This window comes from Neomonachus schauinslandi, chromosome 16 (assembly GCF_002201575.2).
Source record: "Neomonachus schauinslandi chromosome 16, ASM220157v2, whole genome shotgun sequence".
Classification (NCBI taxonomy): domain Eukaryota; kingdom Metazoa; phylum Chordata; class Mammalia; order Carnivora; family Phocidae; genus Neomonachus; species Neomonachus schauinslandi.
Genome location: NC_058418.1, coordinates 2,212,655 through 2,284,743, shown reverse-complemented (window position 1 = coordinate 2,284,743; position 72,089 = coordinate 2,212,655). Strand labels below are relative to the sequence as shown.

General features: G+C 41.2%; 2 protein-coding genes across 6 annotated transcripts in view; one reads left to right on the top strand and one right to left on the bottom strand.

Moving 5' to 3' along the window:
- LOC110573734 (zinc finger protein 787) overlaps window positions 1-11,104 on the bottom strand; it is a 182,790-nt gene extending 171,686 nt beyond the window's left edge. For 3 of the 5 annotated variants that reach the window (XM_044911291.1, XM_044911293.1, XM_044911294.1), the window contains exon 1: window positions 4,179-5,215. In XM_044911291.1, the coding sequence (XP_044767226.1) occupies window positions 4,179-5,215 (1,037 nt within the window). Of the gene's footprint in view, window positions 1-3,819; window positions 5,581-10,579; window positions 10,676-10,965 lie in introns of those variants that run through there. The other 2 variants (XM_021682342.1, XM_044911292.1) reach the window with 2 other exon arrangements.
- An 8,870-nt stretch (window positions 11,105-19,974) lies between these two features.
- Window positions 19,975-52,671, top strand: ZNF582 (zinc finger protein 582). Its single transcript, XM_044911333.1, has 7 exons — window positions 19,975-20,333; window positions 29,752-29,840; window positions 31,396-31,484; window positions 32,896-33,022; window positions 33,275-33,336; window positions 42,418-43,125; window positions 52,609-52,671. Exons 1-7 carry the CDS (start codon window positions 19,975-19,977, stop codon window positions 52,669-52,671), a joined length of 1,497 nt encoding a protein of 498 aa, XP_044767268.1.
- The last annotated feature ends 19,418 nt before the right edge of the window (window positions 52,672-72,089 follow it).

Sequence of the window (72,089 nt, the reverse complement as noted above, 5' to 3'; positions counted from 1 at the left end):
ACCTGAGCCGAAGGCAGATGTTTATCCAGCTGAACCATCCAGGTGCCCCTCTGTTTCTTTTTTGATAGCTTTCCATATTAACCTGTTCAAATCTGACATAAATTTTTAGTTTTTTTCTGTCATTATGTAACTTTCTCCACTTTAGGTTTAGTGCTGTCTCTTGGTCCTTATTATAATAGCTGATAGTTTTCTTCATATGTTACGATCCTTAATTGTTCCAACATTTAAGAATGATATGGCTTGGGGCGTCTGGCTGGATCAGTCAATAGAGCTTAGTCAGTAAAGTATGTGACTCTTGATCCTGGTGTTGTTTGAGCCCCACATTGGGTGTAGAAATTACTTTAAAAAAATGGGGGTGCCTGGGTGGCTCAGTCGTTAAGCGTCTGCCTTCGGCTTGGGCCATGATCCCAGGGTCCTGGTCCTTCCATGCTTAGCAGGAAGCCTCCTTCTCCCTCTCCCACTCCCCCTGCTTGTGTACCCTCTCTCGCTGTGTCTCTGTCAAATAAATAAAATCTTTAAAAAAAAGAAAAAATGATATGGCTTGATTACCCCAGGTAGCTGTAGATCAGTTTCCCTGAATTAGGAAGGGTTACTGAGATCTTTGTATGCATGGGAAAGACTAGCAAGTCAAAGAGAGATTCTCCAAATTGCTGAAAAGGTTTTGACTTAGCCACCAACTCTCATGCTAGCTACCCAAGTTTCCATAAGTTCATTTTTTCATAGTTTAAATTTCTTATATTATTACATATTGCCTAGAACTTCAAATACTACAGATAACACTAGGTCTCCTCTTAACCAGAATATCCAATCCCAGTCTCCTCCCTAGAAGGAACACTTATCAGTTGGCATGTGTCTCTCCAGAACTTTTTCAAAACATTTGCATACTTATTTAAATGTATTAGAAACATGTTAAAAACATAATTCTGTGCAAGTCTACAAAATTTGCTGTTTCAATGTCCTTTAGTCAAATACATCGATGTCCGTATCACTGGTGCATTCTTTCAAACTGCTGCTAATATTTCTAGTCATGCCCCATGGAACTTTAGGTTGTTTCCAATGTTTCATGTAACCATACTGCCCTCCAAAGGGACTATAGTGAACATTTTAAAAACTTCACTGCCTCCAAAGTGGCAGTGAGGCCGCGTTCTTATTGCTCCATGCCCCTGCCACTTTTTGGGAGTACATTATTTAAATTTGCATCTCAATACTAGTGAGGTTGAGCCGCGACTCATTTTCTGTATTTCTGCGATTTGCCTATTCTCATATTTTGTCCATTTTTATACCTCCTTAGTTGTCTTTTGCTTATTTATAGGTGTTCTTACATCTTTCCCTTTGTATTATATTACAAATATTTTCTTCCTTTCTGTTTTTCTAAATTTTAAGAACATTTTCTTTTTTAGAAATGTATGTCCAACACCAATTAATAAATATATCCTACTATGTGTGCTTATAATATTTTACTTGTTTTACATTTAGGATCTTAATCAACTGGAACTCCCTTTTTGTGGATGGTGTGAAGTAAGGATCCTATTCAGTTTACTTATAGAGTATGGAGTGAGGAAGCTGTTGGCTTCCACAAAGAAAAGCATTTAACAGTCTTGTCACTGTTTCTTATTACCATCCCTCCCACCCCCAGCCTCTACACACAAACCAGCTTGAAGCCTAAACTCCTCTAGGGATGCTCTGTACACAGCATTTGGGCAAGTGGCTCCTATTACTGAAATCCCTATCATTTAAACATTTCAGGTCACAGCAGCCTCTGCTACATTTCATGAATGAACACTTTCCTCCATTTTGTCTTTTATTTGCTCAATTCTTTTCATCCACTGATGACCCTGCTTTCTGATCTTTGTTTGGTATCTTTTTCATTGTTTTATGCATTTAATGGGATATGGAAGGAAGGTATATTTATATACTGTTTGTTAACTGTGAAAGAAAATCTTGGTTTTTCCAATGAAAATTCTGATATCAATAAGCTGCCTTTCCAAAAATTTGTACAAGTTCATACTCTCACACATACTCCTTTCCTGCTTTTGCAATGCGTATTTTTTATAAATCTGATATTGACGGATGGATAGTTCATTGGCTTAACTTGTATTTCTTGATTCTAGTGAGATTCAGTATTTATCATACATTCATCAGTCACCTGTTGCCTCTTTATATCCTTTGCCTTTGGGAATAGTAGTGTCATTTTCTAAGTGATCTGTAGGACCACTTTTATATTAAGGATATGGATTTCATGTATGTTGTAATAATTATCTCTAATAGTGATATTTAAAAACTTTGTGTTTATACTATCTTTGACTATATAAAAGCTTAATAAAGTTCTTATGCCATCAAACCTAGAATCTGTGTTATGTGTGGCTTCTGGATCTCATGCCCTGTTTGGGAAGATTGTTTTCACTCTTTGATTATAAATTGTTACTATGTCCTCTAATAACTCTTTCACATTTGGATAAAAGAATGAAGGAATTGGTTTTGTACAGAGCAGAATCAATTTTACCAATACTGTTAAGCCACTGACAAATTCCTTTATTTATATATTTTATGTGTTTATCTGTATGAATGTACATGTGTCTGTGTTCACATGCACACAGTGTTTCAAGCCTTAAAAAATTCTTAGGATTTTGTTAGGTACAAAGAATCTGTAGATTAATTTTGGGCCTCCTAACATCTTGAGAATAGTCTTCCCCTGCAGGATAAAATGTCTATTCAAATCTTCCTTTTCGCCCTCCATTTCATCATTTTCTTTGTTCCTATATTCATATGTGAATTGGTTACTGAAGTGATTGCATATTCAAAGCCTCCAAGAGTTAGGAAGTAATATAAAGTGTAAAATAAGTCAGATGTAAGGGAAGGAGGAATGGTTTGAACTGTGGAGAACTGGAAAACACATGCCCAAATAAAAGTATTTGGTTTTGTTTTTTTTTTTTTGTATTCATTTTAAACTTGATGAGTACAAATCAAACACGGTTGTGGGCCACCAGTTCAGGAGTATTGATCTATGGTTTTCTCTTTCCCTCTAGTTTTGGAATTACACCTTAGAACTAGCTTGACCTTTTTGGTTTTAAACGACATAGATTTAATACAGTTCAACCACCTGGAATTAGGAGAGGGCATCAAACTTTTATTTTCTATTCTTTGGTTGATTTTTTTAGTTGTCTTTTAAAAAATATCTATTTTGCCTTTGTCTTAATGTAAATGATGACTACATCTCAGTAAATCCTACTTATTATTAGTGATTTTTAAAATCTGGCTTCTTAGAACTGTTGAATATTTAATGAAGTTAGTTTTTCTTACCAACAAAGTCATATCTTACTCTATATCATTATGGACTTTAATATCAATGCTACTGTTTTTAGATACCCTTATCACCCACCTTTAGAACAATGACTACTGTTCCTAATCAAAAATCTATTATCTCTTAAGTCTTAAACTGCTGCTGCTTTTGTTATTTCTCAGATGATCCTTGCTAAGATGATCAGGTCCTCTTTGTATACCACAGTATCTTTTCATTTTATGGTAACATTTATTAAGTGATTATGCTAGGCACTCTGAGCAATTTACATGCATTCTCTCATTTAATCCTCCCATCAACTTTTGAGGTAGTACTATTATTATTTCCATAATATAAATAAGAAGACTGAACCTTACAAAGAACAAAATGTTTCTCTCAAACTAGAGGGCTAGAAAATGGAAGTGCAAGGATTAGAAACCCAGATCTGTTTGATGCTGGAATATGAGTTCTTAATTCTGGATAAATAGCCAAAGAATGAGATGGATTTTGACATGAAATAGTACTTTGGAAGGTATACTGGAACAAGGTATTTGGGGCAGGAGGGTCTTTTAGGTTATTCTGAGGAATGTGTGCTTTAACCTAAGAACTATGGGGTACCAGTGAAGGGTATCAATGAGGAAGGGATATGATCAAACTTCTAAAATACAAGTTTGACTGCAATGTAGGCAACTGACAAAGGAAATGGTAAATACAGGGAGACCAATCAGAAAGCTATTTCCATAGTCCATATGAAATAGATTACTGTGTACTTGCACAAAGATGATGGAACGGAAATGGATTAAAGGAGTCAGATTCAAGGCATATTTAGGAGATAAAACCAACAGGTCTTGGCAACTGACTGGACATGGGGGATGAGCGAGAGGAAGGAGTCAAGAATGACTCCATAGTATGAATTCTCTCATGCTGGGCAAGATGGGCACGCTGCCTGAAAGATTTCCTGCAATCCTTACATTCATAGGGTCTCTCTCCTGTATGAATTCTTTGATGTAGAGTAAGAGATCCACTATAGCTAAAGGCCTTCCCACAAATATTACATTCATAAGGTTTCTCTCCAGTATGAATTCGCTTATGTTGAGCAAGGCCTGCATTCTGGCTAAATGTTTTCCTACATTCCTTGCACATATAAGGTTTTTCTCCAGTATGACTTCTCTGATGTTGTGCAAGTGATGAACTATTGCTAAAGGCCTTCCCACATTCAATACACTCATAGGGTTTTTCTCCAGTATGAACCCTCTGATGTTGATCAAGGTATGCAATCTGGCTGAAGGCTTTCCTGCATACTTTACATTCATAAGGTTTTTCTCCAGTATGAACTCTCTGATGTTGAGAAAGGTGTGCATATTGGCTGAAAGCTTTCCTACATTCCTTACATTCATATGGTCTCTCTCCAGTATGAATTCTCTGATGTACAATTAGGTATCCACGATGGCTAAAGGCTTTCCCACACACATTACATACATAAGGTTTTTCTCCTGTATGAATTCTCTGATGCTGAGCGAGAAATGAACCATTACTGAAGGCTTTTCCACATTCAATACATTCAAAAGGTCTCTCTCCAGTATGAACTCTCTGATGTTGAGCCAGGTGTGCAATCTGGCTGAAGGCTTTTTTACATTCTTTACATTGATAAGGTCTCTCTCCAGTATGAACTCTCTGATGTTGAGCAAGGTGTGCATTCTGGCTGAAGGCTTTCCTACATTCTTTACATTCATAGGGTTTCTCTCCAGTATGTATTCTCTTATGTTGAGCTAGGTTTGCACTCTGGCTGAAGGTTTTCCCACATTCAACACATGCATAGGGTTTCTCTCCAGTATGAATTCTCTGATGAAGAGTAAGGGATGAGCTCTGGTTGAAAACTTTCTCACATTCATTACATTTCAAGAGTTTCTTTTGTATATAGACTTTCTTATGTTTCATTTCGACAGGCTTTTTTCGGTAACTTCTCTTTTGTGGCTCATGCTTATGTACTCTTTCTTTGGTGGGAAAAGTCTTTTTTATATCAAATATTGCATCCTGATGGAAAGTTTGCCAAGATTTAGTATATTCATTACTTTGATCCTCAGTGAGCATTTCTTTATGAGTGATGATCAGTTGTCTGGAATGTACCTCCTGACTTCCTAACTGGTTCTTGAGCCAGTCCTCACTTTTACAGTCTTCTCTCAAGCTGGGGCAGTCAAGGCTATAACTAAGATGGCTTCTTCCCATTTTCACTAGTTCGGATGTTTCTTCGTAAATAACTTGCTTTGATGAAAATCCATTGTTTTTAAATGTATACTCCCAATCTAAAAGATATCAAGAAAACAAAGGTCTTTTGTATTTGTTCATCAGAAGAGAACTTCTGAAACAAAAATTGGTGAATAAAATACATAAGTTTGGGGATTTAACAGCTGTTAAGATGCAGTCTAGAAAGTATGAGATTATAAAGAATGAAAAATCAAGAATTAGGAAAAAAATTAGAAACTGAAGAAGTTATATAAAATCACAATAATTTTATATATGATTTAATATTCCAGTCTCCAAACACCCTTCCCTTCTTCTCTTGCCTCAGGTCATTCTGCATTCAAGCTAAGTTCATTATCTTTAAAAAGTCAATTTCATAAGGTCAGTGTGGCTAAAAAAACTTCCGTAAGATCCTCATACCCAAAGATACACCAGGTACTATTAGTTGCCTTAGGTTGTCCAGGCCAACTGTGGCTAAACTTTTGTAGCCTAAAAAAATGTCTTTTTGGGGCACATGGCTGGCTCAGTCAGTAGAGCATGTGACTTTATCTCAGGAGTTCAAGCCCCACATTGGGTGTGTGGCCTACTTTAAAAAAAAAGTTGTCAGGCATTTTCTACGTGATATATTCTGACCAAATGTAAATTTTTAAAAAAGATTTTAGGGGCGCCTGGGTGGCTTAGTTGGTTAAGCGACTGCCTTCGGCTCAGGTCATGATCCTGGAGTCCCGGGATCGAGTCCCACATCAGGCTCCCTGCTCAGCGGGGGGTCTGCTTCTCCCTCTGACCCTCTTCCCTCTCGTGCTCTCTGTCTCTCATTCTCTCTCTCAAATAAATAAAATCTTTAAAAAAATAAAAAAATAAAAAAGATTTTATATGAAAGAGAGCGAGTGAGCATGAGTGGGGGGAGGGGCAGAGGGAGAGGGAGAAGCAGACTCCCCGCTGAGTGGGGACCTCAATGCGGGACTCAATCCCAGGACCCTGCTATCGTGACCTGAGCCAAAGGCCTATGCTTAGCTGACTGAGCCACCCAGGCGCCTCAGGAACCTTCAAAGAGCTACTAGAACTATTAAATAAATCTATCAAGATTATAAGATATAAAGTTAATATAAAAATCAGTTTACATTTTTGCATACTAACAACAAATGGAAAATGGAATTCTTAAGAATTATATTTATAATAGCACCAAAAAATACCATAAGATTAAAAATATACATATATATATATATGTATATATTCACTGCCCTTGATACTATAGAATACTGCTAAGAGAATTTAAAAAGACTAATAAATGGCTACATAAGCCACATTCATGAACTAAACTCAAGTGATATTAATTTGGATATCAGTTCTTCCCAAATTGATGTACAGATTCCATATAATCCAAATCAAAATCCTAGCAGGCTTTGGGTAGAAATTCTCAACTTCATTCTAACATTTATTTGGGAATGCAAATAATCTAAATAGTTAAAGTGATTTTATAAGTTGAACTATCAGATATCAAAAGTTACTATAGGGCACCTGGGTGGCTCAGTCGGTTAAGCGTCTGCCTTTGGCTGGGGTCGTGATCCCAGGGTCCTGGGATCGAGTCCCGCATCGGGCTCCCTGTTCAGCGGGAAGTCTGCTTCTTCCTCTCACACTCTCCCTGCTTGTGTTCCCTCTCTCCCTGTCTCTCTCTGTCAAATAAATGAATAAAATCTTAAAAAAAAAAGTATAAATTACAGTAATCAAGACTGTGGTACTGATGAAAGGATAGGCATACAGATTGATGGGACAGAATAGACTTCAGAACTAGACCCATGTAGATATGGTCAACTGCTTTTGGTACAGAGGTACCAACAAGGCAGTATAATGGGTAAAGGAATGTCTTTTTAAGAAAAGATACTGGAGCAACTGTATATATATCCAAATGAGGAAAAAAAACCCAAAACCTCAATGTTTACTTCACACAAGACACAAAATTTAGCTCAGTGGGTCATATACCAAAATGTAAAAGCTAAAACTACAAAATTCTTAGGAGAAAACACAGAAGAAAATTTTGGTGACTTAAGGGGTAGCAAGAATTTCTTAGATATGACACAGAAAGCACCAAACAAATTAATAAATTGGACTTTATGAAAATTAAACTTTGGATGTTCAAAAGACAGCAGAAAAACAAAACCACAAGCACAGTTGGCACACATGTATCTTAATACATATAAATGGCAAAAGACTTGTATTAAGACATATAAAGAACTCTTAAAATTCGATAATAAAAACAAAGTAATAAAACATGGGCAAAAGATTTGAACACTTAACAAAAGATATGAATGGCCAAATAGCATACTAAAAGACATTCAACATTATGTCATCAGAGATTTGCATATTAAAACCACAATGAGATACCACAACACAACCATTAGAATGAATAAAAGAAAAAACTGAAAATACAAAGATGTGAAGATAGGGAGGAAATGGAAGTCATATATTGCTGTTGGGAATGAAAATGGTACAGTCACTTTGGAAGACTGGCAATTTCTTAAAAAGTTAAACCTATTCCTACTGTATGACTCTCTGCACTTTTAGACATTTACCCAAGAGAAATGAAAACATACATGCACACAAAGTCCTGTAAATGACAGCTTCACAGCAGCTTTATTTATAATAGCCAAAACCTGGAAACAACCCAAATATCCATGAACAGATGAAAGGAAAAACAAAATGTTGGATGTCTACACAATAGACTACTACTCAGCAATAAAATGCATAAAGTATTCATACATGCAAAAATATGATTTTTGAAATTATGAGTTAAATAAGCCAGACACAACAATATATATGAATCCATTTAGTTTAGATGGAAACTAGTCTAAAATGACAAAGATCAGGGCGCCTGGGTGGCTTAGTTGGTTGAGTGACTGCCTTCGGCTCAGGTCATGATCCCAGAGTCCTGGGATTGAGCCCCACATTGAGCCCCACATCGGGCTCCCGGCTCATCGGGGAGCCTGCTTCTCCCTCTGACCCTCTCCCTTCTTATGCTATTTCTCACTCTCAAATAAATAAATAAATATCTTAAAAAATAATAAAATGACAAAGATCAGATTGGTGTTTGGAACCAGGAGGACAAAAATGGACTGCAAAAAGGCACAGGCAATCTTTTGGGGTGATGGAAATGCTGTATGTCTTCATTGTGGTGATGGTTTCATGGGTGTGTACAACAGTCAGAATTCATCACATTGTATGATGTATATGGATGCGATTTACTGTATGTAATAATTCCTTAATAAAGTTATTAAGAAAAAAACGGAAACAAGAAAGGTAAGTAAAGACAGACTTTAATAATATAATAAAAAAGTAAAACTCATGTAACAAGCTCTTAACACTGAAAATAGAGACTTAACCTTGGAACCTATGGAACATTTTACAAACACCAACTATATATTATGCCATACAAAATCCTAAAGTTTCAAAGAATACTAAGTCCTATATGATCAAATATGATAAAATAATTTGATCAAAATATATTAAAACCAGAAAAATTTCTTTTTTTAAAGATTTGTTTATTCATTCCAGAGAAAGAGAAAAAGAGAGAGCGTGTGAGTATGAGTGGGGGGAAGGAGAGAGGAAGAGAGAGAGAGACACTCAGACTTCCTGCTGAGCGGGGAGCCCGACCCAGGGCTCAATCCCACGACTCTGAGATCATGACCTGAGCCAAAATCAAAAGTTGGATGCTTAACTGACTGAGCCATCCAGGTACCCCCAGAAAACGTTCTTTTAAACAACTCTCCCGTAAAAGAGAAATTTTTTTTAAAGTAGGTTATCTAGGAAACAGCAATAACAAAAACAGTAAATATTAGACTCTCTGGAGGAAAGCTGAAGCTATATTCAGAGGAAAATTCATAGCCCCTAAGAATTTAGTGAATAAGAGAATGAAACGAATAGATTTAAGCATTTATTTCAGCAAAATGGAGAACAAAAAATATACCTAAGAAAATTAGAATGATGGAATTAGGGAAAGCAGAAAATAAAGAATTGTAAAAGAGAATAATGGTAACACTAATAAGTCCATAAGCTGGATTTTAAAAATAAAATTAATGACTAGCTTACCTAGTAATTTTTAAAAAAGAACAGCTATACAAAATAAAATTGGAAACTATTAAAAAAGAATTACAAGATTATTTTCTTCAGATTCATAGAAATAAATTTGATAACCTAAATTAAAAGATAATCGTTTGGGAAAGTAAAAATTGGTAAAATTTCACCCAAGACAGAAACTATAAAGAGACCACTTACCAGAGAGAACATTGAGAAAGTTGTTAAAGATCCACTTTCCCACAAAGGCCCCAATACCAGGGTTTATCTCAAACTGTAAAACTAAGTGATCGCATCCATTCGTACTAGCATCTCTAAATCACTTTTTTCTGAGCTTCTTCCCGATCTAGTGGCATGTTGTGTTTCTTCACTCAGAAGTCTTTCCATCTTGTAAAAATAAATCTCTTATGTCCCAAGTCAAATTATCATCTTTTTCCTCTATCAGGATATTCTTTTGACTTGTTTCTATTAAACCGTCTCATTTTCCAGTTACCCAGACTTGAAAATATAACTGGAAATTCTTTCTGTGATGGTTAATTAGCCTCTGAAGAACCTTAAGAATTTAGCAGAATGATTTTCTTAAAGTAAAAACTCAGTGAATCTTGGTAAAAGAATAAGTGAATGAATAAATGAATCAAACCTTCATTCTAAAAGGAATGAGTGACTAAAAATGAAAAAAATAGACATTGCTATGTCTAGATTTTTTAAAAGTATGATGGAGCAACTTTTGCAAAACTAAAAAGCAAGAACAAACAGACACTTACATTTTGGACCCAGATGAAAAGGTTATCAGAGAAGACAGTAATTTGTGAGAGAATATGTACAAGAAGAATAAGGGAGCGCATGCCAATGGCACCTCAATTCTTCTTCCCAGGCCTTGAGCCTTTAAGAAAAATTACCCATGAAACATCAATTATAAGGTGGAACCTCTCAGAATAGCTGAGCTTTTCCTTGCAATGGCCTCTTCTACCTTCCTAGTTCTTTCTCACTCACCAGGGCACGTGCCTCTTGTCCCCTCCTTCTTCACCATCCAGGGTTCTTTTCCTTGTTCGAGTAATGAGATCACATCTGGCTTAGAAACTGAAACTCCTGCTTACAAGAAATAAAGGGGGAATTAGCCGGGCCCATAAATCAGATCAAGGTGCTTGGTCATCAGGAAGTCAAGGGCATTATAGAAGGGAGTAGAGGAAGAGGTGAAGTATTCTGAAGAATGGGGAAAATGAAGTTGTAGGAATAGTCCAATGAAGCTACCAGTTCTACAAACTCAGCCTATTTTGGGGAGCACAAGAAAGGGAAATTTAGTGAAGTACATCGGAGGCTTCCCAAACATTGGAAAGCAGCCCTATGTGCAGATTCTGAATTCTAGGGAACCTCCTTACCTAGTGATACCAGGCTCCTATAGTTCTCCAACATCACCTTTCTGTACAAATTCCTCTGAGCAGGGTTCAGCCATTCCCACTCCTCCTGAGAGAAATCTACAGCCACATCCCCAAATGTCACCAAATCCTGAAAAGACATAAACATATTCCTTTATTCTCAACTAGTATTCTTCACCTCAGATTGGCATAGTCTGAAGAGTTAATTTGTACTTTCGGAGAGAAATATTGCATATAGCGAAACTTCCTGGCAGTATCTGGTTCTCTGCACCATATGTCAAGCAATTTCTAAAATGATTTTTCTGTGCTTGGTTTTAATATTTTGTCATGGAAAGTATACAATTTCTGACATAGTCTCTACTGATGGGGAAAAGAGCAGACGAGCAAAATAATTGTTATTCATACTAAATGCTAATTCATTTCTCAATATGGAAAATCAGGATAGACAAGAGCAGTGAAGAAAGGCTTTAAGGAGGAGGCAGGAATATGTTATACAGACCAAGTTGAAGGTGGCCTAAATCTACATTTTCCAAACTCTTTCGTGGAATGGCTAATGTTCCAGCTGTATCAATAGGGTACCTATATAAATATATTTGATGCTTATAATATTGATTTCCTAAAACTAAACATATAGGTAATAAAAATATTAAACAAGTTCTATAGTGATTTTGCAAAAATATAACCTAAACGAAGGTATGCCATAGCAGAACGACTGGGGCAATAAAAGATTATCTAACAGCTCTTGATAACCCCACTGAGTTTCAAAGACAGTTGGTAACTTCTCATGTAAAGAGACACAATAATAGTAATTTTAAGCACTATTAGATAGTGAACATTTCAGATGTGATAATCAAGTGCAACAAAAAATCCTTACAGCTCTCACTAGAGGAACATACCCAATTGTGCATGTCTAATGAGTGAGCGTTTTTATTTTTTTTAAAGATTTTATTTAGGGGCGCCTGGGTGGTTCAGTTGGTTAAGCGACTGCCTTCAGCTCAGGTCATGATCCCAGGGTCCTGGGATCCCTCTCCCACTCCCCCTACTTCTGCTCTCTCTCTCTCTCAAATAAATAAAATCTTTAAAAAAAAAAAAAGATTTTATTTAGTTTTTGACAGAGAAAGAGACAGTGAGGGAGGGAACACAAGCAGGGGGAGTGGGAGAGGGAGAAGCAGGCTTCCCATGGAGCAAGCAGGGAGCCTGATGCAGGGCTTGATCCCAGGACCCTGGGATCATGACCTGAGCAGAAGGCAGACGCTTAACAACTGAGCCACCCGGGCGCCCTGAGTGAGAGTTTTTAAAATGTTAAAGTACAGTTCTCAAGTAATACTCCATTGAATTAAGGATCTTTATAACATGGAATAAGACCTAGTCTGCTTCCTAAAAATTCAAAACGGGTGTTCTTCCTAATGAGGTAAATCTGCTCCAGACTTACAAGGGCTTACCTATGGTTTGCTATATGCTTCTTTGGTTTGGCATGTCACGGAGCAAAGCCTACTCATATACAAATGCACTTGGTGATACACATCTGAAGAGCTGAACTGACTTGTTAAATACTGAAATAATGCCACACTGGTTGGTAAACAGCTACTGCACTGAGCCCTGCTAGTGACTATCCCAGATCTCCCCACAACCCAGCAACTTAAGGGCAATGCCCAGCATAGCAGCACCCTCCAGTATCCCAGCTGCGGTAAGTTCTGGTGTATGCCCTTGCCCTAGTGGTTATCAAATATGAATATCACGCCTATTAAATGTGACTCTGCAGAGTAATGGTCCTATTGAGGATGTATTTAAGCACATCAATGATTTTATGCAGAAACAGTTTTAATGGAAATAATGAGTTAATATGTGAACTGCTGGTGCCCAAGTTTATGTTTAAGGAGCCTATAAGGGAAGCAGAAGTATGCCTCCAAGAAACATCAGTTATGTGCATCAGCTTGATCTTACATGCCTCCATCTCTAAAACACTTAACACAGGGAAATATGGGAAGTGAGTAAATGCTTCAAGGAAGGAAGGGAACATGAACTGAGTCTTAAAAGATGAAACTTGTCCTAGACAAGGCTGGGTACTGTCAATCATCAATTCTATTAAAACTCAAACACTTCAGGGGCGCCTGGGTGGCTCAGTCGTTGGGCGTCTGCCTTCGGCTCAGGTCATGATCCCAGGGTCCTGGGATCAAGCCCCGTGTCGGGCTCCTTGCTCGGCAGGGAGCCTGCTCCCTTTCCCACTCCCCCGGCTTGTGTTCCCTCTCTCACTCTCTGTCAGATAAATAAAATCCTTAAAAAAAAAAAACAAAAACCTCAAACAATTCAATACAAACTATAATATTTTGTGCAAACAAAAGTGTTCTACACACATTTCCTCTGTAAACAGAGGTGAGGCAGCTTTTGCTAGGTAAAGTTCTTAGATCTTTTTTAGCTTCACACACAAACTAATGTATTCCAGGTTTCAACTGACTGACCTTTTCCTCTCAGCCATTCAATGGGACTTGAATATCTTTAAAATATTTTAATATTTATTTTCATTTGATAAAACAGGAATTTAATACAATTTGTAATCATGAAGGAAATTTAGCAAATAATGTCCAGTATTTGTACCCTCAGTGATTTTTTTTTCCTTTTTATAAAAGTTAAAAGAACTGCAAGTCCTCCATCCCCACATCTACCTACTATGTCACCCTACTTCCTAGAAACAATCAAAATTTACAGCTAGTATATATCTGTTCAAATGTTTCCTTATACGGACATGTTGATGATTATCCACATTCATTATAACATCACTTTTGTTAGATGGATAACATGTGGTATAAATATGCTGTATCTTTACTAACCCTTTGTTTACTTTCATTTACATGAATCTGAATTTTTCATTATGATGTGAGAATAGTGATGCGCACTATTTTTAAATGTTACAGTACAGTTCTCATACAATACTACTGTATGTTGAATTAAGGATTCAACAGACATCTCCAATTATTTCCTTAAAATAAATCCTAGAAGATATTCTCTCTACTGAAACTAGGATTTCCCAAACTTACTTGACCTCAGAAAAAATTTTAAATTACACTATTTTGATCTAGCAAGAATATGAGCTGGGGCACCTGGGTGGCTCAGTTGGTTAAGGGACTGCCTTTGGCTCAGGTCATGATCCTGGAGTCCCTGGATCGAGTCCCACATCAGGCTCCCTGCTCAGCAGGGAGTCTGCTTCTCCCTCTGACCCTCCTCCCTCTCATGCTGTCTCTCATTCTCTCTCTCTCAAATAAATAAATAAAATCTTAAAAAAAAAAAAAAAGAATATGAGCTAATGAAGAGATAATTCAGGCTGGGAATAAAGTGTTGACCTGTACTCAAAGAAATACTAATTGTTCTTCAGGTAGAAGGAAAATGGAAGGAAATGGAAATGAAAATCAAGAAGAAATCAAGAGCCTCAAAGGAATAACTGTAATATCTACTACTACTACTAAGTTGGAGTTAACCACTATAGATATCTTATCTTGTTCAGAAAGTGATAAGAATACTAATTATAGAAGGAAAATTACAGAAGGAAGGAAGGAAGAAGATAATTACATAATGAGAAATGGGTAAATATCCTATAGTGGCCACTAAAATAATAATAATGTATAATTGGGGCACCTGGGTGGCTCAGTTGTTGGGCATCTGCCTTTGGCTCAGGTCATGATCCCAGGGTCCTGGGATTGAGCCCCACATCGGGCTCCTGGCTCAGCGGGGAGCCTGCTTCTCCCTCTCCCTCTGCCTCTCTCCCTGCTCATGCTCTCTCTCTCCCTCTCTGTATCTCTGTGTCTCAAATGAATAAATAAAACCTTTAAAAAATAAAAAATATATAATAATAATAATGTATAATTAACAAAATAATAAGGAAAAAGTACGTGATTTATCCAAAAGAAGGCAAACAAGGAGAAATAAAGGAACAAAGAATAGATGGAATAAGTAGAAAACAAACTGCAATACGATAGGCTTAAATATATCAGGAATTACATTAAATGAAAATGTCCTAAACACTAACTAAAAGACAAAGATTCTCAGACTGGATTTCTTAAAAAATCCATGTTTTGAGAGAGACATGGGATTTTGGGAGGCACAAGGAATCATGGAAGGCACACAGGGCCACTCAAGTGCATTGCTGTGAGTACAGAGAATCAACGGCAGGCATAGGGATTGTGAGAGGCACACAGGTGACAACCAACAAAGTGGTGTTTATAAGAGGCACCCTTTTTTTTTTTTAATTTTATTATGTTATGTTAGTCACCATACAATACATCATTAGTTTTTGATGTGGTGATCCACAATCCATTGTTTTCGTATAACACCCAGTGCTCCCTGCAGTACGTGCCCTCCTTAATACCCATCACCGGGCTAACCCATCCCCCCCCCCACCGAGGCACCCTTTAAATATAATCTTTAGAAACAAGAGGCTTTCAAAAAATGTGTATCGAACGCATCCTTGGACTTAATAAAAATGCAGTTTCCTGGGCCCCACCACCAGAGTCTGACTCATAAGGTCTAGGGTGGGGTCCCAGAAATAGCATTTGGGCTGATGGGCTCTGTCTGTTCTACACATCATACCCTCTGCTTTCCGCTTTTTCCATTACCAGTTTAGCAGCAGGAGAAAAGAGGTAGCTGGCTCTTACCTCTCTGGTCTTACTCATAGATGAACAACTCACAATCTTGTTCATTTATATATTAGTTTGACAAATATTTACTGAATGCCTACTACCTACAATGTTCCAAGCATAGGGAAAACAAAGGTAAACAAAATATAGTTCCTTTGCTTGTGGAATTAATATTCTAACAGAGGAGAAAGACATTAAACATCAGGTCATACAATGTCAGGTGGTGTTAAACACTATGACAAAAAACCAAGTAAGGTGATTTAGAGTGACAAGAGTGTTTGTTTTAGGTAAGATGGTCAAGGTAAACCTCAATGAAGCAGTAATGTTTAAACAACAATCTAAATGTGAGAGTAAACCATGCTGGTATCTAAGGGAAGAGAATTACAGAAGAGGGAGGAGCAAATGCAAAGGTTCAGAGACGGGAAAGAGCTTGGTTAAGTTTGAGGAATAGCAAGTTGACCAGTGTGATTGGAGCACGGAAAGGTAAAAACCTGGAGAAAATGAGGTCTGGGATAGCCAAGAGCTGGATCATGCAGGGCCTTATAGACTGTGGAGAGGACACTGGATTTCATTCCAAGTAAAATGGGAAGCCAATGAGGGTTCCAGGCAAAGGGAACTGTTTTCCTTCACTGGTCCATAGTCCTTCATTATTTTCTACGACCCTCTTCAAATCATCACTATCTATTTATGCTGACCCTCAACATATATTGCAACGTCCTGTATCTGATACAATCACTAACTAGTGACGTAGGTATGTCATTTTCCTCACTTGGCCTGTTTTTCCTCATCTGTAAAATGAGTGACTTGGACAAGATCACCCACAACTTTCTACCTGGCTTTATTATTTTATTAGCCTAGATCTGTGCTGCCCAATACACAGCTACTAGTCACATGTGGCTATTTAAATTTAAATCAGTTAACATTAAATATTCAGTTCCTCAGTCACACTAGTATATCCAAGTGTTCCAGAGCCACAGGTAGCTAATGGCTACTATACTGGACAGTGCAGATATAGAACATTTCTATAATCAGTCATCACAGGAAGTTCTACTGGACAGTGCTGCTCTAGTTGATTTCTGCTTCTGGTTCATCTTCCTCTTACAGCCATTCTCTATATTTTCATCCAGCAGTTCATATCATTTTATTTTTTACATTTAACCTATAGAATGTATTTACTCTCAAAGTGTGAGGAAGAAATTTTTTTTTTTTTTAAGATTTTATTTATTTATTTGACAGAGAGACACAGGGAAAGAGGGAACACAAGCAGGGGGAGTGGGAGAGGGAGAAGCAGGCTTCCCGGTGAGCAGGGAGCCCAATGTGGGGCTCAATCCCAGGAACTTGGGATCATGACCTGAGCCGAAGGCAGACGCTTAACGACTGAGCCACCCAGGCACCCCAAGAAATCTTTTTTCTAAATGAATAATCCATTCTGTCTCCACTGATTTAAAAGAACATGACTTACATTATCACATAATAAACAAACTAGTAGACATTAAATTCCATGAAAACAAAGACGGTGTCTATTTTCAATTACCACAGTATTTCCAGCATTTAGTATATAGTAAGTCTTTAATAACTCTATGTTCAGTGAATGAATAAATATCTTCCATTCTTATTTATACTTGCATTTGTTTTTGGACATTATATATTGATCTTTTCATTTGTTTCTTCTGGCTCTCATCACATACTATTTACTGTTTCATTATGGATGTATGCAGCCATTTTAAAATGTAGATTCAAGTACTATTCTCATTTTTTCAAAAAATGTCCTATTTTTCCATAAGTATTATATTCCACTAATCTTAACTGGATGACCTAGAATATCCTAGCTGTAGCCCACTATTAACTCAGAATGTCCCTATAACAGGACCTTATTACTCCCATGGAACCTTTTTCTTCAGAGCCCAGTGACTGCCCTAGCTGACCCACACTTTAATACTCAAAACCCGGGTGCCTGGGTGGCTCAGTTGGTTAAGCGACTGCCTTCGGCTCAGGTCATGATCCTGGAGTCCCGGGATCGAGTCCCGCATCGGGCTCCCTGCTCAGCAGGGGGTCTGCTTCTCCCTCTGCCCTCTTCCCTCTCGTGCTCTCTGTCTCTCATTCTCTCTCTCTCAAATAAATAAATAAAATCTTTAAAAAAAAAATACTCAAAACCCAACACATACTACTCTTCAAAATCACCTTGAGCAAGATATCTTGTCAAGTACTATGACTAAGATTGCCCAATAGCCCTTGTCTTGCCTTCCTCTCAAACCTAGGTTTGTGAAAAAGCTCTAAGCTAGTGGTCACATCAGAATACACCTTGACCTCAATGAATCAATGAAGGCTTTCATATACCATCAAGGAGTGCATTTTTGCCTCCTGAGAGCTCCTAACAGAACACCTAACCTGTAGGAGTGCTAAGCTATTTCTTGAATGAAGATGAAAATGCTGGCTGAGGAAAAAAAGGAAGCTCACTGGGACTTTTTACTGGATTGGGAGAACATGAGGACAAGGTTACTGAATGAATGGGGCTTTGTTAGCTGGGGAATTTCAGAAGAAAAGCAAGATGTTCCTATGAAACCTGAAAAACAGCACCTCAGGGAGAAGAAATCTTTCCTTACCTTGGACATGGCTTTAAGAATTTAAGAATTTATGGCAGCTCCTCTGTCCTCCTACTTCACACTCCTCACTGGAAGGGCAGTGTCTGGAATAATAGAGCTGGAGAGGGAGAAAGAAACCATAAATGGCACTATCAAGTAAGGATGATTTCCCCCCTTGACACATGAAAGCTGTCCATCAATGAAATTATTGAAATTATCCAAGGCTTCGTGGTAATAAGTGAGCCCAACTGGAATCCAGGTCTGAGTTTTTAGTCTTCCCACCAGATAATGATGGTAAAAGAGAATATGTTACTGCCCTTACTACAAAATGAGATAAAGCGGGCACCTTGGTGGCTCAGTCGTTAAGCGTCTGCCTTCGGCTTGGGTCATGATCCCCGAGTCCTGGGATCGAGGCCCGCATCGGGCTCCCTGCTCAGCGGGAAGCCTGCTTCTCCCTCTCCCACTCCCCCTGCTTGTGTTCCTGCTCTCGCTGTCTCTGTCAAATAAATAAATAAAATCTTAAAAAAAAAAATCTTTCAAAATGAGATAAAGCTACAAATGCTTCAAAGAAAGCATCTTTACAGAGTAGGCATCAGAGGGGTCATGTGGTCTGGAGGGCACTGGACCAAAGAGAACACTCTGCTTGTAGTCCTGACTTATGACAAACTGCACCTGGAAACCAATCCCTTAACTTTTCTGCGCAATTTCCTCAAAAAGAGATGAGGGAGGGGACTATGCATTAACAGTCACCGAAACCCCTATTCATGAGTTATTTTCCACTAAACCTCTCTACCTTGGAGAGTAAAGGAATTATCTCAGAAGCAGCATAACAGTAAGAACCACCAGGTCTGGGGATCAGAACACCTGCCCTCAGACACCCAGTCTACCACTCACTAGCTCTGCAACCGCCATGACTTAAGTAACCACTCCAAACCTCAGTTTCCTCATCAGTGAAATGGTACCTACTTCCTATCAATTGTTGGGAGCACCCTGAGATGATCCACATGAAGCATTTAGCATAGTGCTTGGCACATCCTTTGTGCTCACTGTCAGTCATGTGTGTTCATAAATAGCACACAGTAGGTCTCCCTGACTGTGTGCTATTAGCAGAGCCTAGGAGAGGAAGGGAAAGACTTCGCTTCTGTGCCAGAGAGCCTCCTCTGCTGCCCTCCAGACCTGGAGCGGGGGCTCCTCTCTACTTCCCTCTCTTCTTTCTACTCAGGTGTTCCCCTTCATCTCAGTCCCTCTCAGGCTCTCCTGCCCGACACAGTCTCCCAAAACCTGGAGCACACTGGCCTCCCCGAGCACCCACCCCGCCACCCGCCCACCGCAGAAGCCACACAGTCGTCGTGCTGGCAGCTCTCCTGGCAGCCTGGCACCCGTGCCCTCACAGTGGGTCGCACTGTCACGCCAACATAAGGTCACACAACCTCACGCTCTCACATGACCAGCCACACAGCCGCACACTCACCGTCACTGTCATGGTCACAGACGTTCGCACAGTCACACACAGGGGCACGCACGCGGTGACATGGTGTCACACGGTGACACGGTCTCCCACTGTCACAGGCCCCCTCGCGCGCCCGCTCCAGCCCCGCAAGCCTGCCGAGGCGCGCGCCCGCCCCCGGCGTCCTCACCGCCTCCTCCCCGCGGGTCGGCACCTCCCTCCGCGCCGTCGGCCGCCGGGAGCCGAGCGCCCCGCGGGCCGGGGCGGGGCCTCGCTCTCGGCCGGACCGGCGGGCTCACAAAGGGGCCGCGGCGCTCGGGCGGGCAGCGGAGCCGGCCGCAGGGGCTGCTGGGAAATGGAGTCCGGGCCGGGCGCGGCGCGGGGCATCCTGGGACTGCCCTCCGCGGGCGCCGGCCCGGTGATTCTTGCTCCTGCCCCCAGTCGCGTGACGCGCTCTCCAAGCCCCGGACCTCCCAACCCAGAACCACGACCGGATCAGCCCGGTCAGGCCGACCGTTCCCGCCCAGGCCTCGACGGGCCGGTTCGGAGTGCGCAGCCGCAGCGAGCCCGGTCCCCGAAAGCACTGTCGGGCGGGGCCGAGGTGCGCACGCGCCGTGTGCGGGGCCGCGCGCGGACGCCGCCGGTTGGGCAGCGTGAAGGGAGCTGGCGGTCCCGGGCGTTCCGGCCCCGCGCGCGGCGGGGGCCCCGGAGGGGGTGCGTGGGGGTCCAGAGCCCCTCTTGCCTGGGTTTCATTCCTTTCGTTCCTCTTCTTCTTTCGTTCTTTCTTCTGTCTCATTAGCCACTGATTGAGCGCCGACCGTGTGCCAGGCACTGTTTTAGGCGCTGGGGACACACCTGAGCCTGCAGAGAAGAATCCCCACCCTCATGTGGCTGACATTCTAATGCGGGAGAAATTCAGTAGAAAAGGAAAAAAACTCGATAGAAAAGATACATACCGGGAAATGATATGTGTTATTAAAACACACACACACAGCCGTTCATAGATCATTCTTTCCGTTCTACCTACCCTCTTGTTCCTATACTTCAACCTATGTCTTTGAACATATTTCATTAACTCCTATTCCGACATCTGGTTATGTCCTTCTCTGCTTCTACTGCAACTCGTCTCACCAGGGTCACCGATGACAAAAAGCATATGAGATGGGAATTTTCATATTGAGGAAATTTTAAAAAAACAAATACGTTCTCAAAAGATTAACTGAAACGTTAATAGTAATAACACGTTGAATACAAACAATATGGCTACAAGTAGTAGTATGATTAACGGTACATCTATCGGTTTGAAAACTATACAACTTAAGAAAAATTGTGTGATGATGAAGCAATATCTCAAAATACTTTTGGGTTATGTTTTATTTTAAAGGAGGAACAAGGCTGTTACAATTGCACTAAGACGGCAATATTGGAAAACCGGTCCCGTGTAAAAAGTAAAAGCAACACAATCAACGAAAATTGTGGTTGGTTTTGAGTTTGAGTATTGAAATTCTGATTATCTTCCCCCTTGCTTTTTCAGACCATACAGACAAACCTTATGTAAGTTAAGACGTATCAATAAACTTCCAGTTTTTTGCAGCCTTTGTACATTTCACAAATGTATAGAGATTGGGTATCTTTAGCCTGAAAATTTGTGGTAACATTTTTCATTTCCGCCATTATCTCTTAAGTTTCTTTCGTTGGCAGAACCCTCTACGAAGCTTGGCAGTAGTCACTAAGTGAGTCAAATTTACTTTGATATGTATAAGAAATACATTTTTCAATTTCAAATCGGTAATCAGCAAACAGATGTCTGCCCAGCATCTAAAGTTTAATGTCATAATCTAATTACATAATCTTCAGAAGTAGAAATATAGAATCCTCAGACAGAAGGACCCATGTATTTTGCCTTCAATTGTCACAGTGAAGATGCAATACATTTATTTTTTCATTGGTTAGTACTGGAGCAAATTTAAATCTGTAGTCTATTTTAATTTTTTAAGAAGCAGGTTAAATTTCTCTCTCTTATTTTGTTTTTCTTTTTTGGCTCTGGATGTCTAATGGTTCCAGCACTATTTGTTTGAAAGGCTATCCTTCCTCCATTAAATTGCTTTTGTACCTTTGTCAAAAATCAGTTCAGGGGCACCTGGATGGCTCAGTCGGTTAAATGTCCCATTCTTGATTTCAGCTCAGGTCATGATCTCAGAGATGTGAGATGGAGCCCCGAGTGGGACTCCACACTAGTTGTGGAGCCTGCTTAAGATGCCCTTTGCTCCTCTTCCCCTGGTTTCTCTCCCTCTAAAAAAAAAAGGAAAAAGAAAAAAATAAATTCAGATATCTGACAAGGACTTGTATCCAGAATATGTAAAGAACACTTACAATTGACTAACACAAATACAAATAACAATTTAAAAATGGACAAAGGATTTGAATAGACATTTCTCCAAAGAAGATACACAAATGCTCCATAAGCACATGAAAAGGTGCTCAACATTCATAGCCCTTGAGAAATACAAATCAAAACCACAGTGGCATACCACTTAACACCCACTAGGATGGCTAAAATCAAAGTTAGATAACAAGTGTTGGTAAGGATGTGGAAAAATTTAACTCTCATAATGTTGCTGGTGGGAATTTAAAATGATGCAGCTACTTTGGAAAACATTCTAGAAGTTCCTCAAAAAGTTAAGGATAGAGTTACCATATGATCCCAGCAATTTCAGTCCTATGTATATACCTAAGAAAAATGAAAACTTACATACATGCAAAAGTTAGTACACAAATGTTCATAGCAACATTATTCATAGTAGCCAAAGAGTGGAAACAACCCAAGTGCCCATATTATTCAGCCATAAAAAATGATAAAAGTAATAAAGTGCCAGTATACATGCTACATGAATGAACCTTGAAAACATTACATTATGTGAGAGAAACCAGTCACAAAGGACCATATATTGTATGAGTCTATTTATATGAGATAACCAGAATACGCAAATTCATAGAGACAAAGCATTTTAGTGGTTGCTTAGGGCTGATGGGAAGAGATAAAGAATGACCACTAATGGATACAAGATTTCTTTTTGTGGTAACAAAAACACTTTATAGTTAGACTGTGGTGAGTTACACAACCCTATGAATACAATAAAAAAAAAACATTAAATTTACACTTTGAATAGGCAAATTGCATGGTGTGTGAATTATATCTCAATACAATTGTTAAAAATTGTTAAACATTGTTGAAATTGTTAAAAATTAAATTGAGGGGCGCCTGGGTGGCTCAATCAGTTAAACATCCCATTCTTGATTTCAGCTCAGGTCATGCTCTCAGTTGTGGGAGCAAGCCCCGCATGGGGCTCTGCACTGGACGTGGAGCCTGTTTAGGATTCTCTCTCTCCCTCTCCTGCCCCTGCCCTGCTTGCACTTGTGCGCACTATCTCTCTCTCAAAGAAAAATAATAACTAAAAATAAAAATTAGTTGAGCATATTTGTGTGGGCTTACTTCTGGATTCACTTTTGTTTCATTGACCTATGTTTATATCCCTTTGTCTATGCTACACGGTCTTTTTTTTTTTTTTAAGATTTTATTTATTTGACAGAGAGAGACACAGCGAGAGAGGGAACACAAGCAGGGGGAGTGGGAGAGGGAGAAGCAGGCCTCCTGCCGAGCAGGGAGTCCGATGCGGGGCTCGATCCCAGGACCCTGGACCATGACCTGAGCTGAAGGTGGACGCTTAAAACTGAGCCACCCAGGCGCCCCGAAGTACATGCATTTTTAAATATCCACATAAAGTTCTACAGAAAAATAAAGATGAACATTTATTTATTTTTTTTAATTTTTTTTATTCTTATGTTAATCCCCATACATTACATCATTAGTTTTAGATGAAGTGTTCCATGATTCATTGTTTGTGCATAACACTCAGTGCTCCATGCAGAATGTGCCCTCCTCAATACCCACCACCAGGCTAACCCATCCTCCCACCCCCCTCCCCTCTAGAACCCTGTTTGTTTTTCAGAGTCCATCGTCTCTCATGGTTCGTCTACCCCTCCGATTTCCCCGCTTCATTCTTCCCCTCCCGCTACCTTCTTCTTCTTCTTTTTTTCTTAACATATATTGCATTATTTGTTTCAGAGGTACAGATCTGAGATTCAACAGTCTTGCACAATTCACAGCGCTTACCAGAGCACATACCCTCCCCAGTGTCTATCACCCAGTCACCCCATCCCTCCCACCCCACCCCCCACTCCAGCAACCCTCAGTTTGTTTCCTGCAATTAAGAATTCCTCATATCTGGGGTGCCTGGGTGGCTCAGTTGGTTAAGCGACTGCCTTCGGCTCAGGTCATGATCCTGGAGTTCCAGGATCGACTCCCGCATCGGGCTCCCCGCTCGGCAGGGAGTCTGCTTCTCCCTCTGACCCTCCTCCCTCTCATGCTCTCTGTCTCTCATTCTCTCTCTCTCAAATAAATAAATAAAAATCTTTAAAAAAAAAAAAAGAATTCCTCATATCAGTGAGATCATATGATACATGTCTTTCTCTGTTTGACTTATTTCACTCAACATAATACCCTCCAGTTCCATCCACGTCGTTGCAAATGGCAAGATCTCATTCCTTTTGATGGCTGCATAATATTCCATTGTATATATATACCACATCTTCTTTATCCATTCATCTGTCGATGGACATCTTGGCAAAGATGAACATTTATAATTTAGGGTAGGAAAACAACTTCTGAGCAAAATAAAAGGTAGAAAGAATAAATGAAAAACATTGATTTGCCTCAGTACATAACAATATAAACTCGCTACATGATAAAAGTATTTCCCAGACGCTGCCCCTAAACTGATGCTCAGTTTTTCCACTTGTTTGTCTCACAGACATTTCAATCTATCACATTCCTAACCACCCATTCTTACCACCAAATATGTACCCCTCTCAGGTGTTTCTATCTTAGTTAATGACATTTGTTCTTCCAGTTACTCAGCTCAGAATTCCCTGGTGTTATCCTTCACTACTCTTTCTCTTGCTATTTCACCCAATAAATCAGCCAATCCTGTTACTCCAGCTTTAAAATATATACAAAATCCAGGGGTGCCTGGGTGGCTCAGTCAGTTAAGCATCTGCCTTTGGCTCCAGGGTCTTGGGGTCGAGCCCCACCTTGGGCTCCCTGCTCAGCAGGGAGCCTGCTTCTCCGCGCCACCCCCCCCCCTCCGGCCCTGGGCCTCCCGCCACTTGTTCTATCTTTCTCGAATAAATAAAATCTTTAAAAAAATAAAATATATACAAAATCCTACCCCTTTTCACCTCCTCCTCTGGCATTATTCTGTTCCCAGATTAGGCCTGAGGTGGACATTCAGCAGAAGAGGGAGACACTTATGGGAAATGTAGTCCTGATCTCACGAGTCAGAACAAGCAGAGAAGGCAGCTCAGTTTATCTACCTGAGATCTGAGTCCAGTCTGGCCATACTAGCTGGCTACTGGACACACCCTTACTTGGGGACCTGGGGCTCCATGCCTTCAGCATCTTATGGCTTTGTGGCCCAGCTCGAATTTTTTCCCAGTTAGGTCATCCATCTGCCTGATGTTCACAGCCTCCGGAGGCTCAGCCAATCCACCCCACCCTAAAAGTCTGACCAAAGGCCCTGATGTTAATTCTGTCCTCTGTGGTCATTTCTTGGAAATGTCTGGCCTAGCACAAGCCTGAAATGGCCCAGTGACCTTCTTCTTTGGGAACCCTCACACCTTCTCTTCCAGGTCCCAGCCCAGACTCTCTGTTTGGTTCTGTTTCCATGAGGGCTCGTGGCCTCTGTGATATCATGAGGCAAATGTCTGTCTCCAAAGATGCTTTCTCCAAGGTTCCATCACATTGGAGCCTCCACAATTCAGAGGGCACAGGGAGCATTTCCTCCACCCACAGATACCGAGGTCTTGTTTCGTGGAAATACCAACTCTTCTTCTACACTCTGCCCCACAAATTCTAGTCACTCCGGTTTCCCAAAACTGTTGGTCTGTGTCAACTTAGCAAATCAGTACTATGCCTTGGTTCCTCCTCTTTACTTTGTGGTATGTAATAGGTCTTCAGAGAGAAAGCCATTGCAATTATAGGATCTCATTTATTTCCGTTCTCTCAGAGATCAAAGTCTTGTACTACTTGTTGTCCAATATCTGAAAAGACTTGTTTCCTACACATTATCTAGTTTTTTGTTTAGAGTGTGATGGCATGTTTAGTGCAATTACACCATCGTTGTTCAAAGCAGGGAATCCTCCCTGTTTTTTTGAGCATTTCCCTATTTTTTTGGCACAAGAAGATATCTCATACTCATCGTGTACTTTCCCTGTCCCAGTCCTAAAATCAAACACTTCTCCAAGAAGCTTTGGTTTCTCTTATTAGCGAATGGTATTTAGAAACCAAGGTCTGGGCACTAGGTTTATGCTCATTACTACAGAGCATCGTTGTTTCCAGGCCCATTCACCAAATAGAAAGAGAAAATACAAAAACACATTTTTGAAAGGAAATGGTAAGACTTTAATGAGGAAGTTCAAGCTTTTTTATTTTAGAAGTTTTTGATTTACAGAAAAACTGCAAAGATAGTACAGAATCCCCAAATACCCTATACCTAATTTCCCCTACTATTAGCATCTTATGTTATTATGGTGCTTTTGTTACAATTAATGAACCAACATTGAAACATTATTAACTAATGTCCATACTTTATTCATATGTAGTTTTCATAGTTTTTTTTTTTTTTTTGATAGATAGAGAACAAGTAGGCAGAGAGGCAGGCAGAGGGAGAGGGAGAAGCAGGCTCCCTGCCGAGCAGGGAGCCCGATGCGGGGCTTGATCCAGGGGACCCTGGGATCATGACCTGAGCCAAAGGCAGCCGCTTAACCAACTGAGCCACCCAGGCGCCCCGTTTTCATAGTTTTTATCTAATATCCTTTTTCTTTTCCAGGATCTCATTCAGGATACATTATTTTTAGCAGTCATGTCCCGTTAGGCTCCTCTCGGTTGTGATGGTTTCTCAGACTTTCTCTGTTTTTAATGACCTTTACAGTTTTGAGGAGTTCTGGTCAGGTGTTATGTAGATTGTTTCCTGAATTGTCATTTGTCTGATGTTTTCTTATTATACTAGGGTTATGTGTTTTGGAGAGCAAGACCACAGAGGTTAAATGCCATTTTCATCACATCTCATCAAGACTATGAACTATGAGGGGTGCCTGGGTGGCTCAGTCGTTAAGCGTCTGCCTTTGGCTCAGGTCATGATCCCAGGGTCCTGGGATCAAGCCCCATATCGGGCTCCCTGCTCCACGGGAAGCCTGCTTCTCCCTCTCCCACTCCCCCTGCTTGTGTTCCCTCTCTCGCTGTGTCTCTCTCTGTCAAAAAAAAAAAAAAAAGACTATGAACTATGAAAATGACATCACTATTGATGTTAACCTTGATCACCTGCGTGAGATAGACACCAAATTTTTTTTTTTTAAAGATTTTATTTATTTATTTGAGAGAGAGAATGAGATAGAGCGAGCATGAGACGGGGGAGGGCCAGAGGGAGAAGCAGACTCCCTGCCGAGCAGGGAGCCCGATGCGGGACTCGATCCTGGGACTCCAGGATCATGACCTGAGCCGAAGGCAGTCGCTTAACCAACTGAGCCACCCAGGCGCCCTAGACACCAAATTTTTAATCATGAGTTTATATCAATCCAACATCACAGGTTCTTTTTTTTTTTTTAAGATTTTATTTATTTATTTGACAGAGAGAGACACAGCGAGAGAAGGAACACAAGCAGGGGAAGTGGGAGGGAGAAGCAGGCTTCCCGCTGAGCAGGGACCTGATGGGGGCTCGATCCCAGGACCCTGGGATCATGACCTGAGCCGAAGGCAGACGCTTAATGACTGAGCCACCCAGGCGCCCCCAACATCACAGGTTCTTCTTTACCTTCCATCACCCTTTATTTGTATCTCTCTTGTGCCACAGTAGAACACTAGCTCCCATCAATACATTTATCCAATCCTACAATGCATACAAAATAGCTTCCAAATCATTACCATGTTACTATGAGGGCAATTTGTTCAGAAGTTGCTTGCAGTTTTTTGGTTTTTGTTTTTATATGTTATCTGATATATACAAGGTTATAAATATTCTCTGCCTGTCTTTTGTCTTTGCTTATGTGTATTTTGCCGTACAAAAGTGCTGTAGTTTTACATTCTCAAAGGTAGCAGTCTTTTCTTTTAAGTCTAGATTTTTCATCTTAACTAGAAAGTCTTTTCACACATCCAGCCTAACAAATGAATTCAACTCTGTATGCTTCTGGTACTTGTATGAATTTAGACCTCCGATCAATTTGGAGTTTATTCTTTTGCATGATGTGAAGCATGAATCCAATTTTACTTTTTTCTAAATGACTATCCAGTTATTCCCCAAGGTTATTTATTTATTTATTATTATTTTTAAAGATTTTATTTCTTCATTTGACAGAGAGACACAGCGAGAGAGGGAACACAAGCAGGGGGAGTGGGAGAGGGAGAAGCAGGCCTCCCGCTGAGCAGAGAGCCTGATGCGGGGCTCGATCCCACGACCCTGGGATCATGACCCGAACAGAAGGCAGATGCCCAACGACTGAGCCACCCAGGCGCCCCTCCCAAGGTTATTTATTAAAAAGTCCATTTTTACCCCAGTGATTTGCTGACTATTACACACTAAATGTCCCTTTGTATTTGGTAGTATTTCTGACTTTCCATTTTCTTCTGCTGTCTGACAATTCAAGAGCCAGCACCAGGAAGTTATAATCATGCAAGCTTTAAAAAAATTTTTTTGGTATAATTAACACACAGTGTTACATTAGTTGCAGGTGTACAACATAGTGATTCAACAATTCAATACATTACTCAGTGCTCATCAAGAAAAGGGTAGTCTTAACCTCCTTTATCTATTTCGCCCATCACCCCACCCACCTCCCCTCAGGTAACCATCAGTTTATTCTCTGTATTTAAGAAGTCTTTTTTTTCTTTGTTTCTTAAACACCACATATGAGTGAACTCATACGGTATTTGTCTTTCACTTAGCATTAAACCCTCTAGATCCATCCGCTAACTTAGAGTAGCTGACATCCTTGGAACGTGCAACAATGCAGACATGGTCAATCTCAGACAAAATGCTTCAAAGAGGAGGACACACAAGACACATTCTAAGGGAAACAGGACCAATTCCAGAAACAGGAGCTCTGGACTCCCGGCTGGGTCAAGGACCACATGGACAGGGAAGGATTCTTCACTCAGGGACCAGGCCTCACAGGGCCTGACGCGCATGCAGGGCATGGGAAGCTCCACCACCAGGGACCACGCTGGCGCAGGCTGTGTAGAGTCCAGGGGCTTCTCACGCTCTCGCACACCGATGTCGACCCACCCGTGGTGCCAGAGGACTTGGCCCAGAGCAGTCCCCCCACAACGGGAAGCTCCCTTTGCGGGGCTCCTGGCTGATGTAGTGGGAAGAGCACGCGACGTCTGATCTTCAGGTCTTGAGTTCAAGCCCCACCCTGGGTGTAGAGATTACTAACAGAAATAAACACATAAAAGTAAACTTTAAAACATGTTTGCTCATTCTGCACTCTCCTTCCTAAACTACATTTACTTCAAAATAGATAACAACGTTTAAAATTAGGCATCGGATAAATTCGGGCTTTTTCCTCCCTCGGAACCTTCTGGTAAAATGGCTGCTCCTCGGAAATGATTTAATGAATGAGAAACATTTTCACAGACATTGTGACCGTCTCACACGAGCGTGTACCCAGAGTGGACCGGTCCCAGTCATACCCGACGACGGGGTCCGCACCGCACACGACGCACATCGTCCCCGCCACCAGAGACGCGACTGCGCCCACACAGCGCACCCGAGGTGCAGACCTTCCCGGGGGAGCCCCAGACGCCAACGCGCTCCCTCGAGCACTGCCCGCCACCACACGGGAGCACACCCGGAGCACATCCGGGCCCCGCCCACCCCGGAACATCGCGAGATCCGGCCTTGAGGTTTGGCTATGCCTTTGAGCCTAGAGACTACGTTTCCCAGAAGAGACTGCGGCGACGGCCCACTCGCGAGGCAGCATCCGCGGCGCTTTGTGCGCCTGCGCCATCTTCCGGCTCCAGGCGGCGGGTCCGCCGATACGGAGGAGGAAGCGCAACCGGGGCTGCGGGGAGCGCGGCCACGGGGGCACCTGAACCCGAGGAGGCGGCAGGTGAGGGGCTCTGGAGCTTGCCAGGCGCACCTGGGTCCCTGCGGGAGCGGGCTCCACGGCCGGGCGGATCTCGGGCCTGGGAAGAACCGAAACGTTTCGCCCCAGCGTCGGTCTGCGGCTTTCCGGGCTCTGGACTACATTTCCCATAGGCCTCCGCGTCCAGGCTCCTAGCCCCGGTCTGTGGACCCCTTAGGTGGGTGTGAAGGGGTCCCCGACTCCCAAAAATGCTGGTCGATGTTTACAGTCTTTCCTGAGCGTGCCTTTTTTTTTTTTTTTTAATTTGGGACAAATTTTTTTTTCTTAAGATTCTCAAACAGTTTCAAAGACCTCAAAATATTTAGCACTCCTAGTTCAGAAGCAGAGACTTAAATTTGAGAACATTTTAGATGGTCTTGTGAAAGATCTGTGTCCAGCAATGGGGAAATGGTTGAGTAAATCATGGGCCACTCATGTAATAAAATATCATAAAGCTATTACAGACAATGCTAAGGCAGTGGTCATAGTAAGAAAAAAATTTCTATTACATGTTAAGGAACGATCAATTACTTCATGTACGTATTTCTTAGAATTAAATATTTGTAACGTGCCAGGCATTGTTCTGAGTTCCTTTATAGAATACTACTCGTTTAATGATGAACTCACAAAGTGGTTAAATGACATCATTCTCAATACTTGGATTTTTTTTCCCAGTTCTTTTTTTAAGCCCATGTGCCAATCAATAGGTGGGTGGTTTGACCTCTTTTGCGGAATGTTCTCATGTTGTATAAAGAGACCACTTGTGAATATCTTTTTTTGTCAGTTAATGTTGCCCCACATAATTTTTGATAGTTGTTTGGTGTTCCATCATATGGCTGTGCCAACAGTGATTCAACCACTTGCCTACTTTTGTGGACTGTTATGGACTAATTTTTGTTCTCTTTTTCAGTAAATTTTGTGCACACAGCTTTGCTTACTGTTAGTCTCTGTGCAGGGGCACATTTGTGTGATGGTAATGGAGCCATCTAATTTGCCCATTGCAACCACACCCCATTTGTTGACTCAAGGCAGGGTCCACACAGTGGTGTCCACCAGACCTTAGGAAGGGCTGTAAGGTTCTTTGTGAATTTGGAAGTTGAGTAAAGAGCCAGGGAGGTGTTACATTGTGGGTACGAGAGAGTTAAATGGTCTATTTCTGGGAAGGCTTCACTCTGGGCTGGGCTGATGCCGATCAGGCAGGCTGTGCTCCCTGGCCTGAGGACAGCCTTTCTTGTCCTTGGGACACCATGTATGTGGTCTAGTCACTGAACCAGGACTGAGCATCCCCATCACAGATCTGCATCAGTAACAAGGTGGAATTCTCTGGATATTTAAGGGAAGTGGGAGAGAAAGGGCCACTGGTTCCCTGTGTCATTGGCAACAGCTAAAGCTATGTTTCCTAGAGTTGGGTAAAGGCCACAGTGTTCCAACTCTAGTTTTTGTAGGGAGCGGGGGATAAAAAGGTGGGGACTTGTAACCATGGCATTCTGGGAGCTGTAAGGCAAGCTTGGCCTCTCATGTTTGCTCTTTCCTCCCCCAGCTCTGCCATCTCAGGACTCTGCCCTTCCCCAAGAGAGGAACCTGGAGGAGGACCCATCAGCCCATGAAATTCTAAAAGTCATGTCCCTTGTGAGTTTTAAAATCATGTAAATATTTCCTTTGTTTATCTTGAAGCCTCCCATCTGGGTTTCATCCAAGAATCCAGTTCTCAGAGGTTCCCATTTTAGGGACTATAAAGGCCAGGCAGCTGGTACTCTCTCCCACTGCCCCCTCCACTCTGACCAATGCCCATGGGTTCATTCTGTATAGCATTCCATATCTTCTGATGGCGTGGTATTCTGCCAGGAGGCTAGATAGAGCAGAAATCCGTTTCCTTGTATAAACTGAAAACCGAGGTTTGATGAAATGGAGATGAATATTTATGAGGGATATAACATGGAAAAGCATGGGAACAGGTCTTGGTTGGTCTCAATTTCAGTGTGAGGCACGATCTCTTAGCTGGGTATCTGTGGGAGATTAGATGCCAGAATTAAGGTGCAGTTTGAGGTCAAACAGAGCATTTGAATGTGGGTCATTCTATAGCCGCTTCTTCAGCTTGAGAACGAGAGAAGTACAGAGGTGAGGGGATTGTGAGGCAACCAACCAGATGGATGAATTTTTCAGAATCCAGGTAGGCAGAGCTTGGAAGAGCCTTCAGAGATCTGATCCAGCCTCTGCATCCAAAATAAGAGAATTGTTGAGTCATTTTTTCACTCGATAGAAAATTGTACAGCTAATCAAAGTAATCTTAATTTAAGATTTTTCTCATAAGGAAGAATGCTTTGATATATCCTGACATAATGATTAACCTCTGTCTTCAAATAATTTTCAATGTATATGAAAATCATATTTTCTAAGATAGAAAACATTTCTTTAAAGAACATTTGAGGGTAAGTCTATCAGAAATTGTTGGTTTGTTTTGTTGTTGTACAAAAGTAGAAATTATAGGCCTCTCTTTGAGAATTTATTATTTTTTTTAAAGATTTTATTTATTTATTTGACAGAAGACAGCGAGAGAGGGAACACAAGCAGGGGGAGTGGGAGCGGGAGAAGGAGGCTTCCCGCGGAGCAGGGAGCCCGATGTGGGGCTTGATCCCAGGACCCGGATCATGACCTGAGCCAAAGGCAGATGCTTAACGACTGAGCCACCCAGGTGCCCCTTATTGAGAATTTATTATATGCCAAGGACAGAGTAGGCAACGTGCTTTAGTATGCTGCTTGTCACAACTGGGGAAACTCCACTTGGCTGAATTTTAATTTTCCTCTCAGATCTACGTACAGAGCTTGGGTTTGTAGTGAAAAGTAATGCTCAAGAACATTTCAACACTGTTTTACTCATGCCGACCCTCTCCTGTAACCTGCTCACATTGGAGGCCTCCAGCCCCAGCCTTCCTTTTCACCAGAACACCCCATTCCTGCAAAGACCTCCTCCGTCTCCTCTCATCCCACCAAGAAACATTTCCTTGAAATATGCCAATAACATACCTGCCTGTTGTTTCAGGAGTCAGACGTGTTCACGGATGTGGCCATAGTCTTCTCCCAAGAAGAGTGGGAACAGCTTGCACCCGCTCAGAGGGATTTGTACAGAGACGTGATGTTGGAGACCTATAGCAACCTGGTCTCACTGGGTAAGATGACCTGGCATATTAGTTTGTATGTTACCCTCGACATATCTGTTCCTTGTCTGTTTCCGGGTACCTTTTGAGTGGTCAAAGAGCAGCTCCCTGGGCTGATACTATATCTTCCCCAACCCTCAGGTGACTGTCACATCTTCCTCTGGTCTCTCCTGCAACCGCCTCTCCTGCTCGCCGACCAGGTCCTGGATCTGAATTCTGGGGCCCCACACCATAACCGGGTGGCATGTTTTTTCTCACATCCAGGTCTTGCCATCGCCAAACCTGATGTGATCTCCTTCCTGGAGGAGGGCAAAGAGCCCTGGGTGGTAGAGAAAACGTCAAGAGGAGGCCTGTGTCCAGGTGAGTGAGGCCTGTGTGGGAAGAGAGAAGCTACCACAGATAACCGTCTAGTGGGTGGAAGAGAAAAGAAGACCTTTGAGGTAGAAAATTTTCCTTCCAAGATGCCAAACTCAGAGGTCAGGTCCCACTTATCATCTCTCGTAGCTTGTCAGCAACATTTCACAAAAGTGGTTGTTCCTTTCTTCCTGAAACATTTCTGTGTATTTGGGACATCACTACCTCCTCATTAAACCATCTTCAGCCTCCTCTGATGGGATTGTCTCACTTTCTTTAAATGTTGGAGGCCCCCAGGGCTCAAACTTGGGTTTTTTCTTTCCTGTTTATTTTCATTCCCTAGGACCCTCTCCATTACCATGCTTTAAATACTTTTTGTACCTGTGTTGTCCAGTATGGAGCCACTGGCCCCATGTGGCTGTTGTAATTTAATTACAATGAAATACATTAAGAAGATCAGTACCTCAGTTGCACTTGCCACATTTCAGAGTTCAGGAGCCACTCTGTGGCTTGTGCTTACTGTAGTGGACAACGCAGATACAGAACATTTCCATCATCTTTAGCTTTTCCTTTAAACTCCAGCTGCCTTCTCATCATATCCACTTCCATGTTCATGGGGACTTTGAACTTAACAAGCCCAGAAAGGAGTTCTTGATCCTTAACAATTTGCTCTTCCCTCTTTCTTCCACACTTTAGTAATAGGGTACTTGATTCTTATACTTGCTCAAGTCAAAAACTCTTTTTTTTTTTTTTTAAGATTTTATTTATTTATTTGACAGAGAGACACAGCAAGAGAGGGAACACAGCAGGAGTGGGAGAGGGAGAAGCAGGCTTCCCGCAGAGCAGGAAGCCCGATGTGGGACTCGATCCCAGGACCCTGGGATCATGACCTGAGCCGAAGGCAGATAGATGCTTAACGACTGAGCCACCCAGGCGCCCCTCAAGTCAAAAACTCTTAAAGCATTCTTGACTTTTCTCTCTCACGTTTGTTTGTCAGCAAGGCCTGTTTTCTCTACCTTAAATTATGTCCAGAATTTAACCACTTCTCACCAAGACCACTGCTACCATTCCATCCACGCCACCATCATCTTTGGCTTAGACTATTGCAATAGCCTCCTCCCCATCCCTCTGCTTCTAGTCTTGTCCACTACAGTGTATTGTCTACACAGCAGCCAAAGTGAGGGTGTATTGCATTGCTGCTCAAGACCTACTAGTAAATTCCCATCTCACTCAAGAGAAAATCCAAAATCGATACCATGGCCTAGAAGCCTCTACGTGCTATCTAATACAGTAGCCACCAGCCAAACGTGCTGTTTAAATTTTAACTTTAACTAAAATTAAATAAAATGTAACATTCCATTCCATGGTAGCCTGTAGCCACATTTCAAATGCTCAGTAGCCTTGGGTAGCTAGTAGCTAGTATATTAGGGTGGAATCGAACATTTTCGGCATCAAAGAAAGTTCTCTTGGACTGTGTTGCTTTATGATCGGCGTCCCACATTCTCTCTGATCTCCTCTCCTGCTACTCTCCTTGTTGCTCATTCGGCTACAGCCACACAAGCCTCTTTGCTATACCTTTAATGTAGGGGTTGGCAAGTGTTGTCTTTAAAGGGCCAGAGAGTAAATATCTATGGGTTTTGTGGGCCATATATGGTCTCTGTCACAACTACTCAGCTGTGCTGTGGTAGAATGAGCACAGACAGTGCAAATTTACCCTCCCCAACTTTGATACAGAAAGCATGTTCCTGCCTCAGGGCTTCTTCCCTGCCTGTTCCCTTGCTCTGGATGGAGGGTTGCTCAGCCTCAGCGTTGTTGACACAGCAGGGCCGTCCAGTGGACTGTAGGATGTTTAGCAGCCTCCCTGGCTTCTCCTCATTAGTTGCGAGTATAACCCCCCTCCCTTCGGTTGTCACAATCAGAAATGTTCCAGATATTACCAGATGTCCCCCAGGGGGCAAAATCTTCCGTGATTGAGAACCAAAGTTCAAAGTCAAGTGTGACAATGTGAGACCAAGAATGTGTCGGTTGATAAACATTTTCCATGAGAAACAGTTTCCACCACATACAATGTACTGTAAGACAACTTCAGATGGGGAACCAAGAATTAAACATTACAGACGTGGTAGATTCATCCACATTGAAGTGGTAGTTGGCCCCTGGGAGTGAACGAGGTCAAGTGTGGAGTGAACATCAGGAGAGGAGATACAGGGGCACCTGGGTGGCTCAGTCGGTTAAGCAACTGCCTTCGGCTCAGGTCATGATCCCAGGGTCATGGGATCGAGTCCCGCATCGGGCTCCTTGCTCGGTGGGGAGCCTGCTCCTCCCTCCGCCTGCTGATCCACCTGCTTGTGTGCTCGCTCACTGTCTCTCTCTCTGACAGATAAATAAATCTTTAAAAAAAAGAAAAAGGAGAGAAGATACGTGCTGTTGTATAACCCAGTGTCTTCACTGGCATCTTTGGGAGGCCAGTATTCTGCTAGCCACACCCGTAATATCATTTTTGCTTTTGTTTTTGTCATTTTAGTTTGACAGCTTATGTTTGACTGTTTGGGGTGCTGAGTTTTGTTTATTTCTTAGATCTGTGGGTTTACATCATAATCAAAGAGGACTTACCCCTTTGACATTATAAATGAGTCTCCTGTGGTTTTTTTCCTGGTATATTTATGGTGCTATTTATGATCCCTGTGGAGTTTATCCTGAGTGCAAGATGTGATTTCACACTATTTTCCAGGTTGTTATCAGTTTATTCAAACAGCATTTATTAGCTCATTTTATCTTTTCACCACTAATCTGTATAGCCACCTTTATCATCTACTCTGTTGCCTCTGGATATATCTTTTGACTTTTGGTTCTGTCTCATTAATCTCTTTGTCTAACTATGTGTCCAATACCATACTGTTTTAATTATTGAAGGTTTTAAATATCTGGTAGACTAGTTCCTCCTCATTCTTATTTTTCAGAATTTTCCTGGCTATACTCATTTATTTTTCCATCTGAACTTTAAAATGAGAATATCTGGTTTAAAAAAAATCATGTAATTATTCTTACTTGAGATCACAGTAAGTTTTCAGATTGAGGAGAAAACTTATTTTTTTAATTGATTTTTATCTATTTAAGAAAATGAGAGGCTCTTCCTTCCTTTATGTCCACCCCCTGGTGGTTTTAAAGTTTTCTTTATATGGCTCTCGTACATTTCTTATTATATTTACTGCTAGGTAGTATATATTTATTGCTGTTATTGGAAATGGGGCCCTTTCATCCCTATTATATCCCAACCAGTTGTTTTTTATACCTGGCAAAAGCCATTCATATCTTCAGATTAATTTTGTAGTTAACCCAACTTACTGAATTTTCTCATTATTTACAACAATTTTTCATGTAATACTCTTGAGCTTTCCAAGTAGACATTCATATCATCTGCAAATGGTGATAATGTTTTTGCATTTTTATAGCTCTTGGGTTTTTTTTTTTCCTTTTGCCTGAGTAGGAAACTGATTATGTAGTACCCCCAGAACAACGTTAATGGGGGTAGTTTACATCCTAAGCTTGTTCTTGACCTTAATAGAAATGTTTTTTGTGGGGCGCCTGGGTGGCTCAGATGGTTAAGCATCTGCCTTCGGCTCAGGTCATGATCCCGGAGTCCTGGGATCAAGTCCCGCATCGGGCTCCCCGCTCTGCGGGAAGTCTGCTTCTCCCTCTGCCTCTCTCTCTCTCATGAATAAGTAAATAAAATCTTTAAAAAAAAAAAAAAATTTTTTTTGTGTCTTTTCATTAAGCATAATATCACATTTAGGAATGAAATAGAGATATTTTATTTGGTTAAAGAAGTATCCACCTTTTCATATTAAGTTTTCTTATTTTAATCTATGAAGTCTGGATTATATGAATAGATTTCCTAATACTTGAACTCCTAATACTGAATACTGAATCTAAACATTCAAATGTTGCATTTCTTGAATCAGTGTGGTAATTTATATTTTTTCTGCTCCTTTTAACTTTTTAAAAAATCATTGTAAAATATACATAACAAAATTCATCTTTTTAACCATTTTAAAGTGTATAGTACATTGGCATTTAGTACATTTACAGTGTTGTGCAATATCACCATTATCTAGTTTCAGAATATTTTTATCACCCTGTGGTTTTCACCCCTGTTTTCTGGCACACTGCTCTTAAAACCCTTGGAGTCTCTGAAGTAATAAGTCTTCTTGTATGCTAATGAGATGACTGTGGTTGGGGTCACCTGGATAGCTTCAGGAAGGGGGCTGGTTGAGAGAAAAACCAGTTTTGTAATTAGAGGGTTGGAACTCTTCAGCTCTATCCCCCAAACTTTGGAGGGACTGGAGGTTGACTGAATCACCAAAGGGCAATGATTTAATCAATCCTGCCTATGTAATGAAGCTTCCATAAAAAAATCCCTAAAGTACAGTGTTTGGAGGGCTTCCGGGTTGGCGAACATGTGGAGGTACCGGGAGGGTAGTGTTCCTGGAGAGGGTGTAGAATCTCCACATCCCTCCCCTTATACCTTGTCCTGTGCATTTCTTTCATCTGACTGATATGAGTTATATTCTTTGTAGTAAACTGGTAATCTAGTAAGTAAACCATTTTCCTGAATTCTGTAAGCCAGTCTATCAAATGATTGAACCCCAGGAGGGGTTGTGGGAACCTCCAGTTTATTGGGGTGGAGGGTGAAGGGAGCAGAGGTAGTCTGTGGGCCTGAGCTCTTAATCTGTGGGATCTGATGCTTTCTGCAGAAAGACAGTATGAAAATTGACTTAAATCTGTAGGACACCCAATTGGTATCCATCAGAGTTGGAGAATTGCTTGGCACACATTTTGTCACCAGAAGCGTCAGAAGGGAAGTATGTATAGTAGAGTCGTGTTGAGAGGTGTGTTTTTCCTAAACACCCCAGAGGAAACCCCGTACTTAAATAGTTTCCTCACTGCCCTCTCCCCCCAGCCCCTGGCAACCAGTAATCTGCTTTCTGTCTCTGTGGAATTGCTCATTATGGATATTTCACATAAATGGAATCTTAAAATATGTGGCCTTTAGAGTCTAGCTTCTTTCACTTAGCATGATGTCCTTAAGGTTAATCCATGTTGTAACATGTGACAGGATTTCCTTCAATTTTAAGGCTATATGTATGTACCACAACTTTTTTATCCATTCGTCAGTGGATATTTGGGTGGCTTCCACTTCTTGGCTATTGTCAATAATGTTGCAGTAAACATGAGTGTGCAGGTGTCTCTTTCAGATTCTTTTAGTTCTTTGGGATATATACTCAGAAGTGGAATTGCTGTATTATATGGTAATTCTATTTTTAATTTTTTTAGAACTTTCCCTGGTTTTTTTTTTTTTTTTTTTTTTTAAGTAATTTGTACCCAACATGGGGTTCAAACTCATGACCCTAAGATCAAGAGTTTTATGCTCTTCCAGCTGAGCCAGCCAGGCGCCCCTCCATACTGTTCTTTCTTTCTTTCCTTTTTTAAAAGATGTATTTATTTATTTTTAGGGAGAGAGAGAAAGAGTGCATGCGAGAGCTGGGGGGAGGGGCAGAGGGAGAGAATCTTTCAAGCAGACTTCCTGCTGGGCAAGGAGCCTGACATGGGGCTTGATCCCATAAGCCATGAGATCACGACCTGAGCCAAAACTAAGAGTCGGACACTTAACCAACTGAGCCACCCAGGCGACCCTCCATACTGTTTTCTATAGTGTTTGCACCATTTTACGTTCCCACCATCAGGGCACAATGGTTCCGGTGTCTCCAAATCCTCATCGACACCTGTTATTGTCTGTTTTGTTTGATAGTGGCCATCCTAATGGCTTTGCGGCATTATCTCATTATAGTTTTGATTTGCATTTCTCTAATGATAAGTGATGTTGAGCATGTTTTCATGTGCTTCTTGGCCATTTGTATACCTTCTTCAGAGAAATGTCTATTCAGGTCCTTTGCCAATTTTTTAATAGGGTAGTTTTTCTGTTGTTGAATTGTAGGAGTTCTTTATATATACTGGATAGTAACCTTTTACTAGATATATGATTTAGAAATATTTTCTCCTATTCTGAAGGTTGCCTTTTTACTTTTTTGATTGTTTCCTTTGATGCACAAAAGATTTTAAGCTTGATGTAGTCTCATTTGTCTATTTTTGCTTTTGTTACCTGGGCCTTTTGTGCCATATCCAAGAAATCATTGCCAAATGCAATGTCATGAAGTTTTCCCCCTGTGCTTTCTTCTAGGAACTTAACATTTTTAGGTCTTACATTTAGGTCTTTAATCCATTTTGAGTTAATTTTTGTATATGGTGTAAGGTAAGGGTCCTGCCTCATTCTTTTGCATGTGGATACCCAGTTTCTTCAGAACCATTTGTTAAAGAGACTGTCCTTTACTCATTGTGTTGTCTTGGCACCCTGTCAAAGATAATTTGACCATATGCATGGGGGTTTATTTCTGGGCTCTCTAATTCTGTTCCATTTGTCTGTGTCTGCCTTTTTGCTGGTGCCACACTATTTTGATTACTGTGGCTTTGCAGTATGTTTTGAAATCAGGAAGTGTGAGACCTCTAACTTTGTCCTTTTCAAGATTATTTTGGCTATTGGGATCCCTTGAGGTTCATATGAGGGAACTAAAATATCTTGATGCTAAGACTATCTGTAAGATTTTTAGACCTATTTCTTTGGTTATCCAAAACAGTGACTACTAGTGCTAAATAATTAAATTTAAAATACTCTGCCGGGGCGCCTGGTGGCTCAGTCGTTGGGCGTCTGCCTTTGGCTCAGGTCATGATCCCAGGACCTGAGATCAAGCCTCGCATCGGGCTCCCTGCTCGGCCAGGAGCCTGCTTCTCCCTCTCCCACTCCCCCTGCTTGTGTTCCCTCTCTAGCTGTCTCTCTCTGTCTCTGTCAAATAAATAAATAAATAAGTTTTTGAGATGACAGCAGCATCATTCCCACAAAATCTGATATTTCTTTCATAGACCCGTCATCGTGTTTCATTGTCAAACTAACTTTTTATTCTAGTAGCTTTTGCTTAATACTTTCACACGTAACCAAATGAATAATGTCCTGTGATATGCCACCATATGAAGCAGACCTGCTCCTATAAAATCTTCTTTGGTCATCTGTCTACTACACTTTTTTTTTTTTTTAAAGATTTTACTTGTTTGTTTGTTTATTTATTATTTATCAGAGAGAGAGAGAGCGTGTGCATAAGCAGGGAGGGCAGCAGGCAGAGGAAGAAGCAGGCTCCCCGCTGAGCAGGGAGCCTGACGTGGGGCTCAATCCCAGGACCCCGAGATCATGACCTGAGCTGAAGGCAGACTCTTAACCATCTGAGCCACCCAGGTGTCCCTGTCTACTACACTTTATTTATTTATTTTTTAAGATTTTTATTTATTTTTTGACAGAGAGAGACAGAGAGGGAACACAAGCTGGGGGAGTGGGAGAGGGAGAAGCAGGCCTCCTGCTGAGCAGGGAGCCCGATGCGGGGCCTGATCCCAGGACCCTGGGATCATGACCTGAGCAGACGCTTAACGACTGAGCCACCCAGGCGCCCCTGTCTACTACACTTCATAAGCACATTCAGAAGCACCCATTTGCTTTCCCCATAGTTCCTTGCATTAAGCTGTAACCAATTCCAAATGGATTTGGTTGCTATGATTACATAAAACAGGCCACTGCAACTGAAATCATGTAATAGGTAAAACCAGGATCAAATACACCATTTGACTTCTTTTTTTTTAAAGATTTTATTTATTTATTTGAGAGAGAGAGAATGAGAGAGAGCACATGAGAAGGGGGAGGGTCAGAGGGAGAAGCAGACTCCCTGCCGAGCAGGGAGCCCGATGCGGGACTCGATCCAGGGACTCCAGGATCATGACCTGAGCCGAAGGCAGTCGCTTAACCACCTGAGCCACCCAGGCGCCCACACCATTTGACTTCTCCCTGCAGTTTGAATAGGCAGCAAAGAATGTTGCCCTGAAGAAGCCACCCCCATTAAGTTGGGGCCTAATTCTCTAAATAAGGAACAGGGCCCTTCTTTTTCCACCGTCACATTTAGGCAATGGAAAGGTCCAGGAGACACTGGTTTAGTAGACACCAGGTCTAAGCCATGGTATTCAGCTGAACTTCAGAGATAGTAGGCTTCACAGCAGAATGCCACAGCTGTGTTACTATAACTCCCAGTGGACAGGTGAGACCAGCCTCCCTGTCCTACCACTTCCCCTGGCAAGCAGATACACCATTGTATGCCTCTGGCCAGATGAAGATCCAGCTACCCTTCCCCATCATCTTTTAAAATCTGCTTTATTGAGGTATAATTTATATTCAATAAAATGCATGCATTTTAAGTACAGTATCTTGATGAGTATGGACAAACGTATACACTTGCATAACCGTAACCACAGGCTAGAGAACATTTTCATCGCCCTGAAAAGTTCCCTTGTGCACTTTCTACACAGTTGCTCATTTACCCAGCCCCAGGCAACCAATGATTTTTTCTGTCACTCGAGATTATATGTGTTTTCTAGGGGTTCATAGAAACATTCATTTTTTTAAAAACATGGTTCAGAGGTGATTCTGATTCACACTAACATTTTAGAACTACTCTTACAATCTCCCTCTGACTACTTCATCTCAATTTATGGTATTTCCTCTGCCTCTCTTCTACTTACCCATTTTCAAATTGCCTAGCCACATTCAAGAGCTTATAGGTATACTCATGACTTTAAGTTTCCTGGTTTTCACTATAGAAGTTCCTTTTTCTGGAAAAGGAAAGAAACACTTTTTTTTTTTTTTTTCAGTACTGGAGTCCAGGTATGATACCAAGGTATCATCTCCAGAGCAGCACATTTATGAAATACAGACGCCACAGTGGGAGATAATGGAAAGCCTCACAAGTTATGGTCTTGAGTGCTCGAGGTTCCAAGATGATTGGGAATACAGAAGCCAGTTTAACAGACAACGGGGAAATCCAGATGGACATTTGAGTCAAATGATAATCAGTCATGAAGAAATAGCCACTTTAAACCAACAAGCATCATTTCCTTTTTATCAGAAAACTCATCGTGGAGAAAAACCCTATGAATATAACGAATGTAGAAAAGACTTCTGGCAGGAGGACTTCCTTATTAATCATCAAGGAATTCATGCTAATGAGAAACCCTATAAATGTAAGGAATGTGGCAAGGCCTTTAAGTATGGCTCACGACTAATTCAACATGAGAATATTCATTCTGGCAAGAAACCCTATGAATGTAACGAATGTGGAAAGGCCTTCAATTCTGGTTCAAATTTCATACAACATCAGAGGGTTCATACTGGTGAGAAACCTTATGAATGTAAGGATTGTGCAAAGGCCTTTAGTCGAAGCTCACAGCTGATTGAACATCAACGAATTCATACTGGTGAGAAACCCTATCAATGTAAGGAATGTGGCAAGGCCTTCAATAGGATCTCACATCTTAAAGTACATTATAGAATTCATACTGGTGAAAAACCCTATGCATGCAAGGAATGTGGGAAGACCTTTAGTCATCGGTCTCAGTTGATTCAACATCAGACTATTCATACGGGCAAGAAACTCTATGAATGTAAGGAATGTGGGAAGGCCTTTAATCAAGGCTCAACTCTTATTAGACATCAGAGAATCCATACTGGTGAGAAACCCTATGAATGCAAGGCATGTGGGAAGGCCTTTAGAGTGAGCTCACAACTTAAGCAACATCAGAGAATTCACACTGGAGAGAAACCCTACCAATGTAGGGTTTGCGGTAGGGCTTTCAAACGGGTCTCACATCTTACTGTACATTATAGAATTCATACAGGTGAGAAACCATATGAATGTAAGGAATGTCGGAAGGCCTTCAGTCATTGCTCACAACTGATTCAGCATCAGGTAATTCATACTGAGGAAAAGTCTTGTAAATATAAGGAATGTGGGAGGACTTTACATCATGATTCAGCTACTGTTCAACACCAGAGAATGCATAATAAAGAAACACAAGTGAACATAATAAATGTAGAAAAGCCTTCCATTAGCACTTACCCTTTATTAATCATCAGAGAATTTATGTTAGCAAGCAACCATATCAGTGGAAATAATGGGGAGAGCCCATTAGCTTAGGCTAGTCCCAACTTCTTATATTTTGCAGAAAGACTTGAAGAATGTAATGCAAATGGGAATGCCTTCATTCAAGCTATCCTTTATCCTGAGTCATAAGATTAATAATGAAAAATTTTACGGATATAAATTGTTTAGACCATAATTATTGAAGAAGCAAGGAAAGGTTGGAAAAAAAAATTTGTCTCTAATATATTACAGGATCACATTTTCTAACCACACTGTAATAATTTTAACAGCAGCCAGAAATTTTAATTTTTTGGCACTTGAAAAAAAAATAACAGCCAAATTACTCTTGGGTTCAACTTTTTTTTTTTTTTTAATAGGCACCACACCCAGTGTGGGCCTCAAACTCATGACCCTGAGATCAAGAGTCATATGCTCTACCGACTAAGCCAGCCAGGTACCCCATTACTCTTGGGTTAATAAATAAATCATGCAAATTATCATGCATGGTAATGAAAGAATGACAATTGAGAGATTAGCATTCCAGGAGTTGTAGCATGTGGCTGAAGTTACTCAGAAGAATTTTTATGGCTTTTAAATGCATGCAAAGCATGAAAACTTGAAAGATTATTCTCAAATATATTAAATGTACTATTCAAGAAGCCAGAAAAGACAATACCAAACACTGAGGTGATGAAAGAACAAATTGGTACAAAATTAAAAGAGAAAATAATGAAATTAGAAAGTGGTTATCTTACAATAATTCCTGACCCAAGAATAAACAAAATTTAAGATAATATTTCTCAATTTCTATGTTGTTTTAGATTATCTTTCATCACTTTTGTCACAAACAGAAGGGGCCGGTTGCCTACATAGCGGCCATACCCGATTCCCCTTCCTACTGGCAGCATCTGTGTCTTGCCTTAGACTCTGAAGATACCAGATGCTAACTTTTCAGCGTCTTCTGCAGCTCAGGATGGCTCTCGTGTTCCAGGGTAAGGCCAGTATGTTCCAAGGATCTGTAGGGGCTTCTGGGACAGATTTTCCTCATTCAGAAGAGACAGATCTATCAGGAAGACTCCATCTCCTCTCATCTGCTTTTAAACATTCTCCTATGAGAACATAATGCCTGGAGCTGCTGTAGCCATGTTGGAACCAAAAGGAGAAAACCGAGGACCTCAGAGAAGCTGACCCAGAGTTACCAGGCCAATTCTGGAACTGTCTCTGTGAAGCCTTGTTATGTAAAAAAAATAAATAAATAAACCTTTATTGCTGAAATTCTTTTAGTTGGATATTTTGTAAACTTGTAGCCAAAACCATCCTAAATTATGGAACTTCAAATTTTATTTTACTACGACTGGTAAATGTGGCCTGAAGATACCTACTTTTTTGAATTCATTTCTCTTCGTAGCTAAATACAGGATTGATTTTTGTATATATTCTGTAACATTGAAAAAGAATATATCTACTTTTCTTGGGTATAAGATTCTGTTTAAGCCAGTGGATTATAATGATAAAATTCTCCAGGTTCTTAAACAATTTGGTACACTGGATCAGAATTTCCTAAAATGAATTTTTTAAACCAAAATCTTGAGTTTTCAGAGATTTTTACTTTTTAATTAATGTTGCTTGATTTATAAAGACCTACAACATAACCCCTATTGATGAATCATTTTTATCATTGTATAGTATCCTGTTCGGCTAAGTGTAGGGGTTGACAAACCAAATCTGGCCTGCTGCCTGCTTTATAAATAAAGCTTTATTGGAACACAGCCATGCTCATTTATTTACATATTGTCTACTGCTTTTGCACTACAACAGCAGAACTCAGTGGTTGCAATAAAGACTATAGCCACAAATCCTATACTGACTGACTCTTTAGATAAAAGTTTGCCAACCCTGACCTAGTGTAATCCTTTTGGCATTTTATTTCCATACTGGGTAACGCTACTACTAATGATTTGTCTTTGTTTACCTGGTATATTTTTGCTCATTCCTTTATTTTCAACCCCTGTCATTTCAGTTGTTTCTTGAAACAAAAAAAAACCAGAGCTGATTCTTTTTTTTTAAATTTTTTATTTATTTGCGAGAGAGAGAATGAGAGACAGAGAGCATGAGAGGGAGGAGGGTCAGAGGGAGAAGCAGACTCCCTGCTGAGCAGGGAGCCCGATGCGGGACTCGATCCAGGGACTCCAGGATCATGACCTGAGCCGAAGGCAGTCGCTTAACCAACTGAGCCACCCAGGCGCCCCAGAGCTGATTTTTAATTCAACTTTATTCTTTTCATTTTACATTGTATGTCCTATTTGTGTTATTTTGGTCTTTTCCTTTCCTTATGTTAGCTGATCATTTCCCCTTTTGCTAAATTGGAACTTCCCACTGTGTTTACGGTAGTGGTTATCTCCACATTCCTTATCATTTGGGCAGAATGAAAGCAGTATTATACTTGTATACCCACCATTAATTTACTTTGCCACTCTCCTCCAAGAAGAGACCACCCTTGCTTTCTTGTTCCTTTCCTTCGCAGCTTGTTCTTTCGCATTTCCTCCATTTCACTAACGTAATATAAACTTAATCCAAAGCTTTTAGTTTTGCTTTTATTTCATTTATGATGCTTACATTACTTACTGCCAGACCCACTCATGATTTCCCTTTAAATTTAAATATACTCAGGTAGGGGTGCCTGGGTGGTAGGTTAAGCGTCTGTCTTCGGCTCAGATCATCATCTCAGGGTCCTGGGGTCAAGCTCTGGATCAGCTTCCCTGCTCAGCAAGGGAGTCTGCTTCTCCCTCTCCCTCTGTGCTTGCTTGCTCTCTCTCTCTCAAAGAAATAAAATCTTTTAAGAAATTTTTTAAAATATACTCAGGGAAAGTAACATTCATTGTTGGCTGCTGATTCTTTTCATCTTTTTTTTTCCTCTGTCTTGTGGTAACAAGTTTTATTTCAAATGCTATTTGGTTAGACTTTTATTGAGTAGTTCTATTTCTCAACAAATGGTATATACCTGGTATTCTCTGAATCCTTATGTGTCCAGAAAAGTTTCTAAGATCCTCACAAATTATACTTCCGTTGGGCAGAACATTCTCGGATTATAGTTTTTTCTCAGTAATCTGATGTTTCTTACCTCATGTAGATGTATTTGTAACAAATTAACAAAAACTTAGTGGCTTAAAACAACACATTTATTGTTGGGATGTCAAAAGTCTGAAATAGGTCTCAGTGGGCCAAAATCAAGGTGTTGATGGGGATGTGTTCTCTTGCGGAGGCTCTGTGAAAGAAACCACTTTTTTGGCTTCTAGAGGCTGCCTGTATTCTTGGTGTGGCCCCTTTCCATCCTCAATGGCAGCAATAGCTTCTTGAGTCTTTCTCACATTGCATCATTCTGACACTGATTCTTTGGCCTCACTCTTTCACCTTTAAGGATCCTTGTGATTATGATGGCTCCTGTGGACAATCCAGGATAATCTTGTCTTAAATTCAGCTGATTAACCATCTTAAGTCTCCCTGCAACTTAATTCCCCCTTGCTACTAACATAACAGGTTTCTGGGATTAGACAGAGACATCTTTGGAGGGCTATAATTCTGCCTACCACAGTAACTGCTTCCGTCCTGGCTTTTGGCAAGAGTTTCTAGCCGTAGAATTCAGGAACTTAAGTGGGATATGCTTAGATAGTCTCATGTCCTTTTTTTAGCCCAAGGAAATTTTCTTCCAAATATTAATTAGGACTTCTCAACTGTTCTGTTTTATTCTTATTTTAAAACTTGAAAAATACTTTTTACGTATGTATGTATTTGAGAGAGCGAGCTCACACACAGAGCAAGAGCAGGGGGAAGAGCAGAGGGAGAGGGAGGGGAAAGACACGGGGCTCAATCTCACGACCCTGAGATCATGACCTGAGCTGAAGCAGACGCTTAGCCGACTGAGCCACCCAGGCGTCCCAAGAATTAAAATTATAATCATGCAGGGCATGTAACATGGGAGGAGCAGAATTTGGGGGTGAGGGACATTTTAGAAATCTGTCCAAGATGCTCAGTATTTTCATGAACACCGGAAGGCTGGCATGAGATAAGGGAGGAAGAGAATTGCAACCTGTCTTTCTGGGAGGCAAGCCTGACCTCTTATGTTTTCTCTTCACTCCTTGGCTGCCTTCTCAGGACTCACCCTTCCCCAGGAGAGGAACCTGGAGGACTCATTGGTCCTTGCTATTCTGAAAGCCATGGCCTAGGTAAGTCATGCTTTCTTTCTCCTTCCTCAAACTGTGCTCATTTTATATAAATGTAGGAAAAATTTGGGGGGATTTCCTGCCTAAGTTTCACCCAGGCACAAAAGGATCAAATAGCCCTAAGCTCTCGCTAAGAATCCCCCCTCTCTGACCTGGGTTCATGTGTTCACATCTCCTATGGACTGTTTTGCAGGAGCCTCGATGGACCAGAAATGCATTGTTTCAGTGAAACATGAAAGACTCCTACATGAAGTATGGTTTAATGGACTAATCAGTGTTTAAAGGAACCACACATAATAATGCTTTAATGGTAATCTACAGAACAGGGTTTCCCAGTTGGATAAGATGGGCAGTGGTGGTGGTTGGTCTCTGCTGTGATCTGAATATGTTCTTCCAATTCATATGTGATGGTATTTGGAGGTGGGACCTTTACTAAGTGATTAGGTCAGTATGAATGGGATTAGTGTCCCTATAAAAGAGTCTCTAAAGAGATCCCTTACCTAACTCTTCCACTATGTGAGGATGTAATGTCAAGTTGGCCATCTGCAACCTGTGAGAGGGCCCTCACCGGAGCCCAGTCATGCTGCCACCCTGATCTTGGACTTCCAGCCTCCAGAACCATGAAAAACAAACTCCGATTGTAAATAAGCCACCCAGACTGGTACTTGGACTCTGAAGATACCAGATGCTAACTTTGGTACTTTGTTACAGCAGCCAGAATGGACTAAGACAGAAGGTCTCAGCCTCAGAATGCAGTAACATTGGGGGTGGCATTGGGAATTTGGTTATAGAATCTGAGACATTGCCCAGCAGTCCCTCCAGATGGATGCCTGACCCAAGGTCATATTTGATGTTGAGCCACAAGTGTGGGTAGTGGGCCACATCTGTGTGAGCCTGGATTACTCCCCACCCGCCATTAGCATTCTATTGCTCGGAAACAAGGAAAGAGCACACTTAGGGATGGGCTAGGTGAGACTAGCCAGAGTGCATGAGGTATTGAAAATCATAAATCAGCAGAGCTAGGAATGTCCCTAAAGATATCTTGTTCAACCTCAAGTGCCCCAAAATGAAAGGTTGAGTCACTTAGTGCAATGTCATGGGAGAGTGTGCAGCTAATAAAAATAAATCTGATTAAAGAAGCTCACCTAGTAAGGAAAGGTAACATTAAGACAGTGATGAACCTGACTCTTCAATATATTTTATTTTATTTTTTCTTAAAGATTTTATTTATTTATTTGAGAGAGAGAGAATGAGAGAGAGAGCACATGAGAGGGGGGGAGGGTCAGAGGGAGAAGCAGACTCCCTGCCGAGCAGGGAGCCTGATGCGGGACTTGATCCAGGGACTCCAGGATCATGACCTGAGCCGAAGGCAGTCGCTCAACCAACTGAGCCACCCAGGCGCCCTCTTCAATATATTTTAAAAGAATACACAACTCTCATAATTCCTAACAGAGACTCTGTTAACCATTTTGCAATGATTCCATGAAAAAAAATGTTTCTCTAGCTCAGGATTTCTCAAGCTCAGTACTAATGATATTTAAGGCTTATAATTCTTAGTTGTGCTGTCTCATACATTGGTGAATGGTCAGCAGCATCTCTGGCCTCTACCACTTGGTGCTGGTAGCATTCCCTATCCCAGTGGTGCTAACCAGAATGTCTGCAGATGCTGCCAACTGTCTTCCGGGGGTGCAGAATTGCCCCGGAGAACCATTTCTCTCATTTGAATTTTCTTGAAACATTATGAAAGCATTCAAACACTTAAAAAATATATCAGTGTTTCCATATTCACTGCCTAATTTCTGAACAGAAGGAATAAAGACAATTCAGACATATTAAGAAGTTGTGCATTGACCTTCTACAGTTAAATTTATTGGAAAACCATGGAACTTGAATTCTTTTTGTTCTTTGAAGTATCTTTTGATGGACCTATCTCCCTTTATGAAGGAAGTTGTGCTGCTCTCAAGAGAAGTACAGACCCTTCCCTTGAATTGCCACAATTTCCTTAATGTGCTCGCTGGCTTCAGCTCGGCAATGTCCTTCTCATCCTTTTATTTTTCTAGTCATAAATATTTATTTCAATGGCACACATTATCATTTTGTTGTTTCAAGGGTCAGTGATGTTTAGGGATGTGGCGATAGTCATCTCAGGTTGAGTGGGGCAGGCTGGAACTTGCTAGGATTTGTGCAGAGATGGAATGCTGGAAAACTTAAGCAACTTCATCTCTAGGTAAGATGTTAATACCCCTGGGGGCGCCTGGGTGGCTCAGTCATTAAGTGTCTGCCTTCAGCTCAGGTCATGATCCCAGGGTCCTGGGATCGAGCCCCACATCGGGCTCCCTGCTCAGCGGGAAGCCTGCTTCTCCCTCTCCCTCTCCCTCTGCCGCTCCCCCCGCTTGTGATCTCTCGCTCTCTGTGCCAAATAAATAAATAAAATATTAAAAAAAAAAGATGTTAATACCCCTGGAAGGTTGAAATTTGTCCACTGGAACATCTGCTGCCTTTGGTGTGAATTTCTGAGGTGCCTTTCAAGACTCTGGTTGAGTTTCTGCTCTGCTCTCAATGAGATTGTACAGAATGGGGATGGATAATTCTGTAGGATAACACCTCAAAAAGCTTCTTCCCCAGTCCAAAAATGACTTCCTCCTCTTCTCTGGCCTTTTCTAATTTCTTCTCTTCATTGATAACCAGGAACTGGATATGAATTCTGAGACACCCCCTTTGTGACTCTGCTGCATTTCTTCTTGGGTACACAGGTTTTTCTATATCCAAGCCAAATGTGATCTCCTTACTGGAACAAGGGAAGGAACCCTGGTTGGCAGAGAGATGTGACAGGAAGCCTGGGCCAGGTGAGTGAAGGATGATTAAGGAGGGCAGTAGCACTGTAGGTAATGGCCCAGGTCAGCAGGATGGAGCACCTTTGAGACAATGACTAGAAGGGTCCCGTCAGAGAGCCTAGTGTTCAGAACAGAGCATTACTCCTATCAGTGCGAGCTCTGGGGGGGCCTCTCTTGTACTCCCACACACCACTCCCTGTGCCTGTCTCCATTCAAAGAGGAAGGTGCTTTCTTTGAAGTATAACTTTACCTTTCTAGGGAACATTATTTCTTCCCAGTTTCTCCCCCATTCTTTTTTTAATAGTTGGGTCATTATTTCCATCCAAAAGCATGTTTCCAAAAATAGTTTATTTTGGTTACAGCACAATGATTTTTTCCTTTGACATGTTTTTCCAGATTCAGATTTTGTACATTCTTTCTTTCACTCTTTCCCTTTTTAGAGAGGGAGGGGAGGAGGCAGAGGGAGAGAGAATCTTAAGCAGGCTCCACACCCAGGGTGGAGCCTGACACAGGGCTCGATCTCACAACCCTGAGATCATGACCTGAGCCAAAATCAAGATTTGGACGCTTAACCAACTGAGCCACCCAGCCACCCCACTCTTTTCTTAATAAACATTTTCTCATTTTCCAGTTTGAGTAAGACTCTGTATTAACCTGGGCCCTAAATTTGCTTCTGATGCATCCTCAGATGGAGGATTACGCCAGCCTATAATTTCTGCTGTCAAACATTTCTTAAGCATTTTTAAAAATTCTATATAGTCAAATTTTTTATGATTATTATCATAATTCTGATCATGATTTTTTTCATTCTTGTATGCAGGCTGCAGAACACTTTGTGTAGACATACCATAGTTTATTGAACCACTCTCCTATATGTGGGTGTTTAGACTGTTTTCAGTATTTTAAAATTATGATCATGCTGTAATGAATAGTCTTATGCATATATATTTTCATGTTGTTGGAAGTATATCATCAGGGTAGATTCCTAAATGTGGGAGATTTTGATAGGCAAGACTCATGCTTTTTAAATATCATACTAGGAAATTGCCTAACAAGTATGCCCAAGGGCTGTTTCATTTTCTAGAGGATTTGTACCATTGTCTTACTGTTTACTCTTGATTAGGACCTAGACTCATGCAGTTAGCTTGTTAACATGGACATTGCTGGCCAGCAGAAAAAATAACCCCAAATGCTATGATTTTCACACTCTGTATGACATTAACCAGTTTTTGATGTATTAGCAAGCTCATTTCAGCATTTGTTTGTGTTTGTCTGTGTATTCATTTATTGACTTCTTTGAAGCAGCTTTGCCATTATGCTGGTTCCTTATTAAGGAGTTAAATAATTCTGACAAACCTTATGAATGCAAGCAATATGGGAAGGCTTTCCACCACTGTTCTGATCTTCCTCAACATCATAGAATTCACACTGGGAAAGACCCTGTGAATGTAAAGAATGTGGAAGGGCCTTTAGTCCTGTTTCACTCTTTACCCAACATCAGAGAATTCATACTGGTGAGAAAACCTACGAATGTAAGGATTGTTTAAAAAAACAAAACAAAACTGTATTTGGCTCTCAAAACTTAATGTACATCATAGAGCTCATACTGGGGGAAATTCTATCAATATACTGAATGTGCAAAAGCTTTTAGTCACTTCTCACTAATTATTCAACATGAGAGAATTCATACTGGAGAAAAACCCTGGCTCTAAGGAATACAGAAAGGCCTTTAGTGGTATCACACAACTTAATGAACATCAAAGTATCCATACCAGTGAGAAGTCATATAAATGTAATGAATGTGGAAAGACCTCTAGTCATCATTCATATCTACCTCAAATCAGAGGATCCATACTGGTGAGACACCTTATAAATATAAGGTTTGTAGGAAGGCCTGTATGCAGGGCTCACAACTTTATCATCACCAGAGAACTCAGACTAGTGAGAAACCATATAAATGTAATGAAAACTTTCAGCTGGATTTCACAATTTAATGAATATATTAGCAACTATACTGATGAGAACCCGTATCAATGTACTGAATGTGGAAAAGCTTTTAGTCACTTAACACTAGTTATTCAATGTCAGAAAATTCATACTGGTGAAAAGCCCTATTATGTAAGGAATGTGGGAAAGCCTTTAGTCAGTGTTCACAACTTATTCAGCATCATTCTTTATGTATGTAGAATGTGGGAAGGCTTTCAGATACTGTCATCTTCCTTAACCTTAAGGAATTCATGCTAGAGAAAATTCCTATAAATAAGTGAAGGGAAGACTTCACTGGTTTTGTTCCTCATGGAACATCAAATAATTCATGATTATGTATAACCTTGTCCAATATGGAAATGCTTTTTGGTTCAACTCATGTTACATTTATCAGCGGATTCACATCATCACATTCATCACTAAATGCCATATTAAAATGGTAATGTAAAAAAGTCCCCCAATACCACCTATCAATTATTATTCATTGCAAAATTCATGCTGGCAAGCAACCATGTAAGTGGAGAAATTTTGGAAACCATTTACATTAAGCTAACCCTAACTTACATAAAAGGATCATATGAGAAAGTAACCCTTTACATGCCATATATGTGGGAATTTCTTTAGGCATAAGGCTCTTTATTTTTAGAGATTTTATTTATTTATTTATTTATTTATTTTTAAAAGATTTTATTTATCTATTTGACAGAGAGAGAGAGACAGCTAGAGGGGGAACACAAGCTGGGGAGTGGGAGAGGGAGAAGCAGGCTCCTGGCTGAGCAGGGAGCCCAATGAGGGGCTCAATGCCAGGACCCCGGGATCATGACCTGAGCTGAAGGCAGATGCTTAATGACTGAGCCACCCAGGCACCCCGAGATTTTATTTATTTGACAGAGAGAGCACAAACAGGGGAAGTTCCAGGGGGAGAGGGAGAAGCAGACCCCTGCTGCCGAGCAGGGAGCCCAATGCAGGGCTCAATCCCAGGATCCTGGGACCATGACCCAAGCCAAAGGCAGACGCTTAACCGACTGAGCCACCCAGGTGCCCCTAATTGTGAATAATTATGTGTGAAAGAAATTTCTAATACATTAACATTATTCCTTCCCAGTGTCATATTTTTATATTAATATACACTTTGACATGCTTACAAACAGTATACTAATGTAGTATTTTTCAGCATTTACTCAATATTATAATGTTGGTATATAGTCCTTCCTTATAATTTTATAGATGCTAATGGGTATCATGGTATCTCATTGTGGTTTTGATCTGCATTTCCTTAATGACTAATGATATTGAGCATTTTTATGCACCTATTTGCCATTACTTAATCTTTAGTGAACTATCTGCTCAAATCTGTTACCCACTTATAAATTGGTTTGTTTGCCTTCTTTTGAGTTTTGAGTGTTCTGTATATATTCCAGATACAAGTACCTATTTGCATATGTGATATGTAAATAATTTTCTCTAGGCTGTTGTCTTTTCATTATCTTAGTTGTGTTTTTTGAGGGGTGGAAATTCGTAATTTTTTTAAGTACGCTCCACATCCATTGTGGAGCCCAACATGGGACCTGAACCTATGACCCTGAGATCAAGACCAGAGTTGAGATCAACAGTCAGACACTCAACCAACTGAACCATTCAGGCACCCCAGCAATTCTTAATTTTGATGAGGTTATATTTATCATTTTTATATTTTATGGTGAAATATCAAAGAAGTCTTTGCCAACTTAAGGTCACAAATACTTTCTCCTGAAAGTTTTGTAGTTTTAGGTTTTACATTTAGCTCTATTTTGGAGTTAATTTTTGTATATGGTGCAAGAGATGGATCAAAGTTGTTCTTTTCATATAAATATCCAGTTGTTCCAGCACCAATTGGAAAAACACTTTTCATTCTCTACTGAATTGCCTTTGCTTTTTTTCCCCAAATCAACTGACCATGTATGTACCGGTTTATTTCTGGACTCTAGTCTGTCTCATTAACCTCTTTTTCTGTCTTTATGCCAATACTTGTCTTGATTACTGTAGCTTTTGCATTTCGGTATGAATTGTGGAATCAGCATGTTGAATTCTATTTAAAAGCCTACAGGGATTTTGACTGAGATGGTGCTGAACATATAAATGACCTTTGGTGAGAAGTGATGTCTTAATAATATTGAGATTTCCAATGCATGAAGGTAACATATCTATTTCATCAATATTTCTCTCAACTGTGTTTTGTAATTCTTAGTGTACAGATTATTTAAGTATTTCATATTTTTGGTGCTACTGTAAGTGAAAATTATTATAATTTATGGATATGTTACATATCCATAAAGATATATAAATCATTATATATATAATATATGATATATAATAATAAAATTATTATAAATTATTGTTTTAATTTCAATTCCTAATTTTTCGATGCTAGTATATAGAAATGTGATTGGTTTTTATATGTTCATCTTATAATGTGCAACCTTGCTAAACTCATTCAACTCTAAAGTAACTTTCTGTGTAATACATAGGACTTTCTACATGATCATGCCATCTGCAAATAGTTTTACTGCTTCCTTTCCAATCTGCCTTCTATTTTTTTCTTGCCTTATCACTGGCTAAAACCTCCAGGACAATGTTTAATACAAGCAGTGGGAGCAGACTTCCTTGTCTTTTTCTTAATCTTAGGAGATAAGCATTCAGAAATATGATGTTGGTTATAGGTTGTCTTAGTCAGCTTGAGCTGACTATAACAAAACGCCTGAGTGGCTTAAACAACAAACGTTTCTCACAGTTGTGGAGTCCGGTAAGTCCAAGATCAAGGTGCCGGCAGTTGTGGTGTCTGGCAAGCCAGGTCCTACAGCTCTTTTGCTGCCTAAATCCATCTCTTCTTGTAGTAGGCCTTGGAACTGTAACATAGGACTTTCTTGTTTCTCCTGCTATCAACTAATCAATTCTGGATTCTGTGATATCCATAGGCAATCCATTTCTTCTGTTCCTAGGGCTCTATCACCAGAGTATGTGGTATATATGTATATACGTGTATGAAATACACATTCATCTCGGGTCCTGAGTTTCATCTACTAAAACCTATTACACATTTCCAGCTTATGGTTCAAGCTATAGCTCAACTCTAAATGATTCCTTAATAAATGCATCACAAATGTGCTTCATTTCCTCACTTTCTATCAACTTAAGTATCACCAAGATTCAAAACTAAAACTATATTCACTCCTATACATCAAAACAACCAATTTAGGTCCTTCTAATGAAAGTTTCTGGTTTGCACAGGTCCATGGAAGCAAATCTTAGTTCCTCCACTCAAAAGTAAAACTAAAAGTTTCTACACTTTTATTTTTTAAAAAGATTTTATTTATTTGACAGAGAGCATGCGAGAGAGCACAAGCAGGGGGAGAGGGAGAGGGAGACACAGGCTCCATAATGAGCAGGGAGCCCGATGTGGGGCTAGATTCCAGGACCCTGGGATCATGACCTGAGCCAAACGCAGATGCTTAATGACTGAGCCACCCAGGCATGCCGAAAGTTTCTATACTTTTAAACAAACTCAGGAAAGAATTAACATAGCAAGCCTGAGAATGCTCTCCTTAGAAAGTCTTGCTTACAAAGTTGGTTCTCGACGTTCTCTAGCAACTTGGTTTTGGGGAGAATTCCTGCCATTCCTAGAATAAAAGTGGCTCCCTGTGCCTAAATGATTTGTGTGAATGTAGCTTACGCAAAATACCTATCTTCTAAGACTCTGGAATTTTAGCATATGGCAAAATAGGCAGAGGGAACCTTTGTGACCAGCTTCCAATAAAACCCTTAGGTAACAAATCTCTATTGTTGTCCAGCCAACATCTCATACATATGTCACAACTTTCAGCTATTAGAATTAAGCACATCCTATATGACTCTTGTATCTAGTTTCCTCCAGACTTTGCCCCATGAGACTTTTCTCTTTGCTGAATCTTAGCTATTGTGTAGTAAAGAGTTTAACCTTTCCCAAAGAGATCTAGTCTTTGCCCTTGGCTTCTGGGAGGTAATCTGACTCCTTGAAATGTCATGCCTACCTAGTAAAAGTATTTCTGTTTACGTAAGAAACTTGAACCATACCAGACAGTCACACAATGTGATTTATGGTGGGGTATCAGTGTGACCTCCGCAGGGCCTAGAGACTGAGGTGAGCCACATAAGCAACCCACCATATCTTTGACAGAGCCCCAATAAAGAGTGGACACCTAAGGTCAGGTAACCTACTGTTGTAGGACAAATGGAAGCTTTGCATCTAGAATCCTCCTGGACTCTGCCCCATCAGTCTCTTTGCTTGGCTGATTTTAATATGTATCCTTTCATAAACCATGAGTAGAAGTTTTTATTAAGTTCCGAGTCCTTCTAGTGAATTATCAAACCTGAGGGTGATCTTGGGGACCCCTGAATGTGCAATTTGTATCAGAAATGAGAGTGCTCTTGGGGACTACTCCCTAACTTTGCAGACATGAGTACAACTTTATGGTGAGTCCTGTGACTACTCCTAGTGAGTCATCAAACCTGGAGGTGATCTTGGGGACCTGTAACACTTGGGCCAGTTTTTAAAAAAGAATAAGTGTTTGTTAGTGAATAAGTGATCAATTGATACATCCATTTGGACATTCAGATAACTATACAGGTCATTTTAAAATAAAGAAACAGGGCGCCTGGGTGGCTCAGTTGGTTAAGTGACTGTCTTCGGCTTAGGTCATGATCCTGGAGTCCCAGGATCGAGTCCCGCATCGGGCTCCCTGCTTGGCAGGGAGTCTGCTTCTCCCTCTGACCCTCCCCCCTCATGCTCTCTCTCTCTCATTCTCTCTCTCAAATAAATAAATAAAATCTTAAAAAAAAATAAAGAAACAGCAGTAGCAAAGAATATGTTTCATAAAAATATAGAGCCTTATGCAAGACCGAAGAAATAAGAATGAGCTAGTGAGGAATGGGATCAGGAGTTAAAAAGAACCTTACCAAAGATAATGAAGAAAGACACACCTATAGTTTCTGAGGCTGTAGGCACTTATAAAGGTCAATGTAAATGTTGGGTGATCGCAGAAGATGACTAGTATTCCTGTAGGAACTCAAATTCAAGAAGCCTCAATTTCTGCACATGCCAGAAACATCTGAAGAGAGCATCTTTCATATCCTAAAGGTGCTGCCCTCTATAATCAGATGGTCTGTGATATGCATGGCTTACCCCTACCTGGTTCCTCTTACCCACTTGGCACTGGGACTCTCATCTCTTATTTCCCTCTCATTCAGGGAAGTTTCCCATGCTCTAATAGTGAAACTACATCAGACTTACAAATGAAAGACCTGTGAAAATAGGGAGAAAGAATTGGCCATGCTGTTGTTACTTAAGTGTTCTGACACAGCCATATTGTAATAAGGATAGAGGCCATTATAAAACAAGAAAAGTCTTGGTGAATATCCGGTAGATGGGATAAAGAAAGCTGCTCACATTTCATGGAAAATCAGAGCCTCACCAAAGATTCCCAGTAGAACAAGAAGACACATCCAAGATCAGATGCTAAATTAAGGGTTGGATGCACTTACCCACCCAAACCAAATTCTGATAATTCTCCAACATCACTGTAATGTACAAATCTCTTTGAGCAGGGTTCAGTAATCCCCATTCTTCCTTGGAGAAGCCAATGACCACATCTTTGAATGTCACTGATCCCTGAAATGACAAAACACTTTCTTAAAAGAGCCTAATTAAATGATAGGAAGTTGGGAGGCATGGAAAGGAGCTGATCAGAAATCTGTGTCTCTTAAGAGCAGCTTAGCTAAATCACTAAAGGGCAATACTGTGACCTACTATTTGTTCACTAAAATTTGGGTGCAGAAAAATATTTAATGATAAGGGAAAAGTTCAAGATAAACAGAGTGATTAGGGTGCCTGGGTGGCTCAGTTGGTTAAGCGACTGCCTTCGGCTCAGGTCATGATCCTGGAGTCCCGGGATCGGGTCCCACATCGGGCTCCCTGCTCAGCAGGGAGTCTGCTTCTCCTTCTGACCCTCCCCCCTCTCATGCTCTCTCTCTATCTCATTCTGTCTCTCAAATAAATAAATTAAAAAAAAAAATCTTAAAAAAAAAAGATAAACAGAGTGATTAAAAAGAACTGAATACCTATCACAGTTGTTTCTAGAATCCTACATATGCACAATAGGAACACATCCAGACTCTGCTGAAAGCCACCTGTAATCAATTCTACTTTAGTCAATCTAAAGTAGATTACGTTTAGTGGATCTCTAGGAAGACTATCAGGCTAATTCACTCTTTTTGCCAAAATGAAACACAGTCCCCCTTTCCTTGAAACTGGGTTGGGCCTACAACTTGCTTTAATCAACAGAATGTGACAGAAGTGACTCCGTGCCAGTTCCAGGTCAGAAACTAAGAAGGCTGTTTTACCCTCATGGAAGCCAGGGAAGGAGTCCAGCCATCCCACTGGAAAGGCCATTAAGAAGCCAAATGAAGAGGGACAGGTTCTGAGACTACAAGAATAAAGCTGAGGAACCCAACTGGCAGCAAAAATAGAGGCCTAGACACAGGACCTACATATAGGACTTCCAGTTAGGTATCACACTTTGAATGAAGAGGCCATCTTGGGTATTCCAAGCCAGCAGTTATCAAATAACAGGTAAATCATTCCTATCCTGCCCAGTTTGAATTCCTCACCCCCAGAAACATAGGAAATAATAAAATGGTCCTTGCTCTAGCTACTACTACATTTTAGGTAGAGTTTGTTACGTAGCAACAAACGTTAAAGACATTTAAAAAGAAAACCTCTGGCCCAAAATGGTGTCACCAAAATGGTGTCACTTAGGCTAAGTCACCAAATCGGTGCTTAATAACTAACCTAAATGCACTTTCATCCTCTCCCAGAAATGTAGTCTTAACCTGTCAGGCAGGAACTTTCTGGTCACCACAACAGTAATCGGTCACATGGGACTCTATCCCCCAAAGGAAGAAGAGATAATCTACCTAAGACCTCCTGCCCTTCCCTCAAGGGAAGATGGCCTTGCCTGGAACAACTCTTTCTTTTCTTTTGCTAATAACTTTCTCAACCCCTCCCCCTTCCAATATAAACCTTCCACTCCTCAATGCTCCCTGTACTCGCTAGTTTGCTGCCAGATTCATGAATCATTAAATAAAGTCAATTAGATCTTCAGTTTACTCAGTTGAATTTTGTTTTTTAACAGTGCCTCCGAAACCGGAGCAGATGTGTCACCTCATCTGCCTCCATCCGAGCCTGCAACAGGAGCAAGGAGTTCGGTTCCATCTCCAGCCGCTTATGGAGAACGAGTCAGGGAAGGACGGAGGATGCCTTGCTTATAGCTAGTCTTCCTTTCCAATCGTCCGAGGCTTCATTAAATCCTTACACCATGATGATTCACAATGGTTTCATTCACCTATAACTGCCCTGCACGGTCCTCTCCAGATACACCTCCACTGCACCATCTGCTTGTACCAGTATCACAGAAAGCCAACACTTAGGAAATTTTACGGTATTGAACATGGAATGAGCGGATCTGAGCGCCGGCCGCCCCGCCCAAGCCTCATACCTGTCCTGGCAACACGCGGAGTGGTGAGAACACCACCAAGGATCGAGAGGAGACCAAGCACCCGACCAAGGTCTCCCAGCTTCCGGGCCGACCGGAAGTGCTGCTTCACAGCCCGTCTCCTTGCGCGTGCCGCCCTGGGTTCTGGGAGTCCGCTAAGCTGCGGTGTGCGCATGCGTGCCTCCACTGCTGTGGTCCGGAGTCCTAAACACACCGCGGTCCTGGCCAGCCAGAGGTCGCGCTTCAGTAGCGAAGGGCGGATGTAGAACCGGGAATGCTTGGGTTGGTAAACGAGCCAGAAGCCCTTATCCAAAAAAGCGTGGTCTCCTCTCCCCATATCTCGGGACTGGCATAGGCTGGGGGGGAAGTTTTCGCGATTAAGGACGCGCATGCGTAGTGGCGACAGAGGGGGCGGGGCCTCAGCTCACTGTGTCTCCGGTGTGTGCGTTCGGAGGGAACGCGGTCGCGAGTGTTGGAACACGCATGCGTGCGGTCGTGGGGGTTGGAGGGGGTGTGTGTGGAGGGGTTGTTGCGCGGGCGCACAGTACCGCGCCGCGGCTCTCCGGAGGGGTAGGGGCGTTCTGAGGTCGCAGGTAGGGGCTTCCGCGCGGTGTGGAGTAGACTCTGGGGGAGCGTCCGTGGCGGCGGGTACTGGTGGTTGCTGCGGGTGTGGGACCGGGGTGTGCGTTGGGGTGTGGGTGTCTCCCCGTGTGGCCCTGGGGGCGCCAGTGTGGGTGTTGCAGGGACCACTCGTGAAGCTGCGGAGAGGCTGTGTGACTTTTCGCTGCTCCTGTGTAAAATGGGACACTGCTTCTTGAACAGCTAATAGTGTCGTGAGGATTAAATGCCCGAAATGGTGCCCAGCCCCAAATAAGCAGGGGCCTGGTTGGAGTGGAGTGGAATGATTTTTCTTTCCTTTCTTCCTTCCTTCCTTCCTTCCCTTTCTTTCCCTTTCTTTCTTTTCTTTCCTTTTTTTCAGCCAGATCCGGGTTTTCAGAATCAACCCTGGCACTTAAATCTGTCAGATGAGGAAAACCAAATCTGTTCTATAGCAGTTGTGCTGGTTAAAGAAAGATGACGTGCAGAGGGCTCACTTCGGTTATGATAGTACGGCTGTTACTGTTACTAAGTGTGGGATAGACATAGGCTTGGAGAAGTGAATGAAGCGTGCACCTGAACAACTGTGGAACATGCAAGGAGTTGTACTTGGCAGCCACTGGAGTTCACCGCTCCTTCAGATTCTGCCCCAGAGCTCTCTTCCGAATTTCATATCAGGCCTAGACCCAAATTAGGTTGATCCTGGTTCTTTTCCTTTCATGGGCCGACTATACCAAAGTCCCTCAGTCATTAGTGTGTGGGTAATTATGTGTGGCTTTGCCTGTCTGTTCTGTCCCCAAGGATAGATGTTTTTATCTTTTAAAAATGCTTTATTAAAATATGTACAAGTCATAAGTGTATATTGTAATATATCATTTTTTAAAGAAGCAAATTTAATTTTAATATTCTGATTTATTACTTGCCTGATGTTAACCTTAAAAATAAAAATCAGTTATTTTACGGGCAAAAATGGTTTTGTTTTGTTTTGTTTTGTTTTTCAGGAGTACCAGATGCTCGCTATTAGGGATATGCAAGCTAGGGCAAAACCACAGGCAAGTCCAGAGAACAAAGGTGAGGAAGGGAAAAGAAAGAGAGGAACACTCTTGTATACAGGAAAGGGGAGAGTTGGGAAGACTAACAAAAAGGCCATGGGAATAAACTTGAAGTTAGGAGTATAGTGGCTTCTCATTGGCTGGGCTATTGCTGGGGGAGGAGGAAAACCTTCCCTCCACATGCTGGGATAGTAAAGTAGTCTCCAAGTGCAAGGTCCCTTTTTACCTGTGAGGTCTGCAGTTGACCAGGAGTGGTGGGACATGAGAGCTCCTCCTGCTGGCTTCCCTCCATGTTAGTGAGGTTTCCTTTTATTAATTTTCACACTAAAATAGCTGAAAACTATTTTACTTAGCTCTCAAATTCCTTCATTAGCAATATCACAGGTTCATGTGGTAAGTTGTCTCTTCCTTACACTTGGTTCAAAAAATCGTGCAGAAGGGGCGCCTGGGTGGCTCAGTCAGTTAAGCGTCTGCCTTCGGCTCAGGTCATGATCCCAGGGTCCTGGGATCAAGTCCTGCATTGGGATCGCTGCTCAGCGGGGAGCCTGCTTCTCCCTCTCAAACTCCCCCTGCTTCTCCCTCTCTCACTCCCCCTGCTTGTGTTCCCTCTCTTGCTGTATCTCTTTCTGTCAAATAAATAAATAAAAATCTTAAAAAAAAAAATCCTGCAGACAAATAATGACCTTGAGAAAAGTGCCATCACCCTGCAGGTCCTATCTCTCCTCAATATATTACTTGCCCTACCTGGGGATTTTTTTTTTCCAGCCCAGAAACTCTCCAACAGTTCATGCTCTTAACGCCATTGTCTAGCTTTACTGGTAGACTCTGGGTAGGCAGGCCTGTTTCCATTCATGCCTAAAGTGTCCAGTGCCCTTCTTCTTGAGCATTCATTATACCTTTAGAAAAGTTTGTTCAGCAAATCAAGTTGATTCCTTACTTATTAATTGGAAATACTCTTTGTACCTAATTTCTGTAAGGAAAATTGCTGTGAGAAATTTTTTTATACCTGGCTGAATCACTTTCTCATCCATATCTTTTTTTACTTTGATGGGTCCATTTCTCTTAAAAATAGAGGATAGAAGCAAACGGCAAAAGATGTGAAGACAAGAAGTAGGAAAGAATTGAAATGGTCAAAAGAAAGACAAGATGAAAATGACTTTATCCCAGTGAACTTGAAGTCATTTCCTTGCAGTGTAAGCTCAGTGATGCCAGGTGGGAGTGGTACCACAGCTGGGGTTCCCACCACATCTGGCAGACTCTAGGGATTCTACCTTTTCCATTACCTCATGGCGTTTAGTTGAAAGTTCATAGTCCTCCAGTGTCCTGTAATGACTAGACCACAGCAGGATTGAATTTGATACTGGAAGCAGCATTTTATGAAGGACTTTGATAAACTGGGCCTATACTAAGGTGGGAGACTCGGATGATGGAGAGCCTGGAAATTATTGTCTCATGAGAAGGGTTGGAAAAATCTGTGTATGTTTTTCTGGAGAGGAGATAGTTGCAGAGCTATGTGGAAGCATGTGTCTGGTAAAAAGGAATTTAAATTGCTGTTTTCTTCTATGGACTCTAGAACTAGAACCAGGTAGAAATGATAGAGTAACAAATTCTGACTAAAGTACTTTTTTTAGGGGCACCTGGGTGGCTCAGTCAGTTAATCGTCTGCCTTCACATCAGGTCATGATCTCAGGGTCCTAGGATCGAGGCCCAAGTCAGTCTCCATGCTCAGCGGGAAGTTAGCTTCTCCTTCTGCCCCTCTTGCTGTTCATGCTTGTGCTCTTGCATGCTTGCTCTCTCAAATAAATAAATAAAATCTTAAAAAAATAAAATACTTTTTAAAAGTAATTAAAATTTTTATTTTTTTATTTTATTTATTTTTTATTTTTTATTTTTTTTTAATTTTATTTTATTATGTTATGTTAGTCACCCTACAGTACATCATTAGTTTTTGATGTGGTGATCCACGATTCATTGTTTTCGCATAACACCCAGTGCTCCATGCAGTATGTGCCCTCCTTAATACCCATCACCGGGCTAACCCATCCCCCCACCCCCCTCCCCTCTAAAACCCTCAGTTTGTTAGAGTCCATAGTCTCTCGTGATTCATCTCTCCCTCCCGATTTCCCCCCCTTCATTTTTCCCTTCCTTCTCCTGATGTCCTCCATGCTATTCCTTATGTTCCACAAATAAGTGAAACTATATGACTTTCTCTGCTTGACTTATTTCACTTAGCATAATCCCCTCCAGTCCCATTCATGTTGATGTAAAAGTTGGGTATTCATCCTTTCTGATGGCTGAGTAATATTCCATTGTATATATGGACCACATCTTCTTTATCCATTCATCTGTTGAAGGGCATCTTGGCTCTTTCTATAGTTCGGATATTTTGGACGTTGCTGCTATGAACACTGGGGTGCATATGGCCCTTCTTTTCACTACATCTGTGTCTTTGGGGTAAATACCCAGGAATGCAATTGCTGGGTCATAGGGTAGCTCTATTTTTAAGTTTTTGAGGAACCTCCACACTGTTTTCCAAAGTGGCTGTACCAACTTGCCTTCCAACCAACAGTGGAAGAGGGTTCCCCTTTCTCCACAACCTCTCCAACATTTGTTGTTTCTTGCCTTGTTAATTTTTGCCATTCTAATTGGTGTAAGTTGGTATCTCAATGTGGTTTTCATTTGAATTTCCCTGATGGCTAAAGATGATGAATATTTTTTCATGTGTCTGTTACCCATTTGTATGTCTTCTTCAGAGAAGTGTCTGTTTATGTCTTCTGCCCATTTTATGACTTGATTATTTGTTTTTTGTGTGTTGAGTTTGAGAAGTTCTTTATAGATCTTGGATACCAGCCCTTTATCTGTAGTGTCATTTGCAAATATCTTCTCCCATTCTGTGGGTTGCCTCCTTGTTTTGTTGACTGTTCCCTTTGCTGTGCAGAAGCTTTTTATCTTGATGAAGTCCCAAAAGTTCATTTTTGCTTTTGTTTCACTAGCTTTTGGAGATGTATCTTGAAAGAAGTTGCTGTGAGCGATGTCAAAGAAGTTACTGCCTATGTTCTCTTCTAGGATTTTGATGGATTCCTGTCTCACATTGACGTCTTTCATCCATTTTGAGTTTATCTTTGTGTGTGGTGTTCGAGAATGGTCGAGTTTCATTCCTCTGCATGTGGCTGTCCAATTTTTCCAGCACCATTTATTGAAGAGACTGTCTTTTTTCCATTGCATATATTTTCCTGCTTTGTCGAAGATTATTTGACCATAGAGTTGAGGGTCCATATCTGGGTTCTCTATTTTGTTCCATTGGTCTATATGTCTGTTTTTGTGCCAGTACCATGCTGTCTTGGTGATCACAGCTTTGTAATATAGCTTGAAGTCACGCAACGTGAGGCTCCCAGCTTTGTTTTTCTTTTTCAACATTTCCTTGGCGATTCAGGGTCTTTTCTGATTCCATACAAATTTTAGGTTTGTTTGTTCCAGCACTTTGAAAAATGTCTTTGGAATTTTGATCGGGATGGCATTGAAGGTATAGATTGCTCTGGGTAGCATAGACATTTTAACAATGTTTATTCTTACAATCCATGAGCATGGAATGTTTTTCCATCTTTTTTTTTTTTTTTTAAAGATTTTATTTATTTATTTGAGAGAGAGAATGAGATAGAGAGAGCACATGAGAGGAGGGAGGGTCAGAGGGAGAAGCAGACTCCCCGCTGAGCAGGGAGCCCGATGCGGGACTCGATCCCGGGACTCCAGGATCATGACCTGAGCCGAAGGCAGTCGCTTAACCAACTGAGCCACCCAGGCGCCCTGTTTTTCCATCTTTTTGTGTCTTCTTCAATTTCTTTCATGAGTGTTCTGTATTTCCTAGAGTATAGATCCTTTACCTCTTTGGTTAGGTTTATTCCGAGGTATCTTACGGTTTTTGGTGCTATTGTAAATGGAATTGTTTTTCTAATTTCTCTTTCTACAGTTGCATTGTTAGTGTATAAGAAAGCAACTGATTTCTGTGCATTGATTTTTGTATCCTGCCACATTACTGAATTGCTGTATGAGTTCTAGTAATTTGGGGGTGGAGTCTTTGGGGTTTTCCACATAAAGTATCATGCCATCTGTGAAAAGAGAGTTTGACTTCTTTGCCAATTTGAATACTTTTATTTCTTTTTGTTGTCTGATTGCTGTTGCTAGGACTTCTAGTACTATGTTGAACAATAGTGGCGAGAGTGAGCATCCTTAACGTGTTCCTGATCTTAAGGGAAAGGCTCTCAGCTTTTCCCCATTGAGGACGATATTTGCTGTGGCATTTTCATAGATTGACTTTATGAACTTGAGGAATGTTCCCTCTATCCCTATACTCTGAAGACTTTTAATCAGGAAAGGATGCTGCATTTTGTCAAATGCTTTTTCTGCACCAATTGAGAGGACCATATGGTTCTTCTCTCTCTTCTTATTAATGTCTTCTATCACATTGATTGATTTGCAAATGTTGAACCACACTAGCATCCCGGGGATAAATCCCACTTGGTCGTGGTAGATGACCCTTTTAATGTATTGTTGGATCCTATTAGCTAGGATTTTGTTGAGGATTTTGGAATCCATATTCATCAGGGATATCAGTCTGAAATTCTCCTTTTTGATGGGGTCTTTGCCTGGTTTGGGGATGAAGGTAATGCTGGCCTCATCGAATGAGTCTGGAAGCTTTCCTTCTGTTTCTATTTTTTGAAACAGCTTCAGTACAATAGGTATTTTTCCTTCTTTGAATGTTTGGTAGAATTCCCCAGGGAATCCATCAGGCCCTGGACTCTTGTTTTTTGGGAGGTTTTTGATGACTGCTTCAATCTCATTACTGGTTATTGGCCTATTCAGGTTGTCAATTTCTTCCTGTTTCAGTCTTGGCAGCTTATAGGTTTCCAGGAAGGCCTCCATTTCATCCAGATTGCTCAGTTTATTGGCATATAGTTGTTGATAATAATTTCTAATTGGCATATAGTTGTTGATAATAATTTCTAATAATTGTTTCTATTTCCTTGGTGTTAGTCGTGATCTCTCCCCTTTCATTCATAATTTTATTAATTTGGGTCCTTTCTCTCTTCTTTTGGATAAGTCTGGCCAGTGGTTTATCGATCTTACTAATTCTTTCAAAGAACCAGCTTCTAGTTTTATTGATCTGATGTACTGTGTTTCTGGTTTCTAATTCATTGATCTCTGCTCTAATCTTAATTATTTCTCCTAATGTGTGGCTAGGCGTCATTTGTTGCTTTTTCTCTAGTTCTTTAAGGTGTAGAGTTATTTGGTGAATTCGGGATTTTTCTATTTTTTTGAGTGAGGCTTGGATGGCTATGCATTTCCCCCTTAGGACCTCCTTTGCAGTATCCCATAGGTTTTGGACCGATGTGTTTTCATTCTCATTGGTTTCCATGAATTGTTTAAGTTCTTCTTTGATTTCCTGGTTGACCCAAACATTCCTGAGCAGAGTGGTCTTTAGCTTCCAAGTGTTTGAATTTCTGCCAGATTTTTTCTTGTGATTGAGTTATAGTTTTAAAGCATTATGGTCTGAGAATATGCAGTGAATAATCTCAATCTTTTGGTATCGGTTGAGACCTGATTTGTGACCCAGTATATGGTCTATTCTGGAGAAAGTTCTGTGTGTGCTCAAGAAGAATGAGTATTCTGTTGTTTTAGGGTGGAATGTTCTGTATATATCTATGAGGTCCATCTGGTCCAGTGTGTCATTCAAAGATCTTGTTTCTTTGTTGGTTTTCTGCTTAGATGATCTGTCTATTGCTGAAGAGTGGAGTATTGAGGTCTCGTACAATTAACATATTGTTACCAATATGACTCTTTATTTTGGTTAACAGTTGGCTTATGTAGATGGCTGCTTCCATGTTGGGGGCATAGATATTTACAATTGTTAGATCTTCTTGTTGGATAGACCCTTTAAGAATGATATAGTGTCCTTCTGCGTCTCTTATTACAGACTTTAGTTTAAAATCTAATTTGTCTGATATAAGAATTGCTACCTCAGCTTTCCTTTGAGGTCCGCTGGCATGGAAGTTGGATCTCCATCCCTTCACTTTCAGTCTGGATGTATTTTTAGGTTCCAAATGAGTCTCTTGTAGACAGCATATGGATGGGTCCTATCTTTTTATCCAGTCTACAGCCCTGTGCTGTTTTATGGGAGCATTTATGCCCTTCACATTGAGAGTGATTATTGAAAGATATGAATTTATTGTCATCATGTTACCTGTGAAGACGTTGTTTTTATAGATTGTCCCTATAAATTTCTGTTGTATATCATTCTTGGGGTCTTTCTCCTTTTATAGAACCCCCCCTTAATATTTCTTGCAGGGCCGACTTAGTGGTCACATATTCTTTCAGTTTCTGCCAGTCTTGGAAGCTCTGCATCTCTCCATCCATTCTAAATGACAGCCTTGCTGGATAAAGTATTCTTGGCTGCATGTTCTTCTTGTTTAGTACCCTGAGTATGTCTTGCCAGGCCTTTCTGGCTTGCCAGGTCTCTGTGGATAGGTCTGATGTTATTCTGATGTTCCTCCCTCTGTACATGAGGAATCTCTTCCCCCTGACTGCCCTTAAGATGGGTTCCTTGGTTCTAAGATTTGCGAGTTTTACTATTACATGCCGGGGTGTTGGCCTGCTTTCTTTGATCTTGGAAGGGGTCCTCTCTGCTTCTAGGACACGAATGTTTGTTTCATTCCCCAGATTAGGGAAGTTCTTAGCTACGATTTGCTCATATATATCTTCTAGTCTTCTCTCTCTCTCCACCCCCTCCGGGATTCCAATAATTCTGACCTTGGAATGCTTCACGGTGTCACTTATTTCTCTGATTCTATTTTCACGGATTCTGAGTTGTTTTTCCCTGGCCTCCTCTTTTCCCTTTTTATCTATTAAATGGTCTTCCAGGTCAGTAATTCGTTCTTCTGCCTCATTTACCCTAGCTGTTAGATTATCTAGATGAGATTGGATCTCATTGATAGCATTTTTAAATTCTGCCAATTCAGCTTTCATTTCTGCCGTTAGAGACTCTATGTTGCCATTAATTGATTTCTCCATTCTAGCTATTGCCTTCACAATTGCTAGCCTGAATTCCATCTCTGACATGTTGGTTATATCTGCATCCATTTGTAAATCTGCGGCATAAGTTATAATCTCTGAGTCTTTCCTATTTTGGGGGTTCCTCCTCCTAGTCATTCTGTTGATGGGTGGTTGAGGGAATGTATAGAGTCCAAATTATTGACCAGAACCCAAGCAAGATGCACCTGTATTCTTGGGACCTTAGGGTTGCTGGTCTCTTGTTCTCCCAGCCTGTCTTCTGAGGGATGGTCCTGCTGCGCTGTTACTCAGGCAACCCTGTTTGGGCAGAGTTGCCCTGCCCCCTGTGGTGGGGGATGGGCTCAGTGGGAACTGGTTTTTGGGGGGCTTTTGTTCTCTGGCGGCTTTCCCTGGCAGCTTTCTGTGTCTCTTCTGAGAGAGCAAAAGAGACCGTTTCCAACCCTCTGCCTCAGAGCAGAGAGATCGCAGTCTGTTCAGTGAGCTCTCCAGGCCACACTATCTCCGTTTTTGTCCGTACTGCTATAAACTGCAGCGTCCTGGTTTGTGTGCCCTTCTGCAGCACTCCCAGTCCTCACCTCCAGGTTGGAGCATGTCTCTGCCCTTTGTGCTTCTAAAACCACTAGCTGCCCCCAATTTGCACGCATGGCCCCACCGCTCTGGTTTCCATCTGGGGGGCTGCCGTAAAGTCCTTTCCCACCGCTACCGGTCTGCGAGTCTGTGCCCCATCCCCAGCGCACAAGGCTGTCGCTCACCGGCGGTGTGGGATCTCCACAGCCAGGCTCCCTCCCACTGCCATTTATCCTCCAATATCTGCCTGTGGAATCACGGCTCCCCGCTTCGTACCTTGAAACCAACTGCCTGCCATATTCTGTTTGTAGAGATCTGGATCTATCTTCCTACAGCTCAGGCTGATTTCGTGGGTGTTCAGGGTGGTCTGGTAGATATCTGGCTCAATTCCGGGGACTGGTTGGAATAGGGTCCCCTACTCCTCCACCATCTTTTCTATCTCTGCAAAAGTAATTAAAATTTTTATTTATTTTATTTATTTATTTATTTATTTATTTTAAAGATTTTATTTATTTATTTGAGAGAGCGAGAATGAGAGAGAGTACATGAGAGGGGGGAGGGTCAGAGGGAGAAGCAGGCTCCTCGCTGAGCAGGGAGCCCGATGCGGGACTCGATCCCGGGACTCCAGGATCATGACCTGAGCCGAAGGCAGTTGCTTAACCAACTGAGCCACCCAGGCGCCCCCCCCCCCAAAAAATTCACCCTGATGTAATTCTGTCATCTAATCCTGGGTTGGTTATCCTTGTGATGTCTTTTATCAGAAAAGAAAATTGAGTGTCATACATTGTATTGAAGTGTCATGTCTCTTTAGTCTCCTTAATCTGACATTACCTCAGGTTTTGTATTTCATGACATCCCTCTTTTAAAAATGTTATTATGATGGGGCACCTGGGTGGCTCAGTTGGTTGGGTGTCCAACTCTTAATTTTGGCTCAAGTCATGATCTTGGGGTTGTGGAATCAAGCCCCGCATAGGACTCTGCACTCAGCGTGGAGTCTGCTTCTTCCTTTCCCTCTGCTCCTCCTCCTGCTTGCTCATATTCTCTCTCTCTGTCAAATAAATAAATGAAATGTTATTTTGAAATAATTTTGAACTTAGAGAAAGGTACGAAACTCCCACATTCCCTTCTTTCAGCTGCACCTGAAATTAACATCTTACATAATCATCACAAAACCATGAAATTAACATTGATAAAATACTATTAATTTATCTATTGACCTTATTCTAATTTGGCCAGTTTCCCCACTCCTGTTCTATATTTTTGTTCCGGGATCCAATCCACATTGCATTTAGTTGGCATGTCTCCCAAGTCTATTCCAATTGATGACAGTGCCTTAGATCTTTGTCGTTCATGACCTTGACACTTTTTGGAGTCTAGGCCAGTTATTTTATAGGAGGACCTTCAACTTCGGTAGGTCTGATGTTTTCTCATGATTAGATTGAAGTTATTCATTTTGGAAATGAATACCACAGAAGTCATGTGCCCTCCCAAGTACATCATATCTGTCAGGTAGTACGTGATGTCAACTGGGAATGATCACTTCGATACCGTGGTTGAAGGGGTGTCTGACAAGTTTCTCCATTGTGAAGTTATTATTTTAGTCCCTGTAATTAACAAGTATCTTGAGATGAACTACTCTTAATTGCTTGTTTTGCTCACACTGTCCCTGGTTTTGCTACTGGGAGCACCCTCTATTTGGTTTCTCTGTGTTTTAGACATACCCCATTATTTTATGAGTACTTCCTTACTTTCTAGCACCATGAGATGATACAGGCACATTTTGTACTTTCCCTGAGCTAGCCCTGGAGTCTCTTATTTCTCCATGGCATCCTGGGGTTTGTTTTGTTTCCCCCCTTCCCCCCCTTGTCCCTCCTCCCTTTCTTCCTTCCTTCCCTTCTTTCCTTTCTTTCCCTCCCTTCCCTTCCATTCCATTCCATTCCATTCCTTCATTCCTTTGTTCCTTCACTCCTCGAGACTGGTACTTAGACACCAAGGTGCTGATTACTGCTTGGATGTTTTTGTTTCTAGGCCCTATTAGGGGACAGATGGGATATCCTATCCTAAATTATATCCTAATGTATACATTCATATGCGCATCTCTTTTTTTGAGATTTGATGTCTGATTTTTTAAAAAAAGATTTTATTTATTTATTTGTCAGAGAGAGAGAGAGAGCGGCAGGCAGAAGGAGAGGGAGAAGCAGACTCCCTGCTGAGCAGGGAGCCTGATGTGGGACTCGATCCCAGGACCCTGGGATCATGACCTGAGCCGAAGGCAGATGCTTAACCATCTGAGCCACCCAGGTGCCCCTTGATGTCTGATCTTATTTGTTACTCTTAGAAAATCTCATTTTTGATAGGACTTAGAGGTAGAAGCTCTCAAGAGGAAAGCCTCTGTCTCTTGGCAATCCGTTCCTGGTGTTTTTCTTTGGCCTCTTTCATTCTCTTGGCCAAAAGTTTAGCATATTCTGCAGCCTCTTTCTTTTTTTCTTAGTATCCTGTTTCTTCAGAGCCACACATCAACGTTTGTGTTGCAGGACACATGGAGTAACAAGACAATGAATCTTGGGTGCTTTGATTCTAGGTTTCTTACCTTCTTTGTTTAGGGGCTTTCTCAACATACTGGCAAACATCCTCTTTCGAGAGATTGAAAAGTTTGCAGATTCTGCCAGCTCTTTGAGGCCTCAGGCAATGAGGCATGGTAATGTCAGTGAGTCCAGGAGTATCTCTTTTTTCTAGTGACTTTTTCTTTGAGAACACCCAGATTGACATCCA

Excerpts from the sequence above, each read along its gene's own strand:
- ZNF582 (XM_044911333.1), top strand. The coding sequence starts at position 19,975 with ATGGAGTCCGGGCCGGGCGCGGCGCGGGGCATCCTGGGACTGCCCTCC. Across the intron at positions 33,023-33,274 it reads TAGCAACCTGGTCTCACTGG|GTCTTGCCATCGCCAAACCT; the intron begins GTAAGATGACCT and ends TCTCACATCCAG. Across the intron at positions 33,337-42,417 it reads AGGGCAAAGAGCCCTGGGTG|AAAACTCATCGTGGAGAAAA; the intron begins GTAGAGAAAACG and ends CCTTTTTATCAG.